Raw genomic sequence first — 72,089 nt, 5'->3', positions numbered from 1 at the left:
TTTTTGTTATTAATTATTAAAAATTATAAAAATATTATAAATATTTAATTTTATTTTTATTATTTAGATATGAGAAAATTATTTTTATTAAAAAATAATAATTTTTTATTGAAATTATGTAAAATATAAAATAATAAATTTTTGTATATATATTTTTAGGGTAAACTATTCTTTTAGTCCCGTAACTGGACCCCTTATCATTTTAGTCCCGTAAGTGGAGTCTGTCGCAAACTAGTCCCATAAGTGAAAATTTTTCGCTATTTTAGTCCTTCGGTGTCGGAGACTCCCGCGTGGCTCGTCGGAGGCTACGTGTCCGCCAGGTAAGCGACACCTGGCGGACACGTGGATTTTATTATTTTTTTTTCATTTTTTAAAAAATTTATTTAAAATTTATTTTTACTTTTATTTGCCTTTTTTAATTTTTTTATTAATCCAATTGAAAAAAAATAAAAATTAAAATAAAATCCACGTGTCCGCCAGGTGTTGCTGGCCTGGTGGGATACCTGACGGACACGTGGCTTCCGGCGAGCTACGCGGGCGTCTTCGGCGCTCGAGGACTAAAATAGCAAAAAATTTTCACTTATCGAACTAGTTTGCGACAGACTCCACTTACGAGACTAAAATGATAAGAGGGTCCAGTTAGGAAACTAAAAAACAGTTTACCCATATTTTTATTATGTTAATTATTGTTTTAATATATATAAATAAATTAATAACATTTGTTTTTTCTATTTGATTTAGTTTTAAAAAATTATATATTTTACAAATAAAATAATTTATATGTAATAATTAATAATAATAATAATTATTTTAAATTTACAAAAATAAAAATATAATTTAATAAATTAAATATATTAAAAATAATTAATAAATAATGCTATAAAAATATATTTATATGTATAAAATAAATAATTAAGTTTTAAAGGTAAATTAGGAATAACAAAAATTAAAATGAAAAACTCTTTTAAAAAGCTGAATAAATGAACTTTTCGGAAATTAGCTTTTTGGATTCAAAAAACTAATTCAAAAAGCTAATTTACCAAACACCTAAATCAACTTTTTGACTGCTCAAACAGCTAAAAGTTTTTTAATAAGCTAAAAGCTCTTAAAAAAAAAACTATTTCTCAAACACCCTCTTAAAATATTATCTTAACTACTTAGGGTTTGTTTATTTTTCAAAAAAACTTTCACAATTTAAAAAAAAATCAATATAGTTCATACAATCATTAATTTTATATTATCTACCTAATTTCCTATACCTCACATCAAAAATAGATTTTTCAATACATTTTTCAAACTAAAACACAAAACAGGGGTTTGTTTTTATAAATACTACTCCATTTACTAAATACTTCCCTCAATTTTTACTATTTATTAAATTTTTTTTTAAAAAAAATATTAAATCAAATATCTATTTTTAAGCTTTTATATTATATTAATAATCAATTTTACATTCAAAAAATCACATCAATACCGATTTATTTTATATCTTATAATTATTTCAATTCAAAAGTTTTACTATTTAAATTTCAATTCAAAATTCAAACCCCAAACAAACACACTCAAAATATATATTTCAAATAATAGAATATAAAAGGTAAAAAATGGAATAAAAATGGCATAGAATGAATTAGTGAAAAATTATCAGAACTATAAAAAGCAACTGAAATATATACATATATATATTAAGGATACGAATGAAATATTGAATGAGTATATGTGATGTTGAAATATATACATATATATATTAAGGATACGAATGAAATATTGAATGAGTATATGTGATGTTGCAGGTGTCGGCATACCACAGAATACTGCAAGAACAAAGGTCCAAATTAGTCACGTAAGGATGGCTTGGTGGTGTAAGGGTTGGATTTGTAATCATGAGGTTATGGATTCAAACCTACGACGCCTCAGGTCCACCTGCCACACATGGTTCGCCTGATTCCCATGTCATCCAAATTAAGTAATTAACAAAAAGAACATGTATATTCGTACAAACATATATAAAATATGTAAAGATTAACAAAGGATCATGTACATGCCTACATACATATATATGGATTGTGTTTGTATTTTATTTTTAATTTTGAGTTTTGATTTAAATAATAATTACATATGTTTTAAATTAAACAAAACATTGTTAAAATGTACTTCCTCTATTCCACTTAATTTGTGTACTTTAGCTTAGTCACAAAGTTTTTAGGTATTGTATAATTTGTAAGTAATTAAAAAATATATTAGTAAAAATAATAATGATTTAATAAAAATAATTATAGATAAAGATTAAGATGACTAAATAGTTTAATTAAAATAAAATAAAATTAGAAATTACGAATTTTAAAATATGATTAAAATTCATAATTATATTTTAAAAAAAAGAAATGATAAATTACGTGGGACAGACATAAATAGATAGAGTGGACAAATTAAGTGGGACGGAGAGAGTATTGACTAGTTAAAGCTTTTGTTAAAATTTTAAGATAGTATAGTTACTTATGCAATATTTTTAATATAAAATTAGTGTATTTAAAAGATAAAAAGTTTGATATGAGTTTTATAAATAAAATTAAATAATTTTTGTTTATTATTTGTTTAAGGTAAAATAATTGAACATAATATTTTAAAATGAAAATTAAATATTAAATATGATATGTTAGTAATAAAAAGAGATACTAAAAACATTTGAGTCTAATGCTAAGAAACTCAACATTACGACATAAAAATACACATAATATATATTGTTTTAGGGATTTAAAATTATACAGTAAAAAAAATATATATAAAAACTACTCACTCTAATGGCCGGACCTCAAACTACGGACAATAACACTATAATAGCGTAACCTTAAACTACGGACAATAATACTATAGTTATATACGTTTAGTCAACCTCACACCGTATGAAAATACAAAAAATCAGAGACAGTTAAAAATTTCATTATCGGAATCCTAACAATTAGAGAGGAAAAAAATACGTGAGGGACGTGTGAATATAAAAGACAATGAATGACCATCACACAATACTGCGATATAAACATATATCATATAAGTAGATGTCATGAAAACTACAAAGTTAATGGCTTAGATGATCTCACTTATAACTAGTGAATCCGTGAACTGGGCCACAAAATTGGGCCAATAACAGTGGGTTCAACAATAATTTTTATGGGCCATTAGAGTATTACGATCACATGCAAAAAACACGTCAATTCTTCACTTATTTTTGGTCTTTCATCGCTTACGGATGTTATTAGAGTATCATTATTTTTATACAAAAATATGTATTTAATATAAAGCCATAGAAAATAAGCCAAAAACCAAGGAATGGCCTTGTGGATACTTGAGATAAAACTAAAATTTGTACATTAATGTGATAGTTGGGAGATGGTAGAACCTTGTGCAAGGTTGTAGAAGTCATCGGCAAATCGTAGCCGTTTGATCGATTTGATCTAGATTGTCCATTTTACAATGGACTTGTATAAATAGGTGTTGTTACTTCATTTGTACATCATCAAGTTGAGAACTGTAAACACTATTTCCCTCACTAGCTTTCTCTCTCTACAATTTTCAAGCATTTTTTATCGTAATTTTTAGTGTTTTAAAAGTGTTCCAGAAGTTGTTAGGCCATACGATAAGTTTTTAAGGAATCACCAAGCGGTCCGTGACACTTGTTATGTTTGTTTGGGGATTTTGATTTTGAGTCGAGATTTGAATAGTAAAAAACTTGAATTTGAATAGTTGTATGATGTGATATAAATAGGTGTTGATGTGATGTTTTGAATGTAAAATTAATTTTTAGTATAATATAAAAAATGAAAAATAGGTGTTTGATTTGATATTTTTTAGGGGGAAAATTGGATGAATAGTGAATTTAAAATCCAATCCCCCAAACAAACACACCATTTTATCTCATAAAACAATCGTTTGCCAAAGATGGCTTATTTTTTACACAATTTTAGAAAATTTCTATATATTTATAAATAAAACACTAATTAATTCATTTGATTGGAGATATTTCAATAAAAATAAATAGTATAGTAAGAACCTTTATTTTACACCATGTATACGTGAGAATCATTTTATTAAAAAAATATTATAGAGACTCAGAAACACCAAAAGAAAATGAGAAAATATTAAAATAATCAAATCTATTGGATTGTCGAACACTTCTCCTAATTTTGTTTCTAGCCAATTGATAATTTTCCAATTTTAGAGAGCAATCACCGAAGCGATCAAGCAAATAATGGGTTCCAATTAGTGCTTGATTGTCAACAACTCAGTTGACAATCCATAAGTGGATATCGGTCAGTTTCAAACTTTCAGTTTGACATGATGATGCTCCCAAAGAGTTTGGAAAAGTTGCGATTCACGAAGACAATGAAAAAATAGAAGGAAAACTGAAGTTGATAAAAAAAGTTGTTAAACAAGAAGTTGACAAATTATGCTATAGAGAGATGGACAAATAAGGCCACGAGTTGAACAGTGGGCTGCGTAAGCAAAAAAATCAATGATGTTGTTCGAACATGGAAAAACTGAAAGGTTTAAGTTGTTCCTTCCAGCTTTGCAAAAATCACTAAAGCTATGGGAGTAAAGGACATTGCGGAAACTAAATCTTGGCGACATAATGGAAATGCATCAAACAAGATAAATATGAGCCCAACTTTATGATCCTGATTGCTTGCGGTTAAAAATTTTGACTTTCCGATATTGTAATTGCTTCGTTGAGGAAAAGTTCGGGTTGGCAAGAAAGCTGGTTGAGCCTCTGTTGTTGACCGCTCATACTGCCGCCCATGAGATCTTATTTCGAGTTGATTATTTCAATCAAGTCAAGAAGTGAAACAATAATAAGATTAGGTCTAGTCGTAATAGTCGATATATGGAATTGAGATCGAATGTTGTCGCCAACTTTAGTGAGATATTTTTTGGACGGTTGGTCGCCAAATTGATCCAATGAATGGAAACTTACTTTGGCGAGCTATCATTTTTTATAGCAAGTCAATGACTTTTCTTCTTTGGCGATTCAGGTATTTATCTTTCAAAAAATGTATTTCATATCTAATATTTCAATATTTTATGAAATATATGGAGCTATTATATTGCTACACAAAAATTCTATCGATAATGGTGGGCCAAAGGATTTTGATCAATTGGATCGAAATGAATTAGGCCGATGCAACATAATTTTGTTTGCGTCAAGTCCAAACATCTAAATCGAACCAATCAACGGTGATTAGCGACGGCCTAAAAGAATACAAGCTCAATAGAAAAAACCAACCCGATTGATGATTAATAAGGTTTGACAATTGAAATAGATAAATGAATAAGGTTGATGAAACCTTGGATTGAATTGCCATTAACAAGACCATAATGACACAATCAAAGCGAGTGTCATTTAAGTGATTATGGAGGAGGAAATGCAATTAAAGAAGATGATTATTATATTTGTGTAACCCACAGCCCAAAAATCAGCGCCACCCTAATGCAGAATGAGTCCAAGATGGAGAATGCATGGCCTAATAGTGCAAATGATCTAATATCTTGGTCAGCCCAGAGATTTATGGTGAATGGGCCCACAGATTTGTTTAGCCCGATTACTAAGCTGGCTTAGTACGGATTAGGAGCAGTCAAGTGGATAAGGAATGATTTGAATGGAAGGTTAAAGTTGTTGGAGAAAAATTAGAGATAATATTTTATCTAAAGTAACAAAAAACAAAAATAACAAAATTAAAAGATGCAAACTAGAGTAAAAGCAGATTCTACACGCTATTCATTATTCATCATCTTCTTCTTTAATTTTTTATTATTTTTCTAGATTTTTTGAGTTTTTCTTTAGATTAATTTACAAGCTTCCTTATTCTTTTTCCAGTTTCATTCTTGTTTATTTTGGCTTTTTTTTACATTATTTTTTTTTATCATCGCGAGATAGTCTTTTCTTGAGGAGGCCAGGGAATCCTTCAAAATAAATCAATTCTAGCAGGCTTCCGAATAAGCCGCTGAAGGTGATTTTTTATAAAAACTTAATTAGCACGCCCAGTGGGACACCAATGTCTCGCGACTTTTGTATACAACTTCAAAAGAGAAAACTGACACTGCCGATGACTATGGAGATGTCAAAAAAAACAATCGTCAGAGATTTGTCATCGTGCCATGCGTAGGAATCTGCCCCACACGACGAGGCTTCCGTGGCTGTTGGAAAGTCGGACTAGATCATTAGCCTTCCAGTTAGCGTCCTTCAAAAGTAGATCCATGGAAAAATTTGGTCGTCCCTTCACGGATATGTCCTGGAACTATCGCGATACATTACCGACATTCTGAAACCCGCTATTCGAAACGAGTTTACGTTGCTTCTAGATGGAGAAACTAAGAAAGGCAAGGCCCGGAAGGTCAATTCTGGCCAGCTAGAAATTTGGCCTCCCACAGGCCTTACAACCAGCTTCACAACAGTTCCAACCTTTCAGGAACTTAAGTATGGTAATGTTACCCTATTCGGTAGGGGTTCCGGATCTGGAAGACCTCTGATCACCACCCAGAAGGTCGGAGAATCTTGGGTGTCGGTCGGGTAGACTTTCTTTGGGCCGTCTTCAACCGACGGATTTGGGATGACCTTCGGGTTAGTCCCATCAGCAATATATGAGAAAAATCATCCCTTATTTGTTGGAACTACTTTCAGTAACCCAGTCCCCACTCCGGGCTTCCAATCAACAGATGGACAAGAGACTTCCAATGCATAGGGGGCAGGATAGACAACAATTCCAGCACATTTCTTTGTTCCAAAGCCTTCTGAAATAACTTGAGAACTAGGGGATCAATCCCAACACCATCTCGATACACTGAGGGGCAGGGAACTGCTAGGGAAGGTCGATTTGCTGCTAGTTCCGGGGTGCAAAAAACCTACGAATATCCTGTCCAACCAGCCTGAAAAAACACCATTGCAGCAGGCTCCATTCCTCATAGAGCGTACAGAAGGCCCCCGATTTTGTTTCCCATAACGGAGACCTACTCATCAAGCCTTCCCGCAACCGGCATTTTGCAATCCGTCGTCCGTTTAGACAGCTTCCGAATAGTTTAGGGGACAGGCAAAGATGGTGCCACTGCCACATCCCATCATAAATCCACAGATAATCGAAGATGTGGTTCATAGGATGTATGGAGATTGGCGAAGCAAGGAATCGGTTGAGCAGTTCTTGGAATAATTCAGAAAGACATAAACTAAATGCCAGGTTTGTGTACTGGAGGACCAGTGGTGGTGAATGTTGCGATAGATAACATGACACACCAGCTGTGTAATAGGCTGGATCTCAAGGAGTACCGCAACTTTCAGTAGCCGATGTCCAAAGATGTAAAGGCTGAACAATCCTTGAAAAAAATCTCAAACCACCCGGTTCATGCCAAGAGAGAAGCTGCCGAAGCCAAGGATGAACCAGAAGACCTTCTTGGCTAAGTCCCAGGGGAAGGCCATCAAAGAAATCTCGTCTAGGGCTGGCCGAGAAACCTAAAATGAAGATTGATATCAAACCATTCTCTGCACCAATAAATTCCTTTGGAATATGTCCGACAAGGCCTACAAAGTCGGCATCAGGATCTGAAAAAAAATAACATAAAGACGGAACCTAAAAAATTGGTGTTTGAAGGACTCGGAAGGTCAATTAAACTCCCGAAAAAGAGCTCCGTGTTTGATAGAACTTCGAGAAAGATGAAAGCTGGACCATGAACCAAAATAAGTAAAGATTGCGTTCTCCTACTAAGACCCAAAAGAGTAGAATGCAACAATAACGCTTGGCCGCACGCCTCTACCAGGAGGGTCAGGCTGGGAGGCAGCAGGCCAAAGACCAAGAAGGAGCTGCCGCAAGAAAGCTGAAATTAGACCAGAAAGATCAGACAAGGGAGCATTATTCAAATGATCATGATGCAGTGGCCACTAAAAGACCGAAATTAAACCAAGAAGATCAGGCTCGGGAGTGGCAACCAGACAATCAGGATGCAGTGGCCACTAGAAAGTCGAAATTGGATCGAAAAGATCTACGCCATCAGCTTCAGGCCCAGAAAGAGTGGAGGCCGAAGCTTATTTTAACTGACAATTATTGTCTTGTTAATTTGCAGGGCCATGTAGTACTTGGAACACCCGAGATCCTAGAGGATGAGCCGACGATCGGAGCACTCGATTGCGATGAGATATCGGAAGCAAGTTTGGACATAATTTCCACCGATCAAGACCTTGAAAAAGCTTTATATTTCGAAGGCGACTTCAAGGTAAAGGTGATCAGATTTTTGCCTCTAAACCGAGGTTGACACACGGCCCGGAAGCTCATCAGTTCATCATGAATGACGACATGATCCTCAAAACTGGGAAGCACGAGCGGGCAGATCTGGTTGCCCATTCATATATACCAAAAATCATGCCGCTTACTTTCTTGATGGGTAAGCAAGAACATTCTCCTAGCCGCCTATTTGGGATTAAGGTGAAGAGGAGGTTTATTTTTCAATCCGAAGAGCTACTCCACCTTTTGAAGCGCATGATCCATTGAAGGAGGTCAACTTGGGGGACGAGACAACCCCTCGAATGCGCGGATCAACGCCCTGCTGGATTTTGAGAAGAAGAAGTAAATTATTGCCTTGATCCGAGAGTTCAAAGATTGTTTCGTATGGAATTACCACGAGATGCCAGGGCTATCAAGAAGCTTGGTGGAGCACCGACTACCCACCAAAGCATCATCTTGGCCTCATAAGCAACCCCCTATATACCCGAGTGGATTTCTATCATTGTACCAATGGTGGAGAAGAATAGGAAGATCTGGATTTGTGTTGACTTTCGAAACCTCAATTTAGCGACACCGAAGGACGAATACGTGACGCTCATTTCCGACATGCTCGTAGATTCTACGGCTAGATAAAAGATTCTTTCTTTTATGGAAAACTACTCTGGCTATAATCAGATATATTTAGCCGATGAGGATGCCCATAAAATATCTTTCTGTTGCCCAAGAGTAATTGGAACATCGAATGGATAGTTATGCCCTTTGGCCTTAAGAACGCCAAAGCGAGCTACCAGAGGGCGATGAACTCAATATTCCATGATCTTATAGGTACTTTCATGAAGATATACATAGACTATGTGGTAGTGAAGTCCCAGGCATTCGATCACCATTTGTTAGACCTTCAAAAGGCCTTTATATGGATAAGGTAGCACGACCTAAAGATGAACCCGACGAAATCCGTTTTTGGAGTACAAGCAAAAAATTCTTGGGTTTTTTAGTTCATCAAAGGGGCATCGATGTCAAGAAAAATAAGGTCAAGACTACCCAGGACCTTGGGCCCCCACGTAATGTTAAAGAGCTGCAATGCTTAATGGGAAAGGTCAATTTTCTGAGGAGGTTCATTGCCAATGCCACCGGGAAAATGAAGACCTTTTCAGTGCTCCTACGTGGGAATAAAGACGTATTCGAGTGGAAAACAACCCAGCAAAAAGCCCTGGACCAGATTAAGTAGGCGTTATCGTCTCCCTAAGTGTTAATATCGTCAATCATTAGAAAGAGGCTGAAGTTGTACATAGCCATGACCAACGATACAACAGGCTGCCTCGTTGCCCAAGATGATGATGAAGGTCAGGAACGAGCTATTTATTATTTTAATAAGACCTTAAATGATGTTGAAATTTGCTATTCATGCATTGAAAAACTTTTTTTATCGTTATATAATGCATGTACAAAATTAGAGCATTATTTATTGCCTGTTGAGACTAAAGTAATATGCAGAGTCGACCTTCTACACTATTTATTAAACAGGCCATTCCTCCGGTGCCGTTTAGTTAAATGGGTGCTGAAACTAGCATTGTTCGCATTAACGTACCAACCCCTTAAGGCCGTGAAAGGCCAGGTCATTGCAGATTTTTTGGCCAAACATTCTGGGATGGTTCAGGCCATTCTCTTGGACTACGTGGTATTGGAACCTTGGCTGGTGACTTTCGATGGGTCCACCGGAGCAGGCGTGGTGATCTCCAGTCCAGAAGAAGAAGTATAGTTGTTTATCCACCAACTTCCGCAAGGTGTCACGGACAATCAAGCTGAGTACAATGCACTGCTATTAGAATTGCGATTCTTGGTAGCAAGAAATGGGAAAAGGTTGTTCTTCGAGGAGATTCTCAGCTGGTTATTCGTCAAGCACTTAAGAAGTTCAAGTGTAGGGAGACACGGCTTCAGGACATTCTTCAAGAAGCCCACGATCTTCTTCAACAGCTCACGGAAGTAACGTTAGAAGATATACCTTGGGAAGAGAATTTAGAGGCAAACGACTAGGCGCTGTGGGCTTCCGGATTTAAAATAAGAGAAATATTGCAAGGATTTAAATGTTTGCAGGCTGATCATGACCTAGATTGGCGCACTCCGCTGCTGGAAGATCTAATAGACCCTAGGAAGGTCGCCTCAAAAGCAATGCGCCATCAACTTCTATAATACACCTCAATCGATGGAGAGCTATATCGCCGGAGATTTGATAGAACTTTGGCATGTTGCCTAGGTCGCAAGGATTCTATGAAGGTCATGGCCGAGGTCCACGAAAATGTTGGAGGTGCCCATAGGGCCGGACCCACTATGAAGTAGACGATCCTCCGATACGGCGATTTTTGGCCACAAATGTCACAGGATTGCATTGATTATGTTCAGAGATGTCCAACATGTCAGCACCATAGACCACTTCGACAACTCCCTGTGGAAGAACTTCATTCGATTAACCACGGTCTTTCATTGGATGGACGATGGACATCATCGACAAGCTCCATCCTCCATCTTCCAAGGAGCATTCATTTATTCTCGTAGCTACGGACTACTTCATGAAGTGGGCAGAAGCTGTTACGTTGGCTAAGGTACAATACAATAATGTCATACGTTTTATTAAGAGTAACGACATTCACAGGTTTGGCATTTTTAAGACAATAACCACCAACCAAGGGACCGCATTTATGAATGCGAAAGTCAAGGCCTTTGCAGCCTAATACGGAATCCAGTTGCTATATTTCTTTCTGTATCACCCTCAGACTAACGGGCAAGCCGAAGCGACGAATAAAATCTTGATTTTCATTATCAAGGTGTTGGAGGAAAACCCGAGGGGCTGACATGATACTTTGGAAAATGCTTTATGGGCATATCGGAATGTCTAATCCTCTATAACCAGCAGCACTCCTTACAGGCTGACTTACGGTCACGATGTTGTGCTTCCGTTAGAGATTACAGTGTCTTCTCTCCGAATTTTAAAGATGAACAAGCTGCCGATGGGAGAGTAGGACGAGACCCTACTCCAGGAGCTCGACTCCTTGCCTGAAGAGAGGCTGCAGACATAAAAAAGAAAAAGCTGAATCGACCTTCCAGAAGCACGTAAGGCTTCAGAACTTCCAAGAACGTGACATGGTATGGAAGACCATTATCCCGGAAGGTCCCAAAGATGCGAAGCTTAGGAAATGGTTCTCCACATAGAAGTGGCCGTTTATCATATTGGCTAAGTCACTTAACGGTGCATATAGGTTGATGGAGCCTGAAGAAGAGGAGTTGAAGACGTTTATTAACGGAAAACATCTTAAAATATTTTATCCTTCTCTTTGGGAGCTGAAAAGAAGGCACAATCAGACTGTAGTTAGCGATGACCTTCCAAAAGCAGAAAAAATGATCGGACAAGCCGAGGAAGCATGAAAACACTAAGGTATTTGACAAAATCATTAGGACCACAAATTAATTCTTGTCCAAACGATTTTTTGAGAGGGGGGCTTTCGTACACACCAAAAATTAATTGGGCCGACTAAGTACAAATGCAGCTCAAGCCCTGGGAAGTTCGCAGTTCAACAGAAGATCCAGATTATCGAGTGGCCTACGGACCCGACCTGCCCCGTGATCAAATCGGTCCAGCTGTAGAAGGAGCCCGATGGAATATAGGAAGCTCAGTCAAATATGGTTTAAAGAGGGGTTAAAGTGGTCAAATATTAAGTAGTATAGATAGTAAGTTATTAATAATAAATTATGATAGCATTTTATTATATTTTATATAAGTAGTGTTGTGTTGTTTGTATTTTAAATATTTTATGATTATATTTTGATAATAAAATTTTATATAAAATAAATAAATAAAACAATATTATTTATTTATAATTAATTTTATAAAAAATGAGAATTTTTAAATATTGATAAAAATATTTGTTTATACAGTAGAGATATATAAAAATAAAGAGATTTTGAATAGGCTTATGTGTTATAAGTTATAAATTTAATTAAATCAATTTATATTTGTTAAATATGTTTAAAATAAATAAATATATTAAAATAAATAATGTTTTATACAAAGGATAAAAAAAAAAAAGAAGGAAAATGAGTTCATAGGTGACTGATGGAGTATTACATCAACAATTATAAATTTAATTAATTTTATTTATATTTATTAAATATATTTAAAATAAATTAATTTAAAGGGATCGTGACTTAAAAGAAAAAAAAAGAAAGAGTTCATCTATTGTCAGGACTGAGTGAATATTACAACTACAATTATTTAAATTAAATTTTAAATAAAAAATTGAATTTCAAATCAAAACAAACTAATCCAATAAATGTGTTTATTTGTCTTTGAATTGAAATTTTTTATTTTATTTTCGTATTAATCATATTTATTTTATAAAAAAATTGTATAAACTTATTTTTTTAGAAAAATAGAGTTAAAATAGTAAATTAGTAATACAAGTCAGTAAACTTTTGCAAAAAAAATAAAATAAAATAATACTAATAATTTGGGAATTTATAGTGGCTCTGCTTCGTTGCAACTACCCTCTATTCATTAGATACTGTTAATCATCTAATCAGAGCTTCAAGAATCTCCGACGCCGGCCGAGATCGAGAGAACAGCGTATGGTAGAATAATTCCTTTAACTGACTGCCGGAAGAATGGCCGGGATGACGGCGAGACAGCATCCGGTTTCCGGGCTACCATTGAATGGCGGAGGAGTGACCTCAGCCAATACCCCTGCCCCAAGCCTCTCCGACTTGTACACACACTGTGTTTCCGCAGAGATTGGTGGATTACCTGACCTTCTCTATGGCCTACGCTACGGAGGTGTTCGTCAATCTCCCTTTCCAGGTACCCTGACTACGCTTTTGTTCAAATTGGTTTGATCGTCTACGGTGTAGGGTATGCATTATAACGTATTCCAATTGATAGTTCTGAATGCTCTATTTGCTTTTGATCTTCAAAATCCGTCGCTCATTCTAGGATTCTCCTTACATTATATGATTGTTTTAGCAATGATTGTATGAAATTCCGTATGTTTTGGTATTGCGATTTTGTGTATCATCAGGTATTTCTGGGAGAACACTTAATTGTTTGCAAATTGAATTAGTAGCATTCATGTTTGTGGATGTGAAGTATTTGTGTATCCTTTTGGCCTTATGTATCATTTAGGAAATAGTATTCTTTCATCTAGCCTGTGTCTCATTGGAGCTGTTTTATCCAATACTCGTAGCTCTCGAATGGAATTATCAATTGCAGACTACATGTGTTTTACAGGATTTTTTCTTTTAAATAAAGAAAAACTATAATTATAATTATTCGATTGCATTTACTTCTTTTTACGTATATTTCATTATGGAAGATTTAGTAGAATGTGGACCTTTGGAATGTAGAGTGGATAGATTGAACATATAATCCGGAGTTTGTGCCGCTCTATTTCGTAAGTTAATTGATGCTCTCGGCGCATACGTAACCATTAAGCAAAAATAATGTTCGTGTTCGTTGGTAAGACGGTTGTTCTAATATCAAAATTTTGTCAAATAATGCCATTTTTCTGCTTTGGCTTCGTTACTAACCAACCAAAATTTCGTATGATACTAATTTTTCTGGCCAGTACCCCAAGAGGTCTTGTTGCAATTTTTTTTTTTTTTTTGTTCTGAGCAAGATATATGCAATCGTGTCGCCTAATGTATTTTCGTTTAATTTTATTATTAATCCTTGGGGAGAATGAGCAGTATCTTTCGCCATTATTTTTTTTAAGACTATTAATTTTTATTTATTTATTTTGTTTGGTTGATGTTGCATGACAGAGTAGTAGTATTCTCTGTCTTGGGAAAGTAATTTACTTTATCAACTCCATCATTACATTATGGAGCCATAATATAAGACTTTGTGGATCAAAAGTTCTCATGTTTAGCCTCTATTGCATCATGTGACTTAATTACATCATTCTTCCATTTAGTTTCTGTCGATACTATTATGTCCAAGGTATTTCTGCCACGGATTATTCATATGCTTTTGAATGACACAATTAATGGGTTTTTTTGGGTACCACCGACTCATAGTTTTTTCGTGGAAGCCTTAGATTGGTCCTTTTCATCAGTAGGTGAATTCGTTTGTCCTTAATGGAATTGCCAGAGAGCATACCTCGAAAACATCGAAGCTCTTGTATTTATGGCCACAAAATTGTGTGTGAAAGAAAAGGGTGTTCTATTTTCTGCGATTTTCTGAGGAAGTTCATTATACAAAAGAGGGAGTTTCATTTCCTGTGTGTTTCTAAGGGAATCCATTTTTGAAAATGAATAGTTTTCCAGTCTCCATTACCGATGCTTCCTCATCCAAGAGTTCAAGGAAACGATATAAAGCGGATTATTACTTTTGCATATCCCTTGCCAGGTTTTTCTTTGCGATTTTTTTCCTCTTTAGTGTATGATTGATTTATTGATTGTACATTATGGTTGGGTTTATTAAAATTTAGATCTGTAATCTAATTTATCAGGTTAGAGTAGAATCAGATCTGAATCAAATTTATCAGTTTAGAGTAGGATTGGTGCATAAAAATCCACTTTAGGGTTGAACTGTTTACCTCAATGAGAATGTGTTTAGTGTTTTTCCTATTGTAGCCTTCGTTTTTGGTAGAATTTGGCCTGAATTGAAATTGTTAAAATTTCTGTAGGTTAAAAAGGTGGAAAGTGCTTCAAGTGATTCTTATTTTTGTTTGTCTTTAAAATGTTATTTGTTTTTCTTGTTTAAAATTTGATCATGTTCTAGAGTTTGTGCTTTGATGGTTTTTGCATTTTGAAACTATCTTCTTTGCCAAGTGTGTTTGTTCTTTTTCGTTCTACAAAGACGACATAATTTGTTCTTGTTGTAAAGGTTTTTGGGAATTCTTCTAGAACATATGGTAAGATTGGAATTTGATTTGGAATGGTAATATGTTTCTAAAACTGAGAGAGCTGATATGTTGATAAAACTGTCACTCGTTGCTTGTTCTTCCATCTAGTTTGTCCTAATCCAAATGATTCATTTCAAGTATGAAGCCGCGATATCGATGACATTGCTAATTACAGTTCAGTTCACCCTATCTTTTTTAAATGTATTGGTTAGAAGAGAAAGATGTATGAAGATGCAACTTCCTAGAAGTTTGTTTTTAGCGGTCTTCTATTGTGTGTCTGTTTGTTTATTTCTGTATTATTTGCATTCATGTAATTGTTAGAAGATTTTTTCATGCCGGGTGTAAAGATATATTTTTCATGGAAAAATTGCCAGAATGATAGAAGTTGTAACATTTTTTATCTTTATTATCACACATCTTAGAATTTACAGTATTTATTGTTATATTATTTGTTAAGAAGGGATTTGGGACTCCAACTTAAAACCACCCTTATAAATTAAGGGAGTCCCAACATTTTTTCTAATATGGATGTATTCAACATTTTTCTTTTGAGATGATATTTCAAAATTCTAATCAAGATATTTAATACGGACACCATGACTCTCTGTTAAGAAAGCTTTGAGATTCCAACTTAAAAACAATTGGTATTAAGTGGAGTTGTTCTTCTCCCTTACAAATCAAGAGAACCCCAATATTTTTTCTAATATGGGATATATTTAACATTATTATTACTATTATTGTTAAATGATGTCAAATGACGGTGTTGTTTTTATGCATCATTTATTTATTTATACATTACGGGTGTCAACCAATACACCCCTTTGTGTGCAAGGTAGATATGTCACTTACGAATCTTGCACGTGGACAACGACAAATGAACGGTGGTGGAACTCGAACAGGGATTTCCTAGCTCTGATACTATTCTAATTAGCCGTCTACCTAAAAGTTTAAACCTAAAGGGATATACATTATTTATTTATTTATTTATTTATATATTACGGGAGTCAACCAACAATTATTATTATTATTATTATTGAATGATGCATTCTGTTTATTCTTAGGATTGTAGATATCTAGACCCAACCCGTGTTTGTTTTCACAAAACTTTATTGTGAATATGAATGGCCAAACACATCTTTATATTTTTTGATGTGTTGATGGATGCCTTACTTTTAAAAGTTTAAATTGATAGTGCTGTTTAGTATTTATGAATTTGTCCCATCATGTTGATAAGAGAGTATCCATATCAATGTTTTGCTTTTCAATGGACAGACATGATCCTTATGACTTTCTTTTTATTTTTTATTTTTTATTTTTTTACTAAGTCATTATCAATAAATTGCTATCAATGCCACTTCGAATCATGCTCTGAATTTGAATGGGAATTATTTTGTCTCATTGTCTGTTTGGTCCCCTACAATGCAGAGCCCTCGATTATGCAATTGTAAACAATGAAATTCCTGTCAGACATCAAGAATTCCCTGCACTGATAAAGCTGGTGATGTTTCCTATTCTTATTGTTTGATGCTTCGCATATACATCTTAGTGGGAAGAATATCTCAAATATGTGTTACTAATTGCCATGCAAAAAAGAAATTCATGTACTTCCCCATGCATTTTCAATTTGTGTCTGTAGCTAAAGCTGCCGAAGCATGAAATGAATTTGTTCTCTTGGCAAGGTGGCTAAACCTATTCAAGCCAATTTTAAATTCTGCAGTGAATATGTAATTATATCTGCAATATTGGTGCTTTGTTGTATGAGATGGTATGGTGTATTGTTACTCAGTGATCTGATGTCTACATTTCCATTTATTTCTGATATATCATTAGGTTATATTCTACTCTTTGTTGCCTTTGATATACTACGTGATGATCAAACTCCTTTGTGATTCTATTTCAATGATTGATATATTCAGGTGTGTCGAAATCGACATGATAGTGTGCTACAAGGAGCAATTTTGTTCCTGATGATATCTGTTAAGGTAAAAAAAATTTCATTTGTATAGTTATGTCTAGGACCTTGAAAATATAACATCCGTCAAGATTTTCTTTTCTTACACTTCAATTGGTACTTATACTTCCATACATGGTTATATATGCTAGCAGGCTTTATGATTAATGGGACATTTTCTTTGCACACAACCACACTACCAATCACCCTTGTTTGTTTCCTTTTTCTAAAGCTTGAAATTGTTTTCTAGACTGCTTGTGAACGTGAGTGGTTTTCCGAAAGAGATTGTAAAGAGCTCAATAATCTGGCTGAGGAGGTCGGTTAGCATTTATCTTTATTCATTCTTTTTACATGCATGTATTAATTATTATTATTATTATTATTATGATGATTATTATTATTATTTTCTGATTGGCTGTTGTCTCTCCCATGTAGATTATAAGTACCTTTGGCAGTGTGCCAGCTTGTAACATTCTTCAACGCTCCTCGCAAATGGTTATCTCGACGATTATGTCTCGGTATCTCTTTTGTGGAATTGGTCCACCATTAAGAATCATAAATTGTTTCTTGTTATAATAATATGGGCACATTAGTATGTCTAATTCATTGTAATGGTATGTTTAAGTTTATAAGATGTTTTGTAGTGTCTAGTATAATCGTATGATTTCTTTTCAAGAGCTTCTGAGTGAAATGCATAGGCTTCAGTACAGTTGATCAGTTGGTTAATTGATGTAGTCTTGTACCGCATGGTGGAGAGAAAAACAAGAGTACTGCTACTATTTTGTTAAATTTGCCACGCAAAAACCATAGGCTTCAGTACAGTTGATCAGTTGGTTAATTGATGAAGTCTTGTACCGATTAGTGGGGAGAAAAAACAAGAGTACTGTTACTATTTTGTTCAATTTGCCACTCAAAAACAGTATACACATTTCAATGAGGCCTTTTAACATTATGGATTAAATTACTACTTGGTGAGTCAAATATTTATGGATAAATGAATTAGCTCTGTGTGAAGCAATTTGGTGTTTTCCTCTTTACTGTTTTACCAATAAGCATCTTTCTATTCCATTTCAACTTCTTACCTACCAATTAACATAAGCTATCTGATCATATTTGTCGCAGATTTTATCCCTATTTGAGGATGGGTCAAGTTCTTGCTGTACTTGAAATCAAGGTGGTTATTTCCTTTCGTTGCTCCTATTTGTGTTAAAAACAGATGCGTTTTGCTGATCATAGTATTTTCATTTTGTTTAACGACAGCTTGGGTTCAATGCTTATGCAATTGATTTCCAGATTTCAAAGAATTTGATACTTTCTCCAGAAGAGAAAATTGTAAGTTGAAAAAATCAGCATTGTAGTTTTCATTTTGATGTATCATACAGAATGCATGTTAGTTAGGTAACAAATCATCCTTCAGTTATATGGTTTTACAAGAAGCTGTATTTATACAATACCATGGCCTTTTAATGTGGGTTCTCTTCTCTGAAGTATTTGTAGGTTTATTTATATAAAATATGAGCTGTGATTATTTGTACAGGTGTTTTTGAACCATCATTATTTTGAAAATAGTTCGTATTTGATTTGCTGCCAATCTGGAAGGATGCCGTTACTGTTATTATTATGTAAATTATTGAACTTGCTACCAGCAATGAAAGATGGATGATTGCAGTTTGGTAGTTCCATGTTTTTAGATTTTCTGAAAACTTGCATAGGCGCCATTCGTTGGTTATTAGCGGCAACCCTTTTAAGTTTATAGGGTCAATAATAGTACATACAGACAGTTAGTATGAAGTGCTTTACATCTTACTATTCCTCTTCCTGCAGAGGCTGTTTGTTGCACAAACAGATAATATGGAGACATCTGTTTGTATTAAAAGTCCTGCCCAAGCAAAGTAAGCTGATCTCCTTCATTACTATCTTGACATAAATCAACACCTCAACACGTTATTTATTTATTATTTTTAATTTTTAACTGCAGCTTCCTCATAAATGGAAACGGAGTTGTGAAGAGGGATAACGTTTTCATGGTTTGTTGAGACATATGTTACTTTGATTTAATTCTTCTTATCAAAGTATTCACTTACACAAATTTTGCCTCCACTAGGACACAAGGCCACAGATTCCAACAATCATAAACCATTTTCTCAAATATGGAGCAAACACTCTCCAGGCTGTGGGTGAATTTTATGGTAATGATTTAGATGCCCTACTTCTGATTTTCTGTGTATGATGCTGAATATTTGAAAGTTGCTCACTCTCAATGTTGCTCATTCTCTAGGGAATTATATTGTTGCTGTTGCTTTCATGAGCGAGATGCCAAACCCCTTTAATAGCACCCTGAAAGATTATGAGCATAAAGCTTCTGCAACCGTGGATTTAGGTGACCCTTTGGAAGCATTGTTGTTATAAGTTCGAAAATGTCTTTATATTTCTGTGAACATCATACGGGTTGTGTGAATTTTCTTCCTCCTAAATAATATCTCTCATTTAACTGCTGGATTTAATCATTTTTGGCTGACTTCTTTGTGTTCCTTTTAAATTGCTATAGATTCCGAAATAATTGAGGGGCCATCAAGGATATCACTAAAGTGCCCTATTAGGTAACTACTCACCTCTGTATTCCTGTTGTACTTTTGGGATATTTGCCTGTTTATGATTTGACCTATAATGCAGTGAAAACCTTTTTAACTTACATAGATATATTTTGTATCTTGCCGCCGAATTATACTTTAATGAGAGATGAACAATTTTTGTTAGAAACATTAGATATTATGTAGAGTCTGGGTTTGCTTAGTTAATATTTAACTTATATTTATCACTTTTAAATTTGAATTTCCCCATCATTGCACCTCTACTCTTAATAGTAGTGGACCATATGCAACCTTCTGCTTCTTCATAATGTTTGTTTCTATTGTTTTGTATGTTGATAGCTATCAGCGTATTGTGACTCCTGTCAAAGGGCATTCATGCAATCATCATCAGGTAAGATCATAATCTAATCAGAAAAAATCTCTGCTACCCATCCATATGCCACAGTTGAAGTTAAAAAGCTATCTTCAGATTTTGGACTTCCTTTTAGTGTATTGATGAAATTTTTTGTTGTATTTCAGTGTTTTGATTTTAACAACTATTTGATAATGAATTCGAGAAGACCATCCTGGCGCTGCCCAACTTGTAATCACAATGTATGCTTCATTGATCTTCGTCTGGACCGAAAAATGGTTAAGGTGAGTAGTTCATTTGCAATTCTAGTGAATTTAATAGAGTATCTTTCATTTAGTTTAAATGAGATTATTTAACCAGTTCTGCACTGAAATTCCTTGATAATTTAACCAAATTATTGCTGCTAATATATTACCTTGCTGATGTTTTATACTGGCCAAAGATAAATAATCTGTCAAATCGGAGGTTTCATTATAATACTCTTTCTGGATGAGTGTTTGTATTCAATTATGTTAAATTTTTCTCAGGTCTTGGAAGAGGTTGGGCCCAATGTGTCTGAGATAATTATATCCTCAGATGGCTCATGGAATGCTGTGATGGAAAATGATGATACCAATATGGGAGATGCTGTTTCTGCCGAATCTGTTGATATGCTGGATCTAACCCAGGTTGATGATGAAGCAACTGATGCTACAAAAAATGGGGGAACAGAAGGCACAAACAATGTCGTTGATCAGTTTCAATTCACAAGCCAGAATGCAACAGACAGCTCTCATATAACCAACATAAGTGGTGCTAATCAGAATGGGTCTCAAGTTCTGAATGGCTTTTCATCTGGAATTTCTATCCCCGCACCTGTTCAACCTCATCTGTTGCCCACCATCCCGGCCCCAAATCCTGCACTCCAACACAGTTGCCCCAGAAGTATTACTCCAAATACTTTCTCTGCAGCTTTGCAAGCCTCTCCTGTTCCAAACTTCTCCTCTGAACATCCTGTTCAAAACCTATCCCCTGCTGTCCTACAACGCTTTACAAGCAACGGGAATGGTTTTATTGAAAATAGTGTTTTAGCACCTGCCATGGCCATGGCCGCACCACTTGGTGCCCCATCCCCAACTCCTGTGCTCCAACAAAATTCTGGAAATGGTCTGAGCTCTTTAAGCAAAGATAGCTTGTTTCCAATGTCGGTCTCTCCCAGTAAAACAAGCATCCCTTCAGGAGATCACTACGCTGCCCTGGTACACTTTTAATTCCCATCAATTTCGTAGTGTATTTATATAGTGAATTTTTTTTCTCTAATGTTTTTTTTTTTTGTCGGCCACAGCAGTTCCACAGCACGCTCTTAATTTTCTGCATACACTTATCAATGATCCTTCTCATTTTACCCCTCATTGGATTCTTATTTTATATCCTGTATTTTTTTTTTTCAGAAATATCTAGTCCCTGGTGGTCAACCGCATCAGGAAAATTTGTTTGCACTAAATCAACATCAACAACAGAATGCTGGTGGCTTTAAGAGCTCAAATCTGATGCAAAATGCACAGTGGATTTCAAATGAACAGAGCTACTTTAACAGAAATGGGATTGGGATGCCAAACCTCGGGATCCCTCAACACTGGAGTCAACAATCTCCGAGCCAAATCCAATCATCTGTGCAGCCTTTTCACAACTCCCTGCTCCCACAGAGCCATGTGGAAAGCAGAAGCATTCCTGAAACAGGTGCATCGATCGTTGAAAAAGCTCATTTTGTTGCGGGCTTCAACAGAAATGTCCTAATGCAGGTGGATGCTGATAATATGATGGGCTTGCCTTCATATTCCGCAATTCCTGACGGTTCTAATATGCTGCAATTGATGGGAAACGAAATGGGCAACATTGGAGGCATAGGAACTGAAACATATGATCCTGATTGGCATCCTGCTCCTCCGACTGGGCTAGTTTATGCTGATGATGCCTTGAACCAGTTCACTATCTCGCCCCATAATCAAGAAGTTGAAGACATAAATGCGACGACTTCTTTCCCAACTGACATGGCCTACTATGATATGTGGGGTGGTGTTGGTGCGGGCTCTGCTCTTGCACCAAATGGCTATCCATTTGCAGCAGGACCAGCTTTGGGGTGGGATGGGATGCCCATGCCCTGACTGCACTTGCTACCCTTTCTGGTATGTGCTATGAATCTTGAGCTAAACTTATAGTATTATTATTACAGCAAAACTTGAATTTGAGGATTGCTTATAACTATGGAGGTTTGCAGATCTATTATTACTATCAAGTATTATTAGTAAAGAAAAGCTAGTATGGAGGATTGATTATAACTATGGAGTTTTGCAGTTGTGGATCTGTGGAATCTTGATTCTATGCTACTTAGTATGTCATTTTGGATGTTATTGTGTTTGGTTTGTGTTTTCGTGTTTGAATAGCGATTTAATGTGATAGTTGTGAAAGAAAATAGTGTATGTCTATAAAGAAACGAGGAGATCCAAAGAGAACATGGAGACAGACAAGTATACTCAATTATCATTTTTGTAATTCATTTATTTCACTGGCAAAATATATTTTATATGTTTGCAAAGTTCGTTGTTTTTGTCCTTTGGCCATGCGTGGGACAGCCGTGGTGTGAACACCACGGCGACTAAAGAATACAAACGTATAAATATATTTTGCCAGCGAGATAAATAAAATAGAAAAGTGATATTTGGATATACATGAAGGATATTATTTGCAATTTTTCGTAGGCTTGAAGAACACAAAACTCTTAATTAATTCGTAGATCCGAATACGATTGCTTTAAAGAATAAAGTTAGATTATTATCTTATTATTTCAAATTTTCAGCACGATAGATCTTGAGCTTAGGGTTTAATTTATCACAACAGATCTCCTTTGTGTCCATGTATGTACAGTTTTGCGCTTGGTTGTGTTAATTTAATCCAAATCAGGTATGATTGTGAAATCATCATATCCCATTCTTTAGATTATATTTTCGATCTAAACGGATTAATTCTGCTCATGCTAGATAATCTATATTAGTTTCATGTTTTGACAATTTTTATTTTTGAATCAATGGATACGTCCTGATTTTGGTATCATTGTTAGATTTATTCATTTGTTTAATCAAAATTGTTAAGGTCCAGATTGACATGGATTATTTTCAGTTGGATTAATTCATATCTATTACAATTACATAAACTAATGCTCGTCTATTTATTTGATAACGTGGAAACTCTCGGCCGTTATTCAAAAGTGGGCACTGGGTAAACTCCCGGCCGAATCTAATATCTTGCAAACTAGGGCCCGACAGGCAATTAAATATCTGTAGACATTTGTGTGCAAGCATGTATGTGTTCGTATTAGAATCATTTGGTCCAATGATCATGTGATTAATATATAATTAAGGTTGCAATAATTATATTCACGCTGACTATATTCATGAAGTTGCAATTATAGATTCATCCTGACCCGCGTTATGGTCCAATTAAATTTGTCATACAACATGTAACTTTTAGACTGTGTTTATTCAAATTCAATTATAATTCAGCAGTGGAATCATAATTATTTTGTCAGAGAGGTTGGGGATTAATTTTTTTTCTTTTAAAAAAAGAATTATAGTATAAAAAATTTAATACCAAACAAAGTACTGCTTACAAAATAAATTACCTTTAACCAAATATGCATAAAGAATATGATCTATGAAGACAGACAAAAAATAATCCAACCATTAAGGTTCTAACTTCGTCCAAATAAAATCCAAATCCAGCTAATTGTCATAGTAGGCAGATAAAAATAGTGTAATGATATTTTTGTCCTTATTTTATTTTATGGTGTAAAAGTAACGATGTGATATAAAGTAAAAATATTTGTGAAAATAATGGAGTATTTAATGAAATGGGACGGAGGGAGTATTATTTACTCAACTAAAAAAAATAAAATTATATAACATATTTTGCCTAAATAATAAAAAAAAAATATTTGATTAAAATTATTGTACTAACTTCACAAATTCACTAAAAATTAAATTCAATTAAATTAATAAGATAAGCTATCACAATTAAATTAAATTAAGATATATCTAAATAAAACTTTTATCATAAAATTTTCACAAAAAAAAAATTTAAAATAAAAAACAAGCATAAATCTAGAAAAGCAGATGAAAATCTATTTAAATAACTTAAAATATATTTATAAATTCTAAAATTTAAAAAATCATGAAAAAGATGAATAGTATAATAATAACAATAACAAGAATATAACTAAATTAAAATTTGATTACTTGTACTCCCTCCATTCTTGTTTACCATTTTTTATCCGTCCCAAAACAATAGTTTTATTTTCATAAATAATTATATGATCATAAAATTATTCTTATTTTTTCATTATTATTACACAAATTGCCACTACTTTTTACAATAATATACTCACAAAAGGCAAAAAAAAAGTTATTTGTCCATACTTTTTACCAACAACCAATATAATATCAATATTCTGTCCAACACAATAAGACAATACTTTTGGATAGAGGGAATAATATATTTACATAACATACTACTAAATCAATCCCAAATCCAATCCAGTGAAAATGCGCAGCGGTGGCCGGTGGCGGGTGACGATGAGCTCGTAGCGGACGACAAGACAAGAATGGCCAGTAGCAGCCGGCAGCAGGCAGTGCTCGTGAGAAAGAATTAATTTCCCTTTTTTTTTTTTTTTTCCCTCTTTTGCTCTAGAATTATCTTGGGTAAAGTGATTTTTCAATTCCATAACTGGCTCATTTATCATTTTAATTACATGAGATTTCTTACTTGATAATGTAAGTATTTTATATCTGCTTTTAATTCATGTGATTATTCTTCGATCCATAGGCAGTTGATAATTGATATAATGAAATATACGCATGCGATAATATATATGAGATGATTATACAACTTTAATTTATGTGAATACTAAATTAGTCCAAATAGTGCTTTATTATTTGACATTACTTATTATTTGTATATGATTATTATAACAAGATGACGGTAGTAATCAATGTTGTTAATCCAAAAATTGATCATTGATGTTGCATAGTGTGTTGAGATGAGACAACATTATTCTTGAGTTTCATTATGTTTAGTGAGTATTCATTTGTATATTTATTTGGTCCTAATATTGTTCGGGAACAACTTTAAACACGGGAAAGACTCAATATTGATTCATTTGAACGGTATGGATCTTGATTTAACATTAAAAATCACTACAAAAAAGTTGAAATTTAGCTACAAAATATTACATAGCAAAAGGTACTGAATTTGTAGCAAGAAGGTTTTTGCCAAATATGTTTTATCGCCTATACTGTGTTGTTAAAGATCTTTTATGACAAATTTGACTTTCGTAACGAAAGATAAGTTTTCGCAATGAAAGTTAAGCAAAGAGCTAAAACTTTTTTGCTATAAAAATAAAATTCATAACAAAAAAAAATTAACAAAAAAATATGCATGGTTTTTTTAGCCAAATGATTTTAGCTATGAAATATAATTTTATAGCTAAAACCCTTTTACTATGAAAATATAATTTTCTAGCAAAAGAATTTTAGCGACGAAATTAATTTTGTAGTAGACAATTTTTTTAGATATAAAAAGTTAAGTTTTGTTGTTGAATGACATTGACTACATATTATTTCACAATTAAAAATATTGTAGCTAATTAATTTTTTTTTTTTGGCAGTGAATAAACAAAATCACTCCTCCAACTGCAAAAAATACTGTTGAGAAAAACATTTGTTTGAGAAATAAAATAGTTTTAACTGCCTAGGTATGATGATCATTAAGAAAACATTTCAGAAATATTTGGGGTACAATATATGATAATTATTACTACTTTAAGAATTTTCTTATCGAAATTGAAAAATACTTTACCAAAAGCGATGAGGTGAAAATATGTGTAATATTACTTCTAAATTGAAGAACCTTAAAGTTAAACTTTTTGGAGGACATATTAGTCCTATTGATCTTGCTCTCACTTCCAACTCCAACTCATCAGGTTCATCGTGAGGAGAAGACTTGCTTCTTATACAAGAAGGTTGGACAAGACAAGAAAATTTGTGTCAAGTATCACGAATAACGCGTAACAAAAGATATTTTTTTATTTTGGTTTTTACTGAAATTAATATAATTTTGGTTCATAAACACAATTGAGGGGTGAATTTTGTTTCATTGTGTTGCAAGATTCTTTCTATTGTCAAAAATCAATTAATGGTCAAAGATACATCTATATAGGCAACAAAAAATAATTTAAAGTTGAACCATTGACAATTTTATATTATTATTAAATATTGGTTATTATTTGGATTTGCAAGAGATTTTTTGTGGTACCGTCTTTTAGATGAAATTTAATTTTGACTTCTGGTTTAGAAAAATTTGGTTATTATTGTTCATTCGGAAATAAAGTTTTAGTCTCTTCCTAAATTTGAAATTTTTTGGAACTATATATAATTTTATGGTAATAATCGTCATTTGCTTAATTGTGTGGTGTAATATCGTAAATTAGTTATTGAACATATCCGTACAACGTTTATTATTGTGGATCTACTTAATTACTAAAGGTTGCCAGCCAAGTTCTATAGTGAACATGTTGCTTGTATGATAGTGAGACCATATTTTGATAATTCGATTTAATGGGAGGTGATTAGTAATGTTTAAATATAGTTGAAGTTATTTTATTTTATTCTACAAGATATATTATTCAATATTTGGTTATCTGAATTAAAGTTAAGGTAAATCAATTGGAAATAGACATGTTAAGATCACATAAAATGTAATTTTCATGTTGTGCATCCGCACTTAATCAAATCTTAAGTTATATTAATGTTGTGACCACTGATCGGTCTAATTGCGATAAATGCAATAATGACCGCTTTGATCATAAATTAATGTGATTGACAAATAAGATTGGTAAAATATTATTAATGATCATATATAAAAATTTTCATGATCTCAGAAGGTTATATACAATATACATTTACCCAAGTGAAATATTGTTGGATTAAAAATTTAATTGTTGAATTAAATGTAAACTATTTGAGTTATCAGTTAAATTAAGCTTTCCTGAAACACGGTCTATTAAATTTTATTGGGATTAAATGTATTTAATAAGTGCGAACCACCTATGTGCAAAAACCCGATAAATTATTAATTGGGAGATGAGACCAAATATTAATAACAAATAATATATTAGGGTTGTGATCCTAAGTCTAACGCAACATCCATTACTTTTCATATCTAATCGTTGAAGAAATAACAAAATTAGAAGGGTTTCTCAGGAGGGGTTGCGCCATATGCTTAAAAAACACGAAATCCTCAATTAATTCATAGATTTGAATCCAACTGCGCTAAAGAATAAGGTTAGATATATTATCTTATTTTCTTATCTCAATTTTTAACACGACGGATCTTTGGCTTAGAATTTAATTTCTCATAAGTTTGAACAGGACATGCAACTTCGATTGAAGAAGGGGCACATATCTCTATCCGATGAGGAGCTCAAAGGGAAGAACTTTTATAAATGGCATGGAGTTTTCGACCACACGGTAGAAAATTACATCGCATTTCGAAATGCAACGCAGTAGGCGATTAAAGAGGGGTGATTGCGTTTTGATGATCTAACAAAGATGGAGGTTGATACTGACCTTTTTTCCGGCCCCTGTGAATGTAGTTAGGATCCATCCCAAGAAAAATAGACAACTTAACTTCCCAACTAAGAGAATAATCCATAAACTACTGATGCCGTGCAGGCCCATCATCGAGCATTTAGGGAAAGTTTGCCGTCCTTCATGTCGAACTCCTCTGTGGGCTAGGTTGGTTCCTTTAAATACCGTAGTTGAAGTGAGTTTCGAGAAGGATTGAGAGATTTGGAGGGTGTCATCGGTAGATCAAGTTGTCATTATTTCTTACCCGACTCAGTGACCCGAAGAGCTCCAAAAGATAGAAGCTAGGTAATTAATCAAGCTCCGAATAAATATTAGCAGTTGTCCTAATCCCAGAAAAGCCTCTGGCGTCAAGCAACGAGGTTGGCGATCGAACAAATCTTGTCAAAAACCCTTGGTGATTATGATTTAATTACCCTTGGTAAAAAAAAAATTATCAGCAGCAGCACTCGCATAAAAAACAACAAGAACATAGCAGTCTTGTCGGTTTTTCTTCCCCCTGCGCAGTTGTGGAGATTGGATCGATCGACATAGTAAACGTTATCCGATCGGCTTGAAAATTTTACTGAAGATAAGGGACATCTATACCTTCGTTTTGTACGGTATTTCAACGGTTTGATTTTCAGATAAAAATCCGAAAACAACACATGTTTTTTACTCTATTTTGTTCGACTTTTTATTTTTTTTATGAGATCGAGATTTCGGTAACTTATCATTGATCAAGCCATATCTCAAATTATGATTTTGTACTATTGTAAGTATGATTTTCGGTGATAGTATGAGGTTAAGAGTCTCCTAATTTTTTCTCTTTTAACGGTGAAGAAATTTTTAACGTAAATCGATATATCATTATATTTTTTGTTATTTATTAATGCTTATATGACATTCTAATAATTAGGAAATTATATTATTGCTATATTATCCTCTAACTTATTAGTCAATTAAAAAAATTTTTGCCAAATATATATATATATTTTTTTTCTGCTCGAACTGGATAAACTCCGGGCCAACCTAATATATTTTGTGTGCCAAATATTTTTAGTTGTATGACACGTACGGGCCCGCCGCCCTTCAGTGCACCGATCCATTCTTTATCCTTCTTCCCCTGACTCTATTCCTTCTCCTTCCTCAATCTCCATATCTTACACTACTTCGTTACCGTCTGGCTTCTCGTATTTTCTTCTCCGACCCTTGTCTTCTTCCAAGTCAGTCAGGACAGCTTCTTTCTTCTTCATCGGAGGTTCGTAAATTCAATCCTTCCACTAATTTTAAATGATTTACTGTTATAAATTTCAATGCCGACTGCTGCTATGGGTATTTAGGATTTGAATTGTTTGATATCAATTGTAATTATTTTGTGTTATTTTTAGATTAATTCCAAGGGTTGGAGTCTATTTCATAGTCGTAAAGAGTTTCATTGTTGTTGGTTGGTTCTGTATATTTTTCCCCAAATATATATCCTTCATTGAGTTCGTTTTTGTGTGAATGAAGGTACCTTTGTCTTTATACAATTTTGTAAATCTGAATGTATGAAATTAAGTTTGTGTACTGTATATCTAAACGATGTAGTTGGCAAACTTTGAAAAAGCTTTACGTTTGTGTTGATGAATTTTAATGAATTAATGTTCTAGTTTTGTTTATTTTGAAAATTTGTTTGAACTTTGTTATGCAAATTTTTGCACTATTTTGGAAGATAATTCTACCTATAATCCTTTCATTTGATGCATTAAAATATTGATAATTTCAATAAATTTTTAAATATTGCCTAGCCCTCCACACTTAATTGTGGGTTGCGATTGGCCGAGTAAATTTTAGCTAGCCGTGCCACCTGTTCCGACACCTCTACCCACTGCCCATAGGCAGCAATGCTCAAGCTTTGTCCTTGATTTCATAATTCGGGTAATATTTTTTCGTTGAGGCTAGGCTATTCTAATAATTAGCATTGAAACTGTGAGGGAATCTGAATCAAGTTAATTTTCAAACGTTTATTTGACATATGATGAATATCGCAGGTATTTTGAGGCAGAAATAAGAAATTGATCAAATGGCATCATTAACAGCTCTCCAGACATTCCATACACTCCAATGTGCTAGTTCCAACTCAGATGTCTTCCCCTTGTGCAATCATAAAAGTCCTTTAAAAAATTTCTTCAGGCCAAGTCCGCAACCTTTGCGCTCCCTCTGCCTATGTTTGTCTAGCCACCGTAGCAGACGCAATTCAAACCCTTCTGTTTCTTCCAAACAGCCGAAAAAGGTATCCAGGTGTCTAAATTTTCAAATTCTGTTGTTTGAGGGAAGTGGAATTGAGAAACAGATGCTAATCCCGCCTGTGGTTTTCCCTTGAGGCAAACTACCTTTCCTTTTTGTATTTTATTACAAATCATAGTGACAAAAAGTGAAGATATGATGAATTTGGATTGCTTCTCGAAATTCCTCGTATTATACTAACATATTTATTGCTTTATATTATGTTTATGCTAGATATGCATTTTTCCAATTTTACATAGGTGAATCACTTTATTAAGCTATATGTATATCTATGTACAAAATTAAGTATGCATTCAATAATTTTACTGTTAATGACAAAATTAAATTTCATAAGATGCAGCGCAAAACCACAAAGAAAAGAGTCGAAGAAGATGAAGATGAAGATGAAGATGCCCTTGAGGCTCTTTTTAGTCAGCTTGGAGAAGATCTGAAAAATGATGAATTATATGGTACTGAGGATGATGACGATGATGACGATATAAGCGATGAAGAGCTTACTAAACTTGCACAAAATCTAGCTGAGGCTCTGGTGGATGAAGATGATGATATAAGTGATGACGATGATGGTATAAGTGATGATGATGATGATATAAGTGATGAAGATGATGTTATAAGTGATGAAGAGCTTGCTAAACTTGAACAGGAGCTAGCTGAGGCTCTGGCGGGTGAAGATGACGATATAAGTGATGAAGAGCTTGCTAAACTTGAACAGGAGCTAGCTGAGGCTGTGAAGGATGATAAAATATTTGGGGCTTTGAATTCTGCTACAATTGAAGATGTCAGTGAAGAGGAAGATGATGATAATGATGATGAGGGTGGATATGAAGTTGGTGATGACAATGAAGAAGAGGAAAGATCTGTAAACCTCAAAAATTGGCAACTTAGGAGACTAGCCTATGCTCTGAAAGACGGTCGCCGTAAGACTAGGGTGAGCCTCTCTCTAATGGTTAAGAGCATCGTGGAATGAGGGTCTTCATTATAAAGCTTTGTTCACATAAATGGATTGAATAAAAATTTCACAGGAATATATTTATTGATTTTTATCATAGAATATATAAACTATTTCTGAGATATATAGTCATGTATTTTTATCTGGTCAAGGGTTTATACTATGAAAATGAGCATGAGATTACTTGGATCAAATAACTTATCCAATCTGATCCCTATAAAATAACAAGATGTAATTTATTTATTGTCTAATATTACTTGAATAGTCCTAAGTGCTGGCTTTAAAATGGAAAGGTGTCATGTGAAATAAATTTAGTATTTACGGTGTCTATTCAAGGTCTTTAAGTTTATTTTCCAAGCTACTATTTTCACACATCTTGTATGATTTGTCGTTTTGTTTATAATACCCTTCTTTTGCCACAGGTGAAAAATCTTGCTGCCGACCTATGTCTAGACAGAGCTGTTGTTCTTAGATTACTTCGTGACCCTCCTCCTAATCTTGTTATGCTGAGTGCTACTTTACCCGATAAGCCTGATTCAACAATCTCTGGTACTATGAAGGAAGTGGAAGCTGTTTCTTTAGAGACAGAGACATCGACAACAAAGCCTGAAGTTAAGGCAGAAGTTCCTGTTCATGTCAAGCAACACAATTGGTCCGCTAAAAAGAGGCTGAAGAAAATGCAACTTCAGACTCTGGAGCAAGTCTATGAACGATCGAAGCGCCCAACTGTGAGTTAAAATGACTTTTTAATATGTTTGTTCATTTATGCTGCAGCAAGTAATCTTAAGAGCCTTCCATATTTTAGATGCTATGGTTATCGGGTCTGGGGCTGACCCGACATTTGTTCTTAACATTTGCATATAGTCGTAGACTCTAGAGAATGATCAAATTCCGTATATATTCAATTTATGTACATGAAAGGGTTTAAAGAGGATATGACTAAGAACCAATACAAATGCTTTTCTTTCTTGGTGTATCTATTAGCAATGGAGGCGGGCCATGGCAAAGCCGTAAGGCAATAGTTTTTTCCCCTTATTAGGAGTTTCAAATTCTTTTTGTCATACTACGACAAATAGAATGAGAATGCAGCCATTTTGATTGCCTCCCTATCCTGATGCATTATGAAATGTCATTTTCGATTTGAAAGTTGAAGCCTTGAACGTTGTACCAATTTCATCCTATTTGTGGCTTGAACATATATGATTGCAGAATGCAATGGTTAGCAGCATCGTGCAGTTGACAAATCTGCCGCGGAAAAGGGTTGTGAAGTGGTTTGAAGATAGACGAGCTGAAGATGGGGTGCCCGAGCGCCGGTTGCCATATCAACTAAAGAGGCAGTAAGTACTCTCTCTCTTTCTCTCACTCTCTCTCTCTCTCTACATACATATAGATATATATATATATATATGTATATGTTGTAGGGAGTCTGGTAGGATTGGAGCTGATATGGATAGAAAGTTCTTTCAAATTGTTATTGCCCAGCCTTTCTTATTTATTTATCTTGCAGTCTTTGGAACAATTTTACTTATATTTTGTCTTTAGATCAAAATCGACTAATGTTTTACTATGTTTCTCTCTTGTTTTATGCACTAGGGTGAAATGGGTAGAAAGTTCTTTGAAATGTATTTATTTGAATAAGGACAGAGAATACCAAAGATCGCATTTATTCATGTATATATGCATACTTACATGTTGGCTTTTGACACTTTTTAGTAACCTTTTGAATATTCTCAAATCTCAATGCATGCTTTGAATCATATACATATAATGGTCCAAATTCTTAAAAAAAAATAATTAGACTATTAAGATAAAAATAAAATAAAAAATAAAATAAAAAGTCACTATTGATTGGTGTGTATCACACTCTTAATTGGTGTATCGATGTTGTATATTTATTGAGAGGAATCATATTTTCTACACCTTATTACCCTTTCGATTTCTTCAAGATATTTTACATTCAAAATATTACATCAATATTTATTTATATCGCATCATATAATTTTTTTAATTCAAATTTTTTACTATTCAGATGTCAATTCAAAATTCAAACTCCTAAACATGTATAGAGTGAATTTTGAATTTCTCTTGGATTTGGGTGACGCCTTGGTAAATTAAAAATATAATTAACTTTAAAAATATATATTATTGAAAAAAATATCCCGCAAGAAAGTTGTCATTGACTTTTTACGTGTTGATCTTTAAATGTTAATTATTATATCAATATGTAATAGAAATAAAGAGAAAATGACAAAAATACTTCTATTTGTCTCTTATAATACAAATACAATGGTATTTGTCAGAGTAAATTATTCAAACCAAATGATAACCTTCTTGCGGGACGGAGTGAATATTATAATTTATGGTAAAATTAAAATTTAAAATAAATAATATTTCAACTCAATTAGTATATATCCATACATGAATGTAAATGCTAAATTTTATGATTTGTATATTGTCATTATACTACAAATTTATTTTAATAATAAAATGATGTACTTTGTGTTCGTCAATATCAAGATTTCATCTTTATCATATGTATTACATATAAATAAAAATAACTAGAAATAAAAATATCAAATAAAATTTTATAAAATGTTCAAACTATATTTTTACTAAACATTTATACTTAAAATTCAATACCATGTCGAATGTTGTGGAAGCTGAAATTTGTTTTCATTTGTTATGGATGTACATGAAATTTCTTTACATGAAAATTTTTCAACATTATATAGAATTAGCAAAATACAATAAAATTATCACAACAAAATTATAAAATATTTAAGATATGTTGTAAAAAATAAACAGAGATAAAAATTGAATGGAAAAAATATACTCCCTCCATCCCACATAATTTGTCCCTATTTTCTATTTTCGTCCATCCCACATAACTTGTCCTTTCTATTTTTGGAAATATAATTATGCACTTTAATCATATTTTAAATTTTAAATTTTATAATTTTCGTAATTTTAATTAAACTATTTACTTATCTTAATCTTAATCTATAATTATTTTTACTAAATAATAATTATTTTTACTAATATATTTCTTAATTACTTACTAATTATACTTTACCTAAATTTTCGTATCTCCAGTAATAATCTCATATTTTCTGGAACGGAGGGAGTAATATTTTAAATATAAAACAATTATCTAACGTACTAAATTTGTAAAGATTATTATTGATAAATATTAAAAACAGAATATCCAATTAATTACATTTCAAATCTACATACATCATCTTTTAATTGTGTGCGCCCTTATTTAGATTGGTTTAAGCCTCGTACTCCCTCCGTCCCGCCAAATTAGTCTAATATTTTATTTTTTTAAACCGTTCCACCAAATTAGTTAACTTTCCTATTATAGTACTTTCTCTGTCCTAGATACCATATTCACGTTGTCGTTTCTATTCGTCTCACGTACCATGTCACTTTCCTTTTCTGGAAAATGATTATCCACTTTAATTTCATTTTAAATTTTTAAATTTTATTTTTTTTAATTTTAATTAAACTAATTAGTTATCTTAATCTTAATTTATAATTATTTATATTATAGGATAATTATTTTCGCTAATACATTCTTAATTATCTACTAATTACACCCCTCCTAAAATATCGTGTCTAGAGTGTAGCAGACACGGTATCTGGGACGGAGGGAGTAATAATTAATAATTAATACTTATAATTAACAAACTTAACCATATTCTATTAACTTACAAATATATTTAGTTTTATTTTTTGTTTAGTTGTAAATTTAGAAGTTTGACTAAAATTTTGAATGATAAAAATAAAATAAATATTTGATATGATATAAATGAGTATTAATCTAATTTTAAATATTTTAAATTAATTTATAATGTAATACAAAAAATTGATGTTTGATTTGAAAAATTATGGCCGAAAAATTAATTAAAAAAGAGATATGATTTTGAATTTTTTTTTTCTTTATTCAAAAAAATTAAAAACAAAAAAATTATTTATCATGCAAAATTATAAAATTATTTTTAATTTTGGTATTTTAGCGTAAAATATTATATTTTAATACCATGTATACAATTCAATTAGAGATAGTTTTGGAAAGTATATCGAACTATATTGTACACCGTACCAAATTTTTTTGATTATTAAAAAAAAATATCGATATTATATCGAATATTCGGTATATACAAAAATATCGATTTTTTTATTATCTATATATACTGAGAATATCATGTATATCGTTATTATACAAAAAAAAGCATATCGTACCGAAAATTTAAAAAAAAAAAATTGATATTTTTTTGTATGAGTATACATGTTATTTACGCAATTCAATATTTCTATTCGTAAATTTGGTATCCCAAAATATTTATACGGCATTGGTACGGTAAAATATCATATCAAAAACTTTGATACTTTATATAATGTGGCATTACATTTTATGTATCATAACGAACTATTTCTAATATCAAATTCGAAAATTTTTATGTATTTTATATGTAAAATTGTTATTATGTAACATGTGTTTGTTTTGTGAGATTGTTGAAAAGAAAATTTTTACGTTAAGTATAAGAAATTGTGTACGGAATATAAAAATAATAAATATGTGTAATATATTAATTTTTTTTTAAAAACATGTTGGAAAATTTTTTAGAAAGAACAAAACCATACATTTTTAGTTGTATATTAAAATTATTATTATTATTTTTATCTAATTACATATATTGATTTACAATAGATACAATTATTATAACTAATTTTCAATCATTTCAATAAATAAAAAAAAATCAATATTTAAAAATTAAAATAAAAAATATTTAAACTTTTAATCTAATATTTTATCCAAAAAAAAATATATTTAAAATAAACTTAATTACATCAACAAATCAAACTAATTAACTATATAATACAATATTTCTTAAACTGTGTATCCAAAAGAAAGTGGACTAATTCCACGGGACGGAGGAAGTATTTTAGATGACATATTAAAGAAGAACACATCACTTATATGTCCAATTTTTTTTGTTCTTAAATTTCTTTTATATATATATATATATATATGCATTTATATTAATTATATTATCTAAGTACTGATTTAAAAGTAGTTAAGTTTCGTCTATTCAACATAGTGCTGAATTATACTCCCTCCGTCTCAAATACCGTGTCTGCTATACTGTAGACACGGTATTTTAGGAGATGTGTAATTAGTAGATAATTAAGAATGTATTAGTGAAAATAATTATACTATAATATAAATAATTATAAATTAAGATTAAGATAACTAATTAGTTTAATTAAAATTAAAAATTTAAAATGAGATTAAAGTGTGTAATCATTTTTCAAAAAAGGAAAGTGACATGGTATGTGGGACGGACAAAAACGGCAACATGGACATAGTATCTGGGATGGAGGGAGTAATATATCAGTACTCAATTCTTGCGGTATTTGTACTTTATAATTTTTGCTACGACATCTGATTAGTTTTCTATTCTAGAATTGTAAAGAATAAGAAATGCGCTATGCTATTACGGTGGGCCAAGTAGATTAGGGTGTGTTTGTTTCGTGCTTGGATTTTGAATTGGGATTTGAATGGTAAAAATTTTGAATTTGAATAGTTGTATAATGTGATATAAATAGGTGTTGATATGATGTTTTGAATGTAAAATTGATTTTTAGTATAATATAAAAAATGAAAAATAAATATTTGATTTGATATTTTTTTGGGGGAAAAAATTGGATGAATAGTGGAAATTAAATCCAATCCCCCAAACAAACACACCCTAATAAGACTAAGGGTGTGTTTCTTCAGGGGTCTGGGGAAATTTAGGTTTGAGTTTGGTTTTTATTTGAATTTTGGGATGAGTTTGAATTTTGTTGTTTTTTTTTTGTATTTGGGTTTGGTTGAGGTTTCGAGAATTTTGATGTGTATTGATTTGATGGATAATGAATAAAATAATATAAATGTATATTAAATTTAATTGATAAAATTTATATTGTATGATTTGATTATGAATTTATATTATACTCAACATATATATATATATAAATTTTTATTTATTTGTATCATAGAAAATTTTATTCTTTACAAAATGACATATATATTGTATATATTTTTTTCCCTTATAATTATAATTATACCATAATTTTTCCAAATTTTACTATTTGGACTATGCATTTTTCGAAAAAAAAAAATACATTTTTTCTTCTTACAAAACATCACATCAAACATTATTTTAATGTCAAACTCAAACTAAAATTTCTGATACTCAACCAAAAGAAACACACATTATATTTAGGAATTTTGATGTGTATTGACTCGATGGATAATGAATAAAATAATATAAATGTGTATTAAATTTAATTAATAAAATTTATATAATATGATTTGATTATAAATTTATATTATACCCAACATATATATTTATAAATTTTTATTTATTTGTATTATAAAAAAATTTATTCTCTACAAAACGACATATATATTGTATATATTTTATTCAATTATAATTATTATAATTTTTTTTTATATTTATAATTTTAAAAGTTTAACTATTTTATTGAAAAAAAAAAAAGAAGGGACAAAGCCTTTTCAGACTTTTGTCACCCAAAACACAAACAAAAACCAGTATTTATACAGTGAAAACGCCCAAACCTGACTAAAGAAACAAGCCCTAAAACATTTTCATAAATTTTTATATTAAAAAATAAAATAATTTCATGATTTGTTGTACTTAAGTTATTTATATTTTTTTTAGACTGTAAGAGTGTATTTGGTACAAAGAAAGAATTGAAAGTAGAGATTATTTGTTTGAATATGAGAAATCAAAATTTGAAAAAAAGTATTTAAATTTCTCTGTTTTTATTGGAGAGAAATTAATATTGATGCAATATATTTATTTATTTGTACTATTTAATTTTTTATAATTATTTTTTTTTTAAAAAAATTATATTATTTCAATTTTACAAAACAACACATTTAACTTATTATTCAATTGTTTAATTTTTATAATCGTAAAAAATATCTCACATGTATACTCTATTATCACTTTCTATATTTATCTCGTTGGTAAAATATATCCAACATATTTGCAAAATTCGTTATTCCTGTCCTTTGGCCGCGTGTGACATTCACACCACACGCGGCGAAATGACAGATATTGGGATTTTTGCAAACATGTAGAATATATTTTGCGATTTTTGTTTGGGGGTTTGGATTTTGGATTAGATTTGAATAATAAAAAATTTAAATTCGAATAGTTGTATGATATAATATAAATAAGTATTGACGTGATATTTTGAATATAAAATCAATTTTTAAAATAATATAAAAAATAAAAAAAATAGGTGTTTAATTTGATACTTTTGAAAAAAAAAATTAATGTGAATTTATTTATTTATTTTTTATTTTTATAACTCTTCCAATATCCATGTAGGTATATACATATACATATAAAGTAAATGATATTATTATATAAAAAATAAAAAAAGTAAAGATATGCAAATATAGATTAAAAAAATTATATACATATAGGCGGATCATGAACAAATATAAAAATAATAATATTATTTCAATATTATTTTTTAATTTTCATCAATAATCATCTCTATAAAATTATTAAATTATATAATTATTTTATATTTAAAATATTAAAAAAAGGTATCCTACTCATTTAAAAGCAAAACTTTTAAGATATATCTAAATAAAAAATAATAATAATAATAATAATAGAACCAACACATATATATATATATATATATATGACCATTACAACTCAAACAGAACACGAAACATAGAACATCGAAGTATTAACCGTTCCAAAATTCACAAAAAAAAAAAAAAAAATCAATTCAAAAGCAATAATAAATTTGCTAAACGAAGGCAAAAAATATAAATAATAAAAGTCATCTTACACAAAATGTTAATATTTTTTTTTTTAAAAAAAATATACTCTATTTCTCTCTCTGTCATATTGAAAAGTTGTAGTTTTTTATTTTTGTCCGTTTCAAAACAAAGATTATCATTTCCTAATTTAGTTATTGTACTACCTACCTAATATAATATATACCTTTCCAAATTACACTATATTACACAAATGTCATTACTTTTATATTACACAATACTATAAGGGTATTTTTGTCTTTTTCACTACAACTCATTATAATACTAATATTCAAAAATCTACGTGCAAAAAATAAACGAAAACCTTACACCGAGACAGAGAAAGTATTATAAAATATTATAAAATTAGCAAAAATTCATAACATATTTTAGTGTAATTCATCGTTCACCGTCGTAAAATGCTAAAAAACAAAAAAATTGATTCTTAGGAGATGAGCAAGAGAGAATGATGCTGCCTGAATGCTAAGATACTATGTGCAATAGAATAAGTAATGATAAAGGGTGACTATAAATTTATAAGAGATTAAAATTATGTAATATAACTAATAATCATCCGCTTTTAATTTAATTAATTATAGAAATTATCACAATTAATGATGGATTTAAATATACAATTAAGAAAATATTTAATCAATTTTATTATTTTAAAGAAATAAAAAATAAGGAAATATAATCATTCATTTTTAATTTTATTAATTACGAATACAATTATCATTAACTATGACTTTAAATAAGAATTAAGAATATATTAAATTAATTATTTAATTATTATTCATTTTTAAAAATAGAAATTATTAATTATGAATATAATTAATATTAATTATATCAATTAAGATAATTGTTTTTATTAAAAATTCAAAAAAATAAAAAAATTATTTATGTGAAACCTACATAATTCAAATATATAATACATACAAATAATTAAAAATATATTGATGGAAATATAATTTATTTCATAAGGATATATATTATATTTATCATGTGTAGTTATGTTGAGAATTTAATTTAATTTAATTTATGATTTTTTGTTACTAAAATTGATTCATTTATATTGGAAATAAATATTCGAATTACCAATATCATGTCTAGATTTTATAGTAAAGAATAAATTAAGTTTTTTTAAATTCACCCACGAAGTGATATTAAAAGAAAATTATTGTTTGTAGATCCAATTCATAGTGATACCATTAGGGTTGAACAAAATATCCGAAATCCGAAAATTCAATCCAAACCAAATCAAAATTTAAAATTTGGTTTGAATTTTCGGATTGGATCGGATTGAATTTTTAACAAATTTCGGATTTTCGGATCGGACCGGTATACTTAAAATTCGAACAAATCCGAGATCCGAATATAACATTTTAATATATTTTTTTATTATATATATTTAATATTTTATTAGAAAATATTATATTTTAATATAAAAAACTCAAATTTATTACTTATATTTAATTTTTATATATTATATATTTAGTATTATAAAATAATAATAAAATATAAAAGAAATTTTAAAAAAAAATAATAAAAATATTTAGAATTTCGGATTTTTCGGTTTAGTTCAGATTACGAATTTTGGAATTTCGGTTATTTCGGTTCGGTTCGATTCGGATTGATTTTTTCAAAAATTTCGAATTTTCGGATCCGAACTAAAAATCCGAATGCTCACCCTAGATACCATGATATCTTATGGTGATTGATGTCTTAATTGAGGGTTTGACAAAAAAGTAAACATAGAGTTTGTTTCTTTTGTGAATTTTTTTTAGTTTTAAACAAATACTCCTTCCCCACTTAATTTGTTCATTTTCTTTTTATTTTCGTCCGTCTCACATAATTTATCATTTTTTTTAGATTTTTTTTAGAAATATAATTATACACTTTAATCATATTTAAAATTCATAGTTATCTTAATCTTTATCTATAATTATTTTTATTAAATCGTAATTATTTTCATTAATACACATATTAATTACTTACTAATTACACAATACCTAAAACTTTGTGCATAGGCTAAATGGAACAAAATAGGTGGGACGAAAAGAGTAATATATTACACACACTTATTATTTTCATATTACTTACGTAATTCTGTATACACATACAAAATTATAATTCAAACCAAAATACAAAACAAATATATCGATTGTTGTATGTGAAATATTGAATTTTGTAAAATGATATACATAAATTTAATCAAATGTGACAGTAATGACATACAGAAAGTTTTGGCAAATATTATAGTTCTTTTATGATACTTAACAGTTAACTGTTAGCTTATTTGTTTAGTTTATTTGATTAATTAGTTTGAAATAATTAGCTACTTATGTTAAAGTATTTGGTAAAATAAATATTTAATATTAGTTATTTCTACGTAAAATAACAATTAAAAATAATTTATATTTTAATGTTAAAGTATTTAGTTTTGTTCTTTATGTACATGTGTATCATTTTTCAGATTTTTTATTAGTAGTTATTGAAAAATATGTTTTTGTTATGTTTTAGATATTTTGTAATACAATTCATATATTTTATATTTTGTGTTTTAATTTGAAAATGAATTTTTTTTTTTTTTTTATGTGAGATATAAAGAATAATATATATAATATTCCCTCCGTCTACTTACAATATTTACATATTTCTATTTTGGGACGTTCAATTACAAAGTTAACATTTCATTTAATACCCTACTTTTTTCCACAAATACCCTTACTTTACATCACATCATTACTTTTACACAAAAAAAGTAAGGGCAAAAATGTCATTACATTACTTTTAACTACTCACTATAATTAAAATACTATTATTTCTTAAACACCGCGCCAAAAGTAAATGTAAACTTTGTAAGTGGACGGGGAGAGAGTATAAAATAATGAGTTGTTTAATATATTAATATTTGGGAGAAATATGTTAAGCATCTTTGCTAAACATAGAATTTTAAGTAAAAATTTTCTAAAAAATTCATTTTTAATACTCCCTCCGTCCCATATCTGCTACACTGTAGACACGGCATTTTAGGAAGGGTGTAATTAGTTGATAATTAAGAATGTATTAATGAAAATAATTATCCTATAATATACATAATTATAAATTAAGATTAAAGTAACTAATTAGTTTAATTAAAATTAAGAAAAATAAATTAAAAAGTTTAAAATGAGATTAAAGTGTTTAATCATTTTCCAAAAAATGAAAATGACATGGTACGTGGGACAGAGGGAGTATAAAACAATTACATGATAAAAATATTTATATATTAATATATTTTTAGTTTTATTTTATCTTTATTTTAAAATAAATATAAATAATTTACAAAATAAATAATTTATATGAAAAATAATTATTTTAAATTTTTATATATTTATATTTATAATTCACTAGAAGAAAATATATTAAAATATATATTCTAATAAAAAATGATACTAATATATATGAATGAAATATTAATATATAAGGATAATTAAAAATAAATAAAATTAGAATCAAAAGGTGTTCAAAAACCTAATCATCCTTTTACATTAAATAGGTTATTTCAAAAAATTAATTTATAAAATATTTAAAATAATTTTTAACTAATCAAACAGTTAAAGTTATTTAAAAAACTAAAAGAATATTATTATTATTATTATTACTATTACTATTATTATCGTTGTCGCCGTTATTACAATAAATTATATAATACTCACTTGTATTTTACTAAAATGCATGAGAGGATCATAAATCCTTATTAAAATATCATTTTGGAATATAAATTGCATAAAAGTTTGAGATTCAAATTTCGTTGTAATTGAAGCATTGCTTAAGTAGATATTTATACTATATACAGAATAAGTTGAGATATACTGATCCCAAATAATACATTAACTATTATGGTTGTTTTGGTACAAAAAATGAAATTACAATGAAATGACAAGAATATATCTTACATATTTGCAAAATTCGTTATTCCTGTCATTTGGCCGTGCGTGTGACATTCTCACCACATGCGGCAAAATGACAAAAATTGCGATTTTTGCAAACATATAGACTATATTTTGCGATTTTTTGTTTGGGAGTTTGTATTTTGGATTGGATTTGAATAGTAAAATATTTGAATTTGAATAGTTGTATGATGTGATATAAATAAGTATTGACGTGATGTTTTAAATGTAAAATTAATTTTTAAAATAATATAAAAAATAAAATAATAAGTATTTAATTTGATATTTTTTAGAAAAAAAAAATAAAATTAACGTGAATAGTACAAATCTCCCCAAATCATTCGAACAAACACACCCTAATTGGACACTCAAATTTCTAACATAAAACATCTTAGATGCATGTCAAGTCAAGACAAGTTTATTAGGGTGTTATGTTGTCATGTTGAAATGATGAAATTCAATATAGATTCTTTTGTTGCATATATATAAATTGCACATGTAGCTAGGGGCCCATTGGAGGAAATGTACAAAATTTTTGAGTCAGATCCAAATAAGATAAGAGTGTGATATAGTTTTTGTTATTGTGATTATATCAAAATTTCTTATAATAATTCTATGCCTACAAATTAGGGGTATTCAGTCTGTTTTCGGATGGTATTTACGTCGAGTTGAGTCATAGATGTAACAAAAAATTGTCAATTCGAAGTCGGGTTCAGATCAACCTGATTTAGTTTCAAGTCACCCGAAACCTTAACAAATCGACATAAAACATGCTTGAAAACCTGATTTAGTATATAGTATTTTATTTTTTTTAGTAATTTAGAATTTATATGTATTATTTTATTTTTAATATATTATAAATTAAAATAAAAAATAATTCAGATCAATCCGAAACCCAAAATACGAAACCTGAATCCGATGTGATTTTTATACTTCGGAGTTTTAGGTCAACTCGAAATACGATCCGAACATGATATAAATTTTTTTTTTAGGTTCGGGTCGACCTGAAATTTTGCAAACCCAAACTTAAAAAATTTTGAGGTCAAACAGATTTGGTTTTTCGGGTCGGGTTTTATTTTTGACACTCCTACTACAAATAAATTAAACTTGCCAACTAATGGTGTTATTGAAATTGAAATTAATCAATAAAACTTAATTATGTTCAAAATGAATTTTTAAGTAATAGAGAAAAACATGAAGGCTCTGTTTCATTTATTTATGATGAGATAAAATTTTTACTTAAGAATCAAACTTTGATATAGTTTCCAAACATGAAAAATGTTCCTTAATTGGTTGTAAATGAGTGTTTAATGTTAAAAGTAAAGATGAACATACTAGATTTAATAAGTAGCTAAAGGTTTTAATCCAAGAGAAAGTGATGGATCATAATGAAAGTGTTTTTCATATTGTAAAGTTTTTTACAATACTTATGATGCTTTCAATAATTGCATATTGTAAAGTTTTTTAGAATACTTATGATGCTTTCAATAATTGTACATTTAACTTGAACTTTGTGTTTCTTTTGAAAATTTTTCTAAATTTTACTATTTGAATTTCAAGTTTCTAAAAAAAAAAAAAAAAAAAAAAAGAAAAATTCTTACAAAATATTTTATCAAATATGATTTTAATATCAAATCTAAACAATTTTCTTCAAACTCAAAAAAAAAAAAAAAAAACAACAATGTAGAAAAAATTTATATGAAACAATTCAATTGTTTCGCAAATAAAAACAAGTTTAATTATATATATATCTATTAATTTTTTTTTTATAGTTTAAAACAATCACATGGAATATGAAATATAGTTCAACAATAGTATGGAATTTTTAAATTATTTTTTAAAAAAATAAGTATGATCCTTGTTTATACTTTAAACATTACTAAGTATACATGTGTTCATACTAATTTATGTTTATGAAATATAATTGATTAGTTCAAATCTTAGGATAATAATTAATCAAATTAAAAAGTGTTTAAGTGATCTTTTTGGTATGAAATTTCTTGGTGATATTAAAGTATTTTTTATTAAGCATATTAAAAGAAATAGATCAAAATGTCTTGTTTTTTAGGTTAGTCCTCTTAAGTCAAAAAAAAATAAAAAATAAAATTGAAATCTTCCAATATTCCCGATTCAAAAGATGTAAATGTGTCATTTGCATTTCACTTTTCATTGAGTAAGAATCAATATTCCAAAATTAAATATAATCATGCTTCTATAAAAAGGTTTCATATTCAAATGTTACCGCTCTATTATGTATTAGAAACTCTCGTTTGCAGCTAAATAATTAATAGTTATGTTTCACTAATAATTCGAGCTTTTAGATCGGTCATTATGTATCAGACATGATATCAGAGTTTAGACTATGTCTCAATTTTCTTCAATCTGTATTGCTTTCAATACCATTTTTTTAATATTAAACTCAATAAATATTTTTACTTTATACAAATATGTTTAAATATATTTTAAAAGCATTTTAGATTTTTAAATTGGTTTTAAAATGCTTAAAAGTTAGTACATATTTACATATATACGTGAAAGCTAACAGTGAAAATGAAAAAGAACATTTATCTGAAACAAAATAAATGTATATGAATATTAATCTCTGTCATCCTACCATCAAAATGAAATGTCACCAATCTACATTAACATTATATTGCTAATGACATTTATAAACCTTATAAACTAGCCATGTAATCATATTATTCAATTTATTGGCATAGCAAAGTAATATTTTGACTAGAATCTTGCCTCCTACATTGATATATATATATATATGTATATCATTTTATCCTCTCAACGATGATCGGATACCTCTTTTGAGTTCTCGTTGTTGGGAAGAAAACAACCTTATCTTGCTCGGCCGGGGTCCATCTGCATTTGAATTACGAAATAACAAAATACATAGCGTTAATTAGTATTTTGATGTCGAACGAAAATAATTAAATGACCGTTGTCAACAATTTTATTGAGATCCAATGTAACAAATCACATTCAAAAGTATTTTATGTGTTTCTCTCAAATATTTTACTAATATGCAATTTCGTATTTGCTAATAAGAAAAAATCAATTCTCTATACAAAATGTCGTATCACATTGAACAAAAAGTTAAAACATTCAAAAAAAAAAAAAAAATCCAACATCAAAGATGAACTTTTGGGCTTCTAATGAAAAATAAAATAGCTTATATATGTATGTATATACTCTCTCAGTCTCAACTCAAAATATTTATTTTACTATTTTCGTTTGTCCCACAAAAAAAAAATATAATTACGGATACAATTATTTTATACATAAAGTCAAAGGATAAAAATGTCAAAACTTTTTACATACTTTCATTGATACATTGATACCAAAAACCCTTTAACTTTTACTTAAATTGCAAATATACAATTACTTTATATATAAAATCAAATGACAAACAATGTCAAAACTTCTTACACAATTCTACTGACCAATGAAAAATTATTATTTTTTAAGCTACTACAAAATCCCAACGGACCCATTTCGATTGAGACGAAAGAAGTATCATTGTTTCAATCGGTATAAAAAAATGTAAAAGAATGTATTGTTATTGATATTTAAAAAGCTATAAGTTACGAGCCATACCTGAATTGGGTTACCATCCGATGAAGAAAAACCGAGAGCGCTACTTTGGCAAGATCCGCGCCCGGGCATCTCCTAGGGCCTCCACTAAATGGTGTGAATGTATTGACACAACTATTGATCGATTCTGAAGCATTCTGTAGTTTCCCACAAAAATAGAAAAATCAAATTTTTATCTTAAAATTTACTACGCAAGCTTCATGACAAGGTGTCCTATAAATCTCCAAACACCGATGAAGTAATAACCTAATGGTTGTCCTAAGGTCTTGGTTTCAAATTTTAAAAAAATATACAATTCGGTGCACCTGTAGCCATCTCCATGGATTAAAAGTTCGAGCATCTTTGAAGTGGTCGTCGTTCAAATGGACAGCCCTAAGAGAAGCAAATATCTTGCATCCTTTGGGGATCGTATAGCCGCCTAATGACAAGAAATATGTAAATGTATGATTTTATTTGAATAAAATCATATGAATAGAAGATTTTGAAAAATAAAATTGTCGAAAGCGTGCATTGTATTTAGTTTGAACCTAACCTTTGATCGGAACATCAGTGATTGCTCGTCGGAAAACACCCCCGATAATATTAGCCACTCTTAATGTTTCGCTTACCACCTAATCAAGAAAATAATAATAATAATAATGAATAATAAAATATATTAATTTATTAATCTCACATAGAATTGTTGTAAGAAATTAAAAATTATTTGATTTATAATCTTACACATTGAGTGAAATGCATTGATTTATAATCCTCCCATTGAAGAGGCTCTCCTTCACCCTTTTGTGCTCTTATTTTCTCATGCTCTTCCTGTCAAAAAAAAAATATTATATCAAATGTATAAATATTACAAGTTCTACACCAATATTATCCCTTTTAATAAAAAATAAAATAAAATCACACAACTTTTATTTATTTCATTTTTTCAAATAACTACACATGATACAAAACGATCTCATCGATATATTTTCTCTACACCACATCACTAAACCTTAATCATTATATTAGACTCCCTTAACATACATATTTACAACAACAATAATAATAATAATAAATTTGATATTTATTTTTTTCAAAAAAAATAAAATAAAATTACATCAACTATCTATTTTTTTTAAATAAAAATATTATATATTAAATATTTAACTTTTTATTTCTCAAAAAGTTTAAATTAGAACTCCAAAAATATTTGTCTAAATAGAGTAATGGATATTTTTTAATTTTAATAATAATTTAATATATTTTTTAAAAAAATAATAATACTAATTTATAAGAAACACATTTATTATATTTTTGAAAAATTTAAATCAAATTTTACAATTTTTCAACCGAATCCCTAAACTCCAAATACTCTGTTTGGTTGATGATTTTCTCTAACAATTTATTTAAATACTTCGTCTATTGCGTAATAGAATACTCTCTCTGTTCCATAAAATAATACTACTATTTTTATTTTTTATTTTTCAAAACAAGCGTATTATTTTTTAATTTAATAATTGGTATAACAACCTAACATAATAAATATCTTTATAATTTATAATATATTATACAAATATCATACTTTTATACTCTCTTCGTCCCGTTGGAAACGTGGCGTTTGCTTTTTGCACATAAATTTTTGAATATTAATATTATATTGGATTATAGTAAAAAAGATAAAAATACCCTTGTTAGTACGATGTAATATAAAAGTAATGACATTTATATAATATATTATAAATTAAAAAGATATTTATTATGTTAAATAGGTAGTACAATTACTAAATTATAAAATGGTAACCTTATTTTGGGATGGAGGAAAATAAAAATGGTAACTTTTCAATGAAATGGAAAGAGTATTACAATCGTATTAATAAATACATTTTTGTCTTTTTACTACAAATAAATATAATATTAATATTTAAAATTTTATATAAAAAAACAAATAGTGCTCTCGGTAGTATAATGTTTTTGTTAAAAATAATAAATTTTTTAATATAACTCATAAAAATAATACTCCTTCCGTCTCAATACAATAATCTTGTTTACCATTTTTGTCTGTCTCAAAACAATAGTCTAATTTCTATAAATAACCATATCACCATAAAACTACCCATACTTTTTTATTTTTATCACACAATTGCTACTTCTTTTTACACTAATACACTCAAAAGAGCAAAAAAATCTTTTATTCATATTTTTTATCCACTTTCTATATAATATGAATATTCCTTAAATCCTGTGCCCAATCTAATTAAGACTATATTTATGGGACGGATGAAATAGTAGAATAAAAAATCACAAACGAAAGAAGCCAATTCTTTTTACTCCCTCCGTCCCACATAATTTGTCCCTATTTTCTATTTTCATCCGTCCCACATAACTTGTCCTTTCTATTTTTAAAAATATAATTATGCACTTTAATCGCATTTTAAATTTTATAATTTTCTTAATTTTAATTAAACTATTTATTTATCTTAATTTTAATCTATAATTATTTTTACTAAATAATAATTATTTTTACTAATACATTTCTTAATTATTTACTAATTATACTTTACCTAAATTCTCGTGTCTACAATAATACAAAAAATACTAGAAAAAGAAAAAAACTGTTTTAGGAAATAACTAGTGTACATCTACCCGGCATTGACACGTCGACAATTGCGGTATCACTATTACTGGAATCTTCGTAAAAATTTTAGATGAAATGACGAAATTATCCCTATTAGCTAAGTCCTGACAAGTACAGAGATAGGCCTGCAGCTAACGTGTCACTCTTCAGGCCACTTGTTTTAATCTAACGTTGTTGGTCTCCTTATATCAATAATTTTTATAATATCGAATTCATTTTACATCTTCGTTGTTCCAAAATAAAAATATTATTTTCTAATTTAATGATTATATTGTAGATCAATAAATATTATTTTAATTTATAATATATTATATAAATATCACTATTTTTATATTACACAATATTTAATAAAAATATTTTTATTTTTTTTTCTTATAATATAATATATACTAATATTCAAAAATTTAAGTGCAAAAAATAAATGTTACTTTTTATATGAAACGGAGAGAGTAGCTATTTAAAAAAGATTTATTACTCCATCCATTCCACATAATTTATTTTTTTTTATATATAAAAAAATATTATTAATAATTTTAATATAAAAATTAATATATATAATTTTAAAAAATTTTAAAAAATATTTAAATATTTAAAAGAAAAATTTGTAATGAATTCTATATGATTCATGATACTATATTTTATAAAATTAATTAAATCGATTTATATTTATTATATATTCCTATTTTGTCCGAAAAAAAAATTATCAACTAAATATTAAAATAAACTTATTGTTTACTTTTTAAATTATTTTAATTTTAATATCAATGACAAAATAGACATCATAATATTTTATTACTCGGCATATCTACTACTAATTTTCTTTTAACACATGTAAAAAAATCAAATGAAAAATTTGCATTTGTACATTTGTTATCAAATGAAAAGAAATATATTATATTTAATTTAAAATATTTTAATAATTTTTATTTATATACTTACATTATTTTATAAAAAAAAATATATAGTAGTAATTTAAGCATAAAAATACATGTATTAAAAAAATAACTTAAAAATTATACTACCAATCAAATATTCGCATCAAAAGTAAAATTCTCCTTTGACTAAATCTTCTGTACTCGTGCAGATTTTCTGAGCTTTGACCATCCCACTATTTACTACCCCACCCACCCCACCACCCCCATTGCACCCCCACCCCACCCCACCCCACCCTACGCCCTATCTTTTTCATTTAATTACAATTAACATGTCGTTATTTTCCAAACCATATTGGAACTTACGTGTTCATTTCAAGCACTTTCAAGATTTGTTTATTTGAGAATTTTCAAAATTAAATCAACTAAACACGAAACAAACAAATCACTAAGTAAGAATATACTACTCTCTCCGTCCCAATACAATAGTCTTGTTTATCATTTTTGTCCGTCTCAAAACAATAGTTTCATTTTTATAAATAATCATATCACAATAAAACTATCCTTACTTTTTCATTATTATTACACCATTGTCACTATTTTTTACACTAATACAATCATAAGGGCAAAAAAGTCTTTTACATTTTACCCACTGTCAATATAATATCAATATTCCTTAAATCTCGTGTCAAATACAACCCAAACTATAATTTTGAAAAAGAAAGAAATATATTCTTTCAATTTACTAAAATTATGTCCATTCTTTTTTTTTTTCTTAAAATTACGTATAATTTACTTATACTAAAAAACATTGTCTCTTTAAAATTTGATATATCTACAAATAAACATAATAATAAAAATTTCACTATTTTTTTACAAATTATCTGACAGTTTATCTATTAAATTTTTAATAAATTTCTCATAATATTTCTCTTCACTTTTTATCTATTCTAGACAGAGTGAGCATTTAACAAACCAGTACTATGTGTGGCTTTTAATTAAGAAAAAAAAAAGGACAAAAAAATAAAAAAATATATATAAAGGCGTGTTTGTTTGTAAGATTTTATTTTTTATTTTAGTATTTTTAATTTTTTCTCTCAAAAAATTAAATTAGATATTTATTTATTATTTATTATATTATACTAAAATATGATTTTATATTAAAAAAAACATATTTAATACTATATATTTATATAAAATCAAACAACGATTTTAATTTAAAATTTTATTATTCAAAATACTGCAAATAAAAAATTAAAATCTCATAAACAAACACACCCTCAAGTTATTTGCGTATGTCTAGCCCTCTAAATATGACTAAATCCTATGTACTTTTAATCCTATCTACAACCTAAAATTTAATATTCCATAATACAAGTTCAATAAACAAAAAAAATAAATATAAATGTAATTCTTCACACGAAGAAACAAATTTATTTAATTAAAGAAGTGAATGTCGCCTTCAAATAATACTCATTTAAATAATGAAATATGAAGTTTGATTATTTATTTTTATTAGAGAAAAAAAAAGTAGAATATTATTATCTTCGTCGTCCAATTGTGTGCTCATTTGATCGAGCAAGAATTATTTTAAAAAAAAAAAAACACAAAAAATAGAAAATTCTATTTTTTGATAAAAAAAAATAGAAAAATCCTCTGTCGTCCAATCGTGTGTTCATTTGACAAGATACGAGTTTTAAGAAAAATAGATAAAAATAAAAACTTTTATTGTTTTTTGATAAAGAAAAAGTAGAAAAACTCTCTGTTATCCAATTATGTGCTTGTTTGACCAGATACGAGTTTAAAAAAAATAGATAAAAATAAAAACTTTTACTGTTTTTTGTAAAAGAAAAAGTAGAAAAACCCTATGTCATCCAATTGTGTGATTATTTGACAATTACTATTTTTTTTGTAAAAAAAAAGTAGAAAAATCATCCGTCATTCAATTATGTGCTCACACGAGTTTTTTTAAAAATAAAAAAAAATAAAAAAAACACTTTTACTGTTTTTTGGTAACTAAAAAAAAATAAAAAAAGTGATATTTTTTTATTTAAAAAGAAAATAAAAATAAATTTAAATAACAATAAAGAATAAAAGTGAAAATGGATTAGGACGACACAGAAATATGTGTTGAGTAATGTAGTGTGTGATCGAAAATGGGTAATGGAAACAAAGGAGAGGATTTGGGGACCAAAAAAGTAAAGCGTGTGAATTTACTAACTGAAACATGACTTAACACGTGCACGTGTGACATGAACCCCTGCCCTTTACAGTTTCAGACTTTACTAACTTACAAAGGGCAGGGCAGGGCAGGGCGGGCAGGGTGACCCGTCGCTGTCCCCTAAATTCACAATTACCCTAATTTCCAGGACTATACATATTTATTTATTATTTTTTTTATGACATAAAATTCGCAGTTATTATTTAAAAGTGAACACTGAATCAAACTTAATATCTTATAAATTAAATCTGATAAAACAAATTATATTATACGAACTATTATTTATTTTAATTTCAGGACAAATAGTAATAATATGGAGTACTTTTATTTATTAATTTATTTAAATAGGATGGAAATGTTGGGTTATGTTTGGTTGGATGATATTTTAGATAAGGGGATGGGGTGAGATGGGATGGATGGCATTACTCAATTAGAGTCCCCACTAAATTATACACACTTATTATATACATATATATATAAATATTTATAGTATCAGCATGTTAATTTAAAAAAAAAAAAAAAGATTTTTCATAAAACATTATATTTATATAAAATATTTCTTCGGTCTCATATCTATCTATCTGCTTGTTTTTTCACAAAATTTTAAAAATATTAATATTATATTGAAATATTAAAAGAAGCAGAAATAAAAAAAATTAAACTAATTTTATTAGTATTGTATTATATATAAAAAAAATGACATTTATTCAATATATTATAAATTAAAAAAATATTTGTAATGTTAAATAGATAAAATAAATATTTTTCTATGGAACAGATCAAAATAAAAAAATAAATAAATTGTTAAAAAAACAAAAAAAATAATAAATTTTATTAAATATAATATTATATTTAGATACATATTTTAAGATATTATTTAATGGATAAAGTAAATAATATATTCTCCGGGTGCCCCCTCAAAACTATTGTATTTATTTTTTTCATTATACTCTCCTGCAAAATGAAATACTACTATCATTTTTCAAAAGTAATTATACTATTTATCTAGCATTAAATTTATTTTTATAATTTACAATATATTATACAAATATTATTATTTCTATCTAACCAATATCATATACTCTCTTTATTTATTAAAATTAGTTCATTTGAATACAATACGAAAATAAAAAAAAAAAAAAAAACAGATTAATTAATAAATGTAAAAAAATCATTGAGTGTATTTTAAAAAATTTAGTGAGAAATAAAATAAATAAAGAAAAATAATATAATAAAAATAATAATATTTATTATAAGTAAGTGTTAAATATAATAGTTAAATATTTATTTATTTTCTTTGTCAAAATTAATAAATAAATAAATATAGAGAAAAAATTAAAAGAAAATATAAGAATAAATTTGAATGAGTAAATAAGTAATTAATATACTATACTAATAAGACTATAAATATTATAGCATCTTTATTTATACTACATCCATGTATAATATGTCATCGTTTCTTAACTATATATCAATTTTTTTTTTGGTCCGTCCGAAAATAAAATATTCATTTATTTTTTTAGTAACTCTAACTTATCTAGTATTAAAATTACTCTTTAAAGTTACACTATATTATAAATATACCACTACGAAAAAATTTTACATTGAAGACATTTTAGTATTTTTACTTTTATTCCTCTTACATCCAAATATAACAAATAGATATATATGAAACATAGAGATTATTACTTCTTCTATCCCACATTTTATATACAATTTATCCTAAATACTAAAATTTAAATAAAATATAATTAAAAAATAATTAAAAAATATCTAGTAAAAATAATAATCATAAATATAAATAATTATAAATTAAAATAAAAAATAATTAATTTAATTAATATTATAAAATTATTAATTATAAAATTTAAAATATAATGAATTTTGTAATCATTTTTTTTTTCTAAAAAAAAAGACAAATAAAGTAGAACACATAAAATAAAAATAGTGGACAAGTAAAGTGGAACGGAATAAATAATATTTTAAAAAATTAAATAAATGTTAAAAATATTTTGATATTAGTATATAATTACTATTTAAAAAATATATATATTTTAAAGTGATGAAATAAATAAAAATAGTAAAAATATATTTTGAATTGGGCCGATGTATAAAATTTTATTAATAAAATTCATATTTATTAAATAAGTATATATATTGTACGGACCTCTAAATAGCGAAATGTTAAAGAATCTTACAATTTAATTTGACTGTTAATTAGTAAATTTATTTATTTTAAATATAATTAAAAAAATATAAATTAATTTGATTAAATTTCTAAACTTCTTATCAATGAGATTTATGAAAAAAATTTTATTTTTATCTCTTTTCGATAAATAAATTTTATATTATTTATACTTTAATTTTTTTTATTTTTTTATAAAATTAATTTTAAATTAATTAGAAATAAATAGATAAATTTGATATTATATAATTTGATATTATTTACAAAATAATATTTATATTAAATATAACGCTAAAAATATTTAAAATAACAACTAACATTTCTCATGTAAAAAATAAAATAAAATTTACTATTATTAATAACTTACTAATTTACGCTATTTAAAATACCTTGTCACTAACCAATCGGGACCTAATGGAACCGTTTATCTTACACAAAATCATGTCTCACTGTCCCATACACACATTGTGTATATATATACTCGTATGTATATATATACACTATATACGTGGGGACAGTGAGATAGAATTTATTTTTGGTGGATATAGAGAGTATTAAAATTAAATAAATTAGATATACTCATATTAAAAAGCAAAAAAAGAAAAAAGAAAAAGGTAAATTAACGGCGAGAAGTAACGAACGAACCTTGAGTTGCGCCAAGGCGGCGGGCGTCTCCGTCAGGTATTTAACGGCGAAGGTCATGGTGGTGGAGGTGGTCTCGTAACCGGCGACAAGGAGAGCGAGCATGAAGTCGACGATCTCCTCGTCGGAGAAGGCGCGGCCGCCGCGCGCCCGCTCCTCGTCGAGCAGCGCCGCTAGCATGTCCTTCTTCTTCCTCTCGCCGTCGTTCCTCCTCCGCTCTCTCACCACCAGACTCAGCGCCTCCGCCACTTTCCCTCTCGCCTGAATTTCCCCAATTTCAATTACTACATATACATATATATATATATATATAGATACAGAAAATGTGTATGTATTTTTATATGTGCCTGGATTGCTCTTCTGTAGGTGGTGGAGAATATCGAGGAAGGTATGGTGAAGAAGCCTTCGATGAGGAGCATGTACTCCTTCATCAAATTCTCTGTCCATTCGCAAGGATCGAAGCTCATCAGCTGCTTCACCGTAAGCATAAACGTTATCTGCACTCACACAATTCCATTCCATTTAATTAATCAAACAAAATTTTGGGAGGGGAAAAAGGAAAACATGAAATCATCACACGCACGCACATGAACCTCTCAATTGCTTGCCACTCACTAACATGCGCCGCGTGGACATATTATACTAATACGCAGCGCTGGAGCTAATGTGAGCCGCCTCGGATTTGTTGATTTATTAGTATTTTAATTTATAAAAAAATTTAAAAATTATTTTCTCATTCCCATATTAATAATATGAGTGCGGTAATTTAGATACAAGATTTGATTAATAAAAGTTTCAATTGAAATAGTGTAAGATATGATAATTTTTAGTATAATATAAAAGATGAAAAATAAATATTTGATTTTTTGAGAAAAAAAATCAATGTGAATAGTAGAAGCCTACCAAAATTCTTAAAAAACACATAGTAAAAATAATAATAATAAAAAATGATAAATTATGTATCACTGTTAAAAATAAAATATAGAAATAAATTATTTTGGGGGAGGGAGTAAAAATCAAAATTGAAAATTTAAGTAAATAGTAACGTATTTTGTTGTAGATACAAAAATTTAAGTAAAAAATAATACGTAAATAACTAAGAAGTGTATTAGTAAAATAAAATTAAAAAATCGACAAATTATGAAAATAAAAAATAGAAACAAAATTATATGTGAAATTAATTTTTAGGATAATATAACAAATGAAAAATAAGTGTTTGATATGATGTTTTTGAAAAAAAAAAATGAATGAACAGTATAAATCCAATCCAATCACCCAAAGAAACACACTCTAAAAATTAAAAATTGAAATTGAAATTGAAAATTAGGGCGGTTTTAATTTTTGTGCAGCGGGGCGGTACCTTCTTCGCCTCCTCCATGAGCAAAACCCGGCCGGTCCAGGCGTCCATGTTGAGGCGGACGAGGCGGTCGATGTCGAGCAGGAGGTGACCGCGGATGACCGGCGAGCTGCCGAAGCTCATGGTGAGGGAATGCATCCGGCTGTGGAGGGCGCCGCGCATGAGCAGCAGGGAGTGGCGGCCGAGGAGATTCGAGATCGAACCGGGGTAGTCCGACTCGAAGAGGTGGCCGGTGTTGTGCAGAACGAACCGGTTGGTCTCCGGATCGGTGGAGAAAACCGTCCGCTCGCCGAACACGTGGGTCGTGAAAACGGCGCCGTATCGGGCGACTCTGTCGTCGATGAACGGCTCCGGATTTTCCGATTTGTAGGCCGCCATTAGCTGCAGCGTCTCTCCGACGAATGGCAGGCCGAGGCTCCCCGGAGGCACGCGCCTCCGCCGCCTCGCCGCCGCGATTAGGAAGACGATGATTGAGAGGAGAATCGCTGAGAAATAGGAGTCCATGGGATAGGAGGAGGAAGATTGGAGGAAGGGGAAGGGCATTTAAGTAATTAATGGAAAGATGAGAAAGAGGAGAGGAGCAGAGCACACGGGTGGGTATGTATCTGTGAAAGGAAAATTTTCTGAGAAGAAACAGTGGGGTGGGAGAGATTGGGGATTGGGATTTGGGGATTGGGATTGGGATGGGATGGGAATGCCAACGACATTAATGTCGGGGGCATTTATTAACTTTCTATTGCTTCTTTTAAAATTTGCTACTGCCTCAATCTATCCATAACTATAATTTTAATTGGATTTAAAAAATATTAATATTATATTATATTATATTGATAATTGGTAAAAAATATAAATAAAATTTTTCTTTGATTATGTATATAAATAAAAAAGTAGGAGTAGAATATTATTTACAGACTATTATTTTGGAACAGATAAAAATGGTAAACAATACTATTATATTGGGACGGAGGGAATATTTTAATACTCTCTCCGTCCCATATAATTTGTAGCTATTCTTTTTTTTTTGTCAATTTAGCATAATTTGTACCTATTTTTTATTTTCGTCCGTTTCATATAATTTTTCATTTTTTTTTGAAATATGATTATATACTTTAATTAAATTTTAAATTTTATACTCCTCCAATCTCGTATTTATATATCCATTTATTTTAATTTGTACCTATTTTCTATTTTTGTCCGCTCCACGTGTACCTATTTTTTATTTTCTTTTGTTCTATATAATTTGTCTTTTTTTTTGTTTTGAAATATGATTATTTACTTTAATCACATTTTAAATTTTATACTCCCTCCGTCCCGTATCTATATATCCGTTTTTTGCACGGAGTTTTAGAAATATTAATATTATATTAAAATTTAATATAAATAAAGGTAAAAAAGATTAAACTAGCGTATTATATGATATAAAAGTAATGACATTTGTATAATATATTGTAAATTAGAAGGATATTTGTACTAACCAGGTAAACAGTAAAATTAATAAAAAAGGAAATTGATAATTTGTTATGGGACGGATCAAAATGAAAAAAATGGATAGATTGTTAAAGGACGGAGGGAGTATTTTATAATTTTTTTAATCTTAATTAAACTATTTAATTATTTTAATCTTAATTTATAATAATTTTAACGGATAAACTTCTTAATTATTTACTAATTATATTTTTCAATTTTAGTAATTATTCTTTTAAATTATAAAGTACTTATGTTTTTTTTCCATTTTGATCTATTCACATGAATTTTTTAATACTAACAGATTAAAAAAATAAAAAGTTGATTTTTTTTATTAGCGAGTAATTTTGTGTGTAGATTTTTTTCTTTTAATTAGTTTTGGAATTTTTTTGTTTTAGTTTAGTGCTAAAATAATACTCTCTTCGTCATTTAATTTTTTTTATTATTATTATTATTTTTTTGTCTCTATTTTTTTTTAGTAAAAAAATACTTTTACTATTTTTTTTTTTAGAAAATGCAAAGTCCAAATAATAGAAATATGAAATTAGGAGACAATAGAAACAAACAAGGTGTTTGGTTTTGAATTGAAATAGAATATTAATTTAAATTTTCATTTAAATTTTTGTCTGTATATTTACTTTCTTTCCATTCGTTGCATTTTAATAATAGATTAAAAAAATAATTTTAAATTAATAACTAATTTTGTGTGAAACATAAAAAAAATTGGTATTTAATTTTGAATGAAATAGATATTAATTTGAATTTTGAATTAAAATTTTTTTTGGATGTATATTTATTTTCTTTCCGTTTCAATAGTTTCATTTTAATAATAATTAAAAAAAATAATTTTTAATTAATGAGTAATTTTGTGAGACTAAGAAATTGGAGTTTGGTTTTGCATTGTAATTGGATATTAATTTGAAATTTGAATTAAATTGTTTTTTGGATGTATATTTATTTTCTTCCGTTTCAATCGTTTCATTTTAATAATAGATTAAAAAAAATAATTTTTAACTAATTAGTAATTTTGTATGAGACAAATAAATTGGTGTTTGATTTTAAATTGAAATAAAATATTAATTTAAATTTTTATTTAAATTGTATTTTGAGTATATTTATTTTCCTTATATTTCCATGGTTTCATTTCAATAATAGATTAAAAAATTAATTTATTGAAATTGTGTTAATAGAAAATAATGGTGAATACATCCCTCTATTTCATTTATTTGATTATTAAAGAAATTTAATTTGATTAGAGTATAATTTTTGTGGTTTCATTCAGTTAATTTTGTTTAGGGAAAAAATCATTTTTGTTCCAAATATAATCAAAATTAATCAATTTTGGTTCAAATATAAAAATCTTATCATTTTTTATTCCAATATAATAAAAAATCATCAATTTTTTTGTCCCAATATAACCAAAAAAACTCATCATTTTTTGTCTCAATATAATTTTTTTTTTTATCAATTTTAGTTCCAATATAACCAAAACTCATATTTTTTGTCTCAATATAATCAAACCTTATCTTTTTTTTTGTCCCACCGTCAACAGACCGACGTAAAATGCCGCAAGATTAGGCAATTTATTCAAATATAAATATAAAATTTGATTTCTTTTCACATAAGCATTTTCCGTCAGTTTGTTGAAGGTGTGAGACAAAAAAAAAAAAAAAAAAGATAAGGTTTGATTATATTGAGACCAAAAAAGATAAGCTTTGATTATATTGGAAAAAAACGATGAGTTCTGGTTATATTGAGACCAAAATTGATAAGATTTTTATATTAAGACCAAAATTGATGAATTTTGGTTATATCGGAACCAAAAAGATTTTTTCCCTTTTGTTTAAAGATGAATATCTATAATTGATTTAATTATGTTTGGTGCAATAGTTAATGCTGAATTAGGTATGGAGAATTAAGTAACATAGTAATTGCAGTTTAAAGGAAATTTATAGACCAGAAAGATTAGTATTAATTAGTTTAGTGTATAATAATTTGGTAGTTTTGTAATTATTAAAACTGATATTAAATAATTATTTACCAACTATTAAACGGCATTTAATTTTTAAAATTTCATAATTCTAATTATTCCCATATTTATTAGTTTAAAAAAAATTCTGTTATTTTCATAAATTTATAATATGGACTAATGTCGTGGAAAACACTTTAGGTTTGTTCTTTTTATTTTTTTCATTTCGCACGCGTTTCTTCAAAAAATTAATACGTTAAACACGTTTATTATTTTTATATTTTCTATATATTTTTCTATATTTCACATCATTTTTTTTTTCCCAACATTATCACAAAACAAACACACCCTTAGGCTTAGTCCAATTGGAAATACATACAACATGGTGCCGATTGACCGGATAAACATATGTTATACATATAAATCAATATATATATTTACACATAGTACAATATATGATATGATGAGTTATAATATAATATATATTTATATTATAAATATGGTGGAATATATATAAATACTAGTCTATTTTCAGTGCTATGCACAAGTAACTATAGAAATTGTGATATTTATTAATTTTATATTTTAAATAATAAATTTTATTTTGATGATAAAACTTTTTATGAAGATAGCCTAAATTAATTTATATAAAAATAAATTATAAATAAAAAATATGAAAATTAAACCAAATAAAAGATATTAAATAAGCGAATCAAAATTTCATAAATACATATTTCAATTTAAAATAAAATATAATAGAGATGAAAAATAAGTATTTATAATCACTCTTAAATTAAAAATCAAAATTAATTAAAAAAGAATTGTACCTATCAATGAAAAATAAGAGAAATTATTAATATTTGTTTTATATATTGTTGTTAGCCTGCATAACAAAAAATAAAAAAATAAAAAATAAATAATCTTAAGTAAGTGAATCATAAATCAAATAAAATTTATATACCATTTTAAATTCAAACTTAAGTTAGATTTAAAATATTTATTTACAATCCTATTAAATGAAACATTACAATAAAGTTTAAAACAAATTCATATCTATCGATGAAAAAAAATCTCTAATTTTTCCTTTAATAGCCGGTTTGAAAAAGAAAGGTTAAACAATATATATATATATATAAAATAATAATAAAATAATACACTAACAAAAGTAAAAGCAAATATTGCATAATATTAAGTAATGAAAATCATAATATACAAAATTTTTATTTCAAGTGAAATTCAAATATAAGTTAGATTAAAAATATTTATTAACAATTCATATTAGACTAAAAATAAATAACTCGAAATTTGAATATAATTTCAATTTTTGAAAAAAAAAACGTATTAGAATAGTAACTTTCGAAACCAAATTAATTAAAAAAATACATATAGAATAAGAATAAATAATAATTGATTAGTAAAAAATAAAATAACAAAAAACAAATAAAAAATGCATACAAAATAAGAATGAAAATACTGAAATAAAAATAGAATTTTTATAAATTACTAAAATTTACCCTAATTTTGTGCTTGAATTTCTCTAATATTCTTTTAAATAAAAATGCTCGAAATTTAAATATAATCTACTAAATTAGGGGATAAATATTTTAATATAATATTCAAAATCAAATCAATTAAAAAATACATATTAAAAATAAGAATGAATAAAAAATATGATTAGTAGAAATTAAAAATAACACAATATATAATTTAAAAATACATACATAATAAGAATAAAAGTAATAAAATAAAAATAAATTATATATATATATTAAAACTTACTATAATTTTCTGTATGGTTTCTTCCAATAATCTTTCAAATCTAAAGATTACAAATTTAAACATAATCTACAATATTTAAAAATATAATATAATACTAATACAATAATAAACATCAAATCAATTGGAAAAAACAATACTTAATAACAATGAAAAATATTTGATTAGTAAAAAATAAAATTAAAACAATAGATAGTTTTAAACAATACATATAAAATAATAATGAAAAGTATTATAATATTATATTTGAAAGTAAATAAATTCGTAAAATACATACATCAGGAGAATGAAAAAAATCGATTAGTAGAACATTAGAATTAATTTAATATTATTATTATTACATAATAAAATAAAGGATATGTTCTTTCAATACGTATTTTCAAAAAAATTAATACACTATATACATTCATTATTTTTATATTACTTACACAATTTCCTATAACTCACATACAAAAATTTCTTTACAACAATCTTACAAAACAAACACACTAAATAAATATTAACTAACAAACAAACAAAATATTATACCTGATCGCTCTTTTTCTTCTTTTTTTCCACTTCTCTTCTTTCTCTTTTGTTTTTTTGTCAATTTTTTTTTTCTGCATCATAGTATGAATTAAAAAAATTTGATTAGTAAAATTTTCATATAATCAAGTTTTAAATTTATAAGTCAAACAAAAAAAAATTACTATAATAAATTTCACTGTATAAGAAATGATATGAAATTATATGCATAAATAATAGTATATAAAAGAGATAATGATATTTTTCATATAAAAAATCTTTCACCTTTTGAACGATAACAAACTATATGTATAAATAAAATATGAAAAATATAAGAAAATTTTCACGTAGAAACATTTCAAACTTTAGAAAAAATAAAAAATATACGTTGTCCCAACCAAAGTAGAAAATAGATTTTATTAGAAATGCATATAGACACGCTTAATCACCATTCAATCCACCAACGAAAATTACAAATTTTTTTTAAAAAATCAAGATAAAAAAAAAACAAAATGAAATTTTTTTATAGATTGAACTACAAACATCCAATAAAAAATTTCACCGTTTGATTGAAAACGCAACAAATTACCTACACTTCTTGAAACTTTCATTTTGATCCAACAGTTAACGAATAAATGATTGCCATTTTTCCTAACATGCTGAGTGTTGGCCAAAAAGTTCATAATAATTTTTGTTGTGACGATTTTGACTTAATTTCTCAGGTATATATATATATATATATGAAACCCTAAGTCAGTCTGGAATTTTTTGGAACATTATAGATAAAACTAAAACTTTTACATTAATAAGGTAGTTGAGAGTTGGTAATTGGTAGATGATAAAACATTCTAGTGGATAATTCTAGTTGTTGGATCGATTTGATCTAAATCATCTATCTCAGAATGAACTTATATAAATAGGTGATGCTAGCTTATTTGTAAATCATCAAGTTGAAAGTAATAATATGATTTTTCCTCAGTAGTTCATCTCTATACAATTCTTGAGTGTTCTTGATTGTGTTCTTGAGCGTTCGTGAAGGTGTTTGAGGAAGATTATATTAGAAATTTCTAAAGTGTCTGAGAAGTTGCTAGGCCGCACGGAAGTTCGGGGAACAACCAAGCAGCCGGTAAAAAGTGATATCAAAACTTTGTTCGACCCTAAGTTGGTGATGGATGGAAAATGATGGTTCTAATTTGCGAGAAGAGTTGATGAAGTCACTCGCGGTTGGGGTGGACCAATACCGCAACGGGGTGGAGGAGATCGCCGAGTCACTTCGTGCTAAGGTCGCCAAACTCAAGAAGAAGGTGGTGGTGTGTCGCCTTGAGTTGTCCTGATGGGAGAAGACGGCTACAGTGGAACTGTCCGTGGTGCAAAAAGAACTTGCAAAACTCAGAGCGACAATTGTGAAATTGCAAACTCGTGGTCCGACCGGGGGTAGCAGTGGCGCCAAGGGTGAAGGTACCACATCCGAAGTGCTACTCGAGAGTTCGGAAAAGCTGGGTAAGTGATACATTTAACTTTGATTTGGAACGTTATTTTAATGCCATGGGTGTTTTCGGTAATGGGGCCAAGGTACACACAACTGTGTATTCTTGAAAGACTCGACATTCATATGGAGGCGTAGGAGTGAACCTGCTCAAGGTTGCGAGATAATCACAAAGCAGACAATGTTCAAGTTTGAGCTCAAGGTGTATTTCGAACCAGTGATATGACACCCCAGCCCGCAAACCACGTAAAGTCGGGCTTGTCGGGATTAGACTGGCCACAAAAGTTAACACGAGTCCTTCCAGCGTGCTTCTGTCCTTACTCACGCGCACCCTGGGAACTTCCCAGGTGAGTCACCCATCCTCAAAATACTCTAGAGCAAGCACGCTTAACTCTAGACTTCTTTCAAACTAAAAAAAGGAATCTGCACATTGTTAACAGGGGTAATCTATTTAATCAATATAATTACTATTCAATCTTGAATGGCCTGACGCCGGCTCATCCACGAGAGTTGGTCTAGCACCGACCCAATTCCGGGGTATTACAAGTAAGGGCCGAGACCGGGGCGAGGTCCAAAATCCATTGCTTGGTACATCGAGATAGGCATTTGAAAGAATACATCGATGAATATGCTAACTTACTACTCGAAATTCCATTCATAACCAAAAAAAGAGGCATTGCTCGAGTTTATCGAAGGATTGAGGCCGTGGGCTAAAGTGCGAGTCGTAGATACGGGCCTATAAATTGTGAACAAGGCAATGAAGTACACCTCACGATTAATCAAATTCCAACAGAGGAAATCAAGCAAAATGGACAAAATGAGGAGACTAGTCTCGGACAAAAGTTGGGGAAACAAACTGAAATTCACCCTACGACCACCCTGAACTGAAGGTGAACGTCAAGCACCTAAGACCAAGAAAAAATAGTTCACAAAACCAGGACCAAGGTATGAGGGATGCTTTATTTTCCACTCAAAGAAGCATTACGTGAGGAATTGTCCTAACCCGTTGAGCACTGCTGTGGTGACCGAAGATACTAACCCGACAGAGGAACAAGTGGCATGCATGAAGACGTATGGTGATTGTCAAGTATATAAGGGGTGGATGTACATTGATGTTGAGATCAATGAGTAATCATATTTGTGCCTACTCAATACGGGGGCGGATGCTAAGCACATAAGCGAAGAGATAAATCGTAAGCTGGGCTTGCAATGGGAGCCGTTGAGTGGCCGACACAGTGGAGTAAATGGTGGGTGGACATCTTTAATGACAGTGGTGATGGATGTGCCAATCCGAGTTAGACATTGAAAAGGTACGGTCAATTTTAATGTTTCCACTATTGATGATTATTTGGTGTTCTTTGACATGAGGTTTATAGAACGAGTCAAGTTGTTGATGGTGCCGTACGAGGAAAATACACAGTCACATAGGGTGGTATACCGTATGACATAACCGTGTATCAGGAGAAGGAATTGACACCAAGATAACTCAAAAAAGGATTGAGGAAAGGCGATCCCACATTTGTGGTTATCTTCAACGAAGAGGACCTCTCGGGTTATGAGATCAAAGAGGCCGTGACCCGGTCTAAAGAGTTGAAAGGTATCCTTAAGGAGTGCTGGGACCTGATGCCAGATGAGTTACCGAAGGAATTATCACCTCAACGAGTTGTTGAACATGCCATCGGCTTAGTAGAAGGTGCGAAGGTGGTGTCCCAACCACCCTATCAAATGTCACCTGACGAGTTGGCCGAGTTAAAGAAGCAATTGAGAGAGTTACTCGAGTCTAACTTAATCATCCCATAAAAAATTTCCTTTGGTGCATTGCATTGATGTTATTCCAACGAAAGAAGGACGGGATCCTACGAATATTAACGACTACTGGATGCTCAATAAGTTAACAATGAAGAAAAAGTATTTGGTGCCGCTCATTTCCAACTTCTTCAATCGATTGCAACCAGAAAAGGTTCTATCGAAGCTTGACCTATGAAAGAGTTACTATCAAGTTCGAATTCAAGAAGGTGACGAACCAAAGATGACAATCACGACTAGGTACAGATCCTATGAGTTTAAAGTTATGCTCTTTGAACTAACGAATACCCGACGATGTGTCGTACATTGATGGAAGAAGTGTTACTAGAGTTCTTGGACGATTTTTGTGGTGGTGTAATTGGATAGCATCGTTTTTAATAGTCAGAGCATGGCAGACCACATTGGCCACTTGTGGAACGTATTCTGAGTCATACGAGAAAACTAACTCTATGTCCAGAGAGACGAGTGAGATTTCAGGTTGCAGGAAGTCAGATTCTTGGGACACATCATGGGCAACGGAAAGACTCGGATAGGGTCTGGAAAGATCAAGACGATCGTGGAGTGGAAGGCTCCCAAGTCGCCTACGGAGGCACGATATTTCATCGGTTTAATTAACTACTATAGACAATTTTTCAAGGACTACTCGGAGATCGCAGTACCTTTGACAAACATGTTACAGAATGAACAAAAATAGAAATGGATGCCGGAGCACCAAATGGTCTTTGACGCATTAAAAGAGGTGATGAGGAGAAAATTGGTGTTTGTACTCCCAGACTTCACCAAACCATTCGAGGACATATGCCTCAGACTTAACGACCGAAGGGGTATTGATGCAAAAGAGACGCCTGATGACCTATAAGGGTCACAAGTTTTCAAACATAGAGAGATGTTGGCCGACACAAGAGAAGGAGATGTTCACAATCGTACATTTCTTGCGGGCGTGAGAGCATTATCTTAAGGTGGACATATCATTCATCATCGTAACGAATAATCGGGCTGTAAGTTATTTTCAGTATCAAAAGAAACTAACTGGTAAACAAATGATGTGGCTTAATTTTCTTGTAGAATTCAAGTTTAAAATTGAATACCGGTCCAAAAAGACCAACATAGCGGCAGACGCATTAATTTGGAACATAACTGCCATCCACTCGGTGGAAGGCGACATCATAGATCAGATACAAGAGGGGCTTGCGCATGACGAGTTTACACATGCCGTGTTCAACCTAATCGATGAGGAAAAGATAAAAAAGTACTTATTGGAAGAAGAGTTGGTCGTGATAAATGGGTATCGGATGTATGTGTCGGATACGGGGTGCCTAAGGTGGTACATCCTACGAGAGTGCCATGACATAAAGTATGCGAGACACCTAGATGTACAACGAACCATGGCTTTGTTAAGGGAACGGTACTATTCATTGGAAATAGAAAAGGACGTAGAGAAGTATGTTCAGACGTGTCTTGTGTGCCAACAAGGCAAGGTCGAGAACCAACCACCAACGGGGTTGCTTTAACTTTTTCCAATTCCGGGACAGATATGGGAAAATGTCTCAATGGACTATATCATCGGCTTGCTGAAGTCCAATGGATGCATAGGTATTTTGGTGGTGGCAACCGATTGCTAAAGTATACAAAGTTTATCCCAGCACCTAAGGAGTGCATGGCGGAGGTAACGGAAAACCTCGTCATGAAGCATGTTGTCAAGTATTGGGGGTTGCCGACTAGTATGGTGAGTGACCGAGACTCATGATTCACCGGATGATTTTGGATCGATTTATTTCGTTTATTAGGGTCAAAACTGAAGATGTCCACGATAATGCATCCACATACGGATGGCCAAATGGAAAGAGTTAACAGCTCTGATAGGTGTATCTTCGGCGCTATATTGCTAGATGTAACACTATTTTGTTTTAACTTACAGCGGAACAAGAGTACCATGAGAAGTCCATTCAAGATTGTACTTGATTTTCAACAAAGGACACCAAAGGACTTGATGGGAGTTTACAAAGGACCGAGTCCACCAGCGTTCCACTTTACCAAAAGGTTGGCAAGACTGGACAGAGGCCGCTCGATTATATTTGGAGAAGTCCTAAAGGCAGATGAAGAAGTAGGCAGACTGGAAGTAGACGTTCCGAGAGTTCAAGGAGAAGGACCCGATGTTTATGAAAGTTTACCAACATCGGCGTGTTTGGGGCATGCACGAGGGATTGATGAGGAGATACGAAAGTCTATTTCCGATCGTGAAGAAGGTAGGCGAGGTGGCGTATAAGGTGGAGCTACCCGATGGCTTGTCCCAACTTCATCTGGTATTCCCCGTAAGTTTTCTCAAGCCTTACCACATGGGTGACCGAAATCCGAGTTGGAACGTGTCGAAAAGGGTACCACTTGGGATGCGGACGATATATGATAAAACGGCTGAGGAGATATTGGCTGATCGACTAGTGCGCTACAGAACTGTCCACCTTCGTTTGAGTACTTGGTGAGATAACGAGATTTTCCAAAGTCCAAGACGAGTTTAGAGCTGGTGGAGAAACTTTAGCAATTCGAGGATTTGGTGCATGAGTTCGAAGCATTGAAGGCAATGCCTTCATCAAGTAGAGGAGAATATCCCGGACTGATTCCTTGACCGAATGTGACCAAGCAAATGAGCCATAACCTTGAGGCTCATTTATAATAGTCTGGAATCTCCTGGAACATTATAAATAAAATTAGAACTTATACATTAATATGATCTTAGGAATTGGTAGGTGATAGAACATTCTAGTGACTAATCTTAGCTGTTGGATCGATTCGATTTAGATCGTCCATCTCAGAATGGACTTGTATAAATAGGTGATGCTAGCTCATTTGTACATCATTAAGTTGAGAGCAATAACAAGTTCTTTCCCTCACTACTTCATCTCTTTACGATTCTTGAGTATTCGGAACCGCAGTCGCTACTCTTTAAGTGCGCTCTAGGTAAATTACCGGTCGAACATAATAATTTGCAAGTTAGGCTCGACAAGACATGTCACACTAGGCGAACCATGTGTGGCAGAAAAGACCCGGAGGCATCAGGGGTTTGAACCGATGACCTCCCAATTCCACCCTTATACCACCATATCATAATTTATAATTTTTCAATATTCTGCATTGTATTCTTGATTCTTCTTGAAGGTATTCGAGAAAAGACTGTATTCGTAATCTCTAAATTGTCCGAGAAATTGTCTGACCATACAAAATTGTTCGGAGAACAACCAAACGATCCGTAGTACTAAGAACTAGTACAACCTGCATTCTAATATACTAGAGAACATACTTCATCTTATGTGATAAGGTCACATTGAAAATTAAATAACAAATAAAAAGGCAAGAACGGTTTAGAGTTCTCTACAAAAACGTTCTTATTTTCGTTTTTCCACGTGGAAAGGGTGTATTTTTAATATAATATTAATATAAGTATATAATGTAATATAATGAATAAATTTAATATTTTATTATCTCATTTTAAATGACATTTTTTATTTGAAATATGATATTCAAAGTAATGATAATTCATTAGTTAATAATAGTATGTTATAATAATATTTTATTATTTTCTTTTGTAAGTGATATTTTTAGTACCTTGAAAATAAAAATTAATATATATGATTAAAAAAATATAGAATATATCTGTAAATATTTTAAAAATTATATTTCAATAATATATATAATATGGATATTATTTTGTAGCAAATAAAATATAATAAAAATAAATAAAAAATATACTTATTTATTTATGATTAACATACATTAATGTTTTAAAAGATGAACATTTTTAAGTATAGATAAAAATATTGTTTATTGAAGATAGATAAAAATAAATAGTTTTGAGTGGATTCTATATATGTACGATGTTATTTTTTATAAAGTTAATTAAATTAATTTATATTTATTAAATATATTTTGAAGTAGTAAGATTTACCAAATATAGAAATATATTGTTTCTTATGATATATTAAAATAGAAAAATATAATTTATTATGGAATGAAGAAAGTAATATTTTATTATTCTATATAATAAATTAATTATTTTTATTCTAAGAGTAAAAAGTTATCGACTGTGGTGTACAGAAGGTAAAAATTCTTGTAAATTTCTTATTAGCATAGATGTAACATTTGATGAATTTTCTATGGTTGATAAGAGTAGAGGTTGTGAAAGTATTGCAGGTACAAAAGATTGTGGTGCTGACCAGAGAGTGGAGTTTGAGACTCCTGACAGAGTTGTGTTAGAGGAAGAGCAACAGGATAATACTAATGATCAATCCGATCAACAAGATCATTCAAAACCTCAAGGAAAACCGGTTGATGGGGAAGTTGATGACGCTGGTACTGGGGTTGAAGATTCCATAGCAACAAGAAAGGGAAAGAGAAATATTCAGAAACCAGCTATTGGCGGTTAGTGATGATCTTGGCTCTGATGAGGCAAAGACATATAAAGAAGTTGTGGCGAGTAAAGATGCAGAAACCTGGCTTATGGCAATGAATGAAGCGATGCAGTTTCTTGAAAAGAAAAAGACTTGGGATCTTGTTGTACTACCAAAAGGAGTGAAGCCAGTGGGATGTAAGTGGGTCTTTAAAAGAAAAGAGGGAATTCCTAGTGTTGAACCTGCTAGGTTCAAAGTGAGACTTGTGGTAAAAGGGTTCTCACAGAAGGGAAGAATCGATTTACATGAAGTCTTTTCTCCTATGGTGAAACACAAAACCATACGGGTTCTTTTGGAAATGGTGGGTGCTTTTGATCTGGAGCTGGAGCAGCTTGGTGTAAAAACAACATTCCTTCATGGTAATCTAGAAGAACGGATTTACATGTCTCAACCGGAGGGGTTCGAAAATTCTAAAAGGGACCTGGTATGCTTGTTAAAGAAATTTCTATATGGTTTGAAGCAGTCTCCGAGGCAATGGTACAATAGATTTGACTCTTTCATGGTGTCTAATGGTTATACTCGTAATCAGTTTGATAACTGTGTTTACTCGAAAAAAGTTTCTAATGATTCATTTGTGTATCTGCTGTTGTATGGGGATGATATGTTAATTGTAGCTAAAAACATGACTGTAATTAATCACTTGAAAGCTCTACTAAAGGGTGAGTTTGAGATAAAGGATTTGGGTGCGGCAATGAAAATACTGGGTATGGAGATATGACGTGATAGAGAAGCAGGACGGCTATGGGTTTCTCAAGAAAAATATATTGAGAAAGTTTTGCAGGCATTCTCTGTTTATCAATTCAAACTAGTAAGTACCCCTCTGGTAGCACACTTTAAACTTGATCGAAGCACTATACCGGCTACAGATGAAGAGGTTAGCTACATGAAGACGGTTCCATATTCAAGTGCAGTTGGAAGTCTTATGTATGCGATGGTATGAACAAGGAGCGTTTGATATTTGTCTGGTATATGATGATAAAGGCCATGGTGATGGTCTGGTTGGCTATGCAGACTATGATTACGGGGGTGACTTGGTGAAACAAAGATCACTGACTTGTTTTATCTTCACTCAGTTTAGATATGCAGTCAGTTGGAATTCTACTTTACAACCTACGGTTGTATTGTCGACGATTGAGGCAGAATACATGTCAATGACTGAAGGTATTAGGGAGAGTATCTGGTTACATGGTCTGGTGCAGAGTTTTGGTCTGAATGTAGAGAAACCGATGTTATCTCTGATAGTTAGAGTGCTTTGAGTTTGACTAAAAATCCAGTGTATCATGAGAGACCCAAGCATATTGATGTAAGGTTGAAATTTATATGTGATGTTCTTGAAGAAGACAGATTTTCTATTCAAAAAATAGGTATAAAATATAATCCAGTTGATATGTTGACAAATGCGCTACCGACGGAGAAGTTCAAGCACTGCTTGAACTTGGTGAATATTAGCCGGAGGTAAAGTCCTCTCGGGCATCTGGTAGGAAGGAGACGAATGAGACATACTGACGAATCTTTGGCGGTTAGAAAAACTCTAAGTCAAGGTGAAGATTGTTGAAACATGACTTAGATTTAGCGGTCTATCCGACCTGAAACCAAAGCGGAAGGGTTGTTTCAATTGGCAGGGTTCTTTTTGAGTTTTCTTAATTAATAACAAATAGACTTAGGGTTTAGAGTGTTTTTGGGTGCTTATAAATAGATAGCTATAGTTCCTAGTCGTATGACATAATCGTAACTCTCTGAATCAGTATAATAAAATTTCTCTGGTTCCTGCCCTTGGACATAGGTTGACACACCGTTACCGAACCACGTACAACCTCTGTGTTCTTTATTTTATTTTATTTTTTGATTTTCTCGTAACAAAAAGTATTTTGAATTTAAATAAAATTTTAATATAATAGAAAATTAAAAAGTAAAAATTAGATTTGATATTTTAAAAGAAATTATTAATCAAATACTAAAAAATATTAAAAAATCCAAAAATGGCACAAATTACACAGTTTCAAATAGGAAAAATTATTGAATATTGTGAAAATGAAATTGAAAAAATAAATAATCAATCATTTATTCTTATCTTTCAACTATCTCAGAGAAAAAAACATCGAACATTCTTTTAAAATTTATTTTTGAAGCTAAATGTGTATGATGAGATAATGTATGATGGGAAACTTTAATCATGTGGAAATAATGGCAGTTGTTGATAGAAAAGGACAAGATAATAATAATAATAATAATAATAATAATAATAATAATAATCTATATATCTTTTATATATATATATATATATTATGTATTTGACATCAGTCTCTAATTCTTCCATTACGACATTTTTGAGATTTTTTTTTTTTTGATTTCTTTTGATTTTACAGTTTTTTTTATCATGATAGTAGGGTATTTAAAATTTATATAATTTTTATAATTTTTTT

At 29.9% G+C, this 72,089-nt stretch overlaps 4 protein-coding genes across 5 annotated transcripts in view; 3 read left to right on the top strand and 1 right to left on the bottom strand.

Moving 5' to 3' along the window:
* The window catches only part of LOC127256436 (uncharacterized), a 4,605-nt gene extending 2,527 nt beyond the window's left edge, over nucleotides 1-2,078 (top strand). The window contains exon 3 of the mRNA XM_051282450.1: nucleotides 1,794-2,078. Coding sequence (XP_051138407.1) covers nucleotides 1,794-1,847 — 54 coding nt within the window. The 3' untranslated portion in view covers nucleotides 1,848-2,078. The remainder of the gene's footprint in view (nucleotides 1-1,793) is intronic.
* Nucleotides 2,079-12,819: 10,741 nt separating this feature from the next.
* On the top strand, nucleotides 12,820-22,812 carry LOC127256085 (E4 SUMO-protein ligase PIAL2-like). Its single transcript, XM_051281916.1, has 18 exons — nucleotides 12,820-13,110; nucleotides 14,566-14,655; nucleotides 14,738-14,741; nucleotides 16,580-16,652; nucleotides 17,071-17,136; nucleotides 17,356-17,421; nucleotides 17,541-17,623; nucleotides 18,228-18,279; nucleotides 18,366-18,437; nucleotides 18,930-18,997; nucleotides 19,084-19,132; nucleotides 19,210-19,294; nucleotides 19,384-19,485; nucleotides 19,654-19,705; nucleotides 20,036-20,087; nucleotides 20,216-20,332; nucleotides 20,576-21,286; nucleotides 21,479-22,812. Exons 1-18 carry the CDS (start codon nucleotides 12,918-12,920, stop codon nucleotides 22,190-22,192), a joined length of 2,649 nt encoding a protein of 882 aa, XP_051137873.1. The 5' UTR covers nucleotides 12,820-12,917; the 3' UTR covers nucleotides 22,193-22,812.
* Nucleotides 22,813-28,797: 5,985 nt separating this feature from the next.
* Nucleotides 28,798-32,562, top strand: LOC127256435 (protein OVEREXPRESSOR OF CATIONIC PEROXIDASE 3). 2 transcript variants are annotated; one of them, XM_051282448.1, is made up of 5 exons: nucleotides 28,798-28,964; nucleotides 29,737-29,978; nucleotides 30,333-30,920; nucleotides 31,364-31,669; nucleotides 32,151-32,562. In XM_051282448.1, exons 2-5 carry the CDS (start codon nucleotides 29,769-29,771, stop codon nucleotides 32,280-32,282), a joined length of 1,236 nt encoding a protein of 411 aa, XP_051138405.1. In that variant the 5' UTR covers nucleotides 28,798-28,964; nucleotides 29,737-29,768; the 3' UTR covers nucleotides 32,283-32,562. The 2 variants fall into 2 exon arrangements, with proteins under 2 accessions (XP_051138405.1, XP_051138404.1); XM_051282447.1 differs by having other exon boundaries at nucleotides 30,327-30,920.
* A 12,717-nt stretch (nucleotides 32,563-45,279) lies between these two features.
* Nucleotides 45,280-56,918, bottom strand: LOC127256502 (cytochrome P450 90A1-like). The gene is made up of 8 exons (XM_051282543.1): nucleotides 56,223-56,918; nucleotides 55,210-55,359; nucleotides 54,866-55,123; nucleotides 47,052-47,138; nucleotides 46,864-46,942; nucleotides 46,637-46,749; nucleotides 46,335-46,468; nucleotides 45,280-45,599 (listed from the first exon to the last, which is right to left on the bottom strand). Exons 1-8 carry the CDS (start codon nucleotides 56,760-56,762, stop codon nucleotides 45,509-45,511), a joined length of 1,452 nt encoding a protein of 483 aa, XP_051138500.1. The 5' UTR covers nucleotides 56,763-56,918; the 3' UTR covers nucleotides 45,280-45,508.
* Between the last annotated feature and the right edge of the window lie 15,171 nt (nucleotides 56,919-72,089).

Source organism: Andrographis paniculata, unplaced genomic scaffold (genome assembly GCF_009805555.1).
Source record: "Andrographis paniculata isolate CXL003 unplaced genomic scaffold, ASM980555v1 Contig55END, whole genome shotgun sequence".
Taxonomy (NCBI): domain Eukaryota; kingdom Viridiplantae; phylum Streptophyta; class Magnoliopsida; order Lamiales; family Acanthaceae; genus Andrographis; species Andrographis paniculata.
This window is presented reverse-complemented; position numbering and strand designations above follow the sequence as displayed.

Coding starts and splice junctions, on each gene's coding strand:
- LOC127256085 (XM_051281916.1), top strand. CDS start 12,918: ATGGCCGGGATGACGGCGAGACAGCATCCGGTTTCCGGGCTACCATTG. Junction 20,088..20,215: donor ATTCATGCAATCATCATCAG/GTAAGATCATAA, acceptor GTTGTATTTCAG/TGTTTTGATTTTAACAACTA. Junction 21,287..21,478: donor GAGATCACTACGCTGCCCTG/GTACACTTTTAA, acceptor TTTTTTTTTCAG/AAATATCTAGTCCCTGGTGG.
- LOC127256502 (XM_051282543.1), bottom strand. CDS start 56,762: ATGCCCTTCCCCTTCCTCCAATCTTCCTCCTCCTATCCCATGGACTCC. Junction 55,360..56,222: donor TCATGGAGGAGGCGAAGAAG/GTACCGCCCCGC, acceptor GTGTGAGTGCAG/ATAACGTTTATGCTTACGGT. Junction 47,139..54,865: donor CCGCCTTGGCGCAACTCAAG/GTTCGTTCGTTA, acceptor TTTTTTTGACAG/GAAGAGCATGAGAAAATAAG.
- LOC127256435 (XM_051282447.1), top strand. CDS start 29,769: ATGGCATCATTAACAGCTCTCCAGACATTCCATACACTCCAATGTGCT. Junction 30,921..31,363: donor ACGGTCGCCGTAAGACTAGG/GTGAGCCTCTCT, acceptor CTTTTGCCACAG/GTGAAAAATCTTGCTGCCGA. Junction 31,670..32,150: donor AACGATCGAAGCGCCCAACT/GTGAGTTAAAAT, acceptor ATATGATTGCAG/AATGCAATGGTTAGCAGCAT.